The 63,410-nt window shown below is 50.3% G+C and overlaps 2 protein-coding genes across 2 annotated transcripts; both read left to right on the top strand.

The window, feature by feature from the left end:
• Positions 1–2,760: 2,760 nt before the first annotated feature.
• On the top strand, positions 2,761–34,118 carry LSG1 (large 60S subunit nuclear export GTPase 1). Its single transcript, XM_055316160.1, has 14 exons — positions 2,761–2,880; positions 4,304–4,430; positions 10,576–10,696; positions 10,869–10,955; positions 11,455–11,541; positions 15,827–15,887; positions 17,242–17,418; positions 22,180–22,593; positions 25,112–25,213; positions 25,339–25,484; positions 27,111–27,232; positions 29,766–29,845; positions 30,588–30,761; positions 33,612–34,118. The coding sequence occupies exons 1-14, from the start codon at positions 2,782–2,784 to the stop codon at positions 33,789–33,791; spliced, it is 1,977 nt and encodes a 658-aa protein (XP_055172135.1). The 5' UTR covers positions 2,761–2,781; the 3' UTR covers positions 33,792–34,118.
• LOC129503782 (ubiquitin-conjugating enzyme E2 N-like) lies at positions 8,109–8,945 on the top strand. Its single transcript, XM_055316161.1, has one exon. It carries the CDS (start codon positions 8,130–8,132, stop codon positions 8,586–8,588), a length of 459 nt encoding a protein of 152 aa, XP_055172136.1. The 5' UTR covers positions 8,109–8,129; the 3' UTR covers positions 8,589–8,945.
• Positions 34,119–63,410: the final 29,292 nt, after the last annotated feature.

The raw sequence follows: 63,410 nt of genomic DNA, 5'->3' as shown, positions 1-63,410 counted from the left end.
CCCTCCACGGGGATGGCTCTCCATCCACCTGCGCGCGAGCCCTGGGAGCAGCCTCGAGGTGGGCGCTGAGGGAGGCCTGGCTTCCAGAGAAGTGCCCAGGGGGGCAGTTAGGGGATCCCAGCGAGGGGCGTACACTTCGACCAACCAGAGGGGTTTGGCCGGGCCTGTGGGTCCCCAGACGGTGCGGGTGGATTGGCTTCCCCCGTCGCATGGCAGGAGCCGTGGCAGCCAGCGCCAGGGCACCCTCCCCACTCCATGGGGTTCCACTCAGTCTGGATCCCATAATCTTAGGCCATCAGCACCCTCAGTCGCTTTTCCTCCTCAATAAGCGAGTCCCAGGACCCCACAGCACAGGGCGACGATGCATGTGGGTTTCAGCCTACAGCATCCAGTTATTGGGGAAACTACGCATCTGTGAAAACTGCTACCCCATGAACTGCCAGGCAACGATCTCTCTGCAGGACAGGGATTATTATCCCATTAAACAGATAAGAAAACTGAGGTGCAGACAGTTCTTCCTCAGCGATAGACTGGAGAAATGTCCTGAGGGAAACACTAGAATTATTCACGCCTTCCTTACTCATCAGCTAAGAATAGTTGCTGCTATGGTGGTCTTACATTGTCAGAGTCTGACTCTCTACTGGTCTCGATTATCACTTTAGTTTGTCAAGATTTTTTGGAGCCCGTGAGAAGAATGATGATAGAAACTCAAAGTGTGGGAACACCTGGGTGGCTCGGTGGATCAGTATCTGCCTTTGGCTCAGGGCATGTTTCTGGAGACGTGGTATCAAGTCCCACGTTGGGCTCCCTGCAGAGAGCCTGCTTGTCCCTCTGCCTGGGTCTCTGTGTGTCTCTTGTGAATCAATAAATAAAATAAAAGAATGTAAAAGCAATGTAATCTGACTTCATGAGTTAATTTTATTTTTAACCCTCAGCGTAAAGAGAATTCCAGGAACTGTCTACTTACCCTCTTCCATGGATTTTTCCTGTATCTTATGTTCAAGTTTTTATTTTTCTATTTACTTTTTTTTTAAGACTTTATTTATTCATAGAGACAGAGAGAGAGAGAGGCAGAGATCCAGGCAGAAGGAGAAGCAGGCTCCATGCAGGGAGCCCGACGTGGGACTAGATCTGGGCCTCCAGGATCAGGCCCTGGGCTGCAGGCGGCGCTGACACCGCTGAGCCACCGGGCTGCCCTGTGTTCAAGTTTTTACAAGACACACCGTTTCCACGTTGGGAAATGGGAGAAACCACATTCTGATTCACCCCTTCACCGAGCTGCGGACGCGGACTCCCGAAGCCAGGCCGCGGCTACACACGGCCTTGCAGCAATCCCTTGGTGGTTTCCCAAAGGCCACCCCAATTCAGTAGGTCAGCAGTGAGGGGAGCACCGGGGGGCACAGGGGATCCGGAGATGGGCGGGCGGGCCCCAGCTCGGCTCGCCCCCTGCTGTGCCTCCTACTGACCCTCTTGCCGACAGCATTTGCATCAGCGTCACTGGGGCCGTCCCAGACCTTCTTCAGAATCTGCACGTTTAACGCGATTCCCGCAGAGTCACAGGCCTGATTAAGTTCACAAGCGCTGGGGTTTGTTTTCTTTTTGTTAAGATTTCATCCATTCATTTATGAGACGCACCGAGGCAGAGACACAGGGAGGGAGAAGCCGGCTCCCCGGGGGGGATGGAGAGGCGGGGCCCGATGCTGGACCCCGGGGTCATGCCCCGCCCCCGGGGCCACGCCCTGGGCGGGAGGCAAAGGCTCCGCCGCGGAGCCCCCCGGGCATCCCCAGCGCTGATCCCTGAGACGAGCACCAACCACCCCCATTCTTCCCGCCCCCCCGGAATCCCGCCCTGGCCCCGCCCCCCCCGCCGGGGCCCGCCCACGCCCGGCCCACCGGCCTTGGCCACGCCCCGACAACGCCCCTCCCGGGGCCCCGCCCCCAGTCACGCCCGGGCCACCGCCCTTGCCCCCGCCCTGACCACGCCCCTCCCGGGTCCCGCCCCAGCCACGCCCGGCCCACCGAGCTTGGCCCCGCCCTGACCACGCCCCTCCCGGGGTCCCGCCCCCAGTCACGCCCAGCCCACCGGCCTTGGCCCCGCCTCCGGGCCCCTGCCCCGCCCCCCGCCGCGGGGTCCGCCCTGGCTGGAGGCCGAAGCCCCGCGGCGGAGCCCCCGGCGCCCCCCAGCGCGTTTCCGAGACGCGCAGCCACCGCCCCCCGGAGTGGGGCCGGCTCAGTATTTTCACTTTAATCGCGGGGAATTCCAAGCCGCCCTAAGTACACTTCTGTTCCACGAAGCGCCGGCAGCGCGGCGGGCTCTCTTGCGGCCTTGCGAGGCTCTGCTCGCGCTTCCGTTCCGAAGTCGGGTCCGGCAGGGGCTCCCCTCCCCGCGGGCGCCCGGGAAACACGAGCGGACGGAAGCTACTAGGTCCCGGGCGTGGCGGCCTCCGCACGCCCTCGAGGCGCCTCCCCGTGTCTCCACCTCTGAGCGGCGGCGGGGGGGGGGCGGCGCTAGGACCCCGGGGCCGCCGGCCCTGTGTTCCCGGCCTCCTAGCTCTTCGCCGGAGCTACCATGGTGCGGATCCCGTCGCTGTCGTCAAATCCGAGGTATTCGCGGAGGTGGCCGGAGGAAGGAGGCTCCGACACACGCGCGTCCTTCCGCCCCCTAACGGCAAGGCGGCCGGCCTCCGCCCCGGGCGCTCCGCTTATACGTCACTTCCGGCGCCGCGTGCAGGAAGCGGAAGGCGCGCGTGCGGCGCCGCGTGGGGGGGCGGGCGGGCGGCGATGGGCCGGCGGAGAGCGGCGGGGCCCGGGGCCCTGGGTCGGGCCCTCCTCCGCCAGAAGGCCGCGCGGAGCCGGGACTGCCGTCGCGGCGACTCCTGGGTGAGCCCGCAGGACACGCGGGTCCGGGAGGAGGAGGCGGAGGCCGCTGGTCGCCGTCGGGCCGCGGGGGGGGAGGGGCAGGGCCGAGCCTGGGCCGGGGGGCGGGGGCGGGGGCGGGAGGGGGCAGGGCCGAGCCTGGGCCGCGGGGCGGGGGGGGCGGAGGGGGGCAGGGCTGAGCCTGGGCTGCGGGGCGGGAGGGGGCAGGGCCGAGCCTGGGCCGCGGGCGTGGGGGTGGGTTACTGACCCTGTAACGGGCTTCAAGGAGCCGCTACCACCTGTGGGAAGTGCTGGGAAGGGGCCCAGTGTCTGAGCGCCTGCAGCCCAGGCCGCGGTCCCGGAGACCCCAGGTCGAGCCGCGCAGCGTCCGGAGCCTGCGTCTCTCCCCGGGACAAACACGTAAGATCTTTGTGAAAAAGAAGAGGAGACGTAGGAAGGCTGACTGCGGATTCTAAAGACCTGGACTCCCGTCCCTTCTCGGACTTACTGCTGACCTGTGTGGCCTCCCACCAAACACCGGCCCTTTGAACCTTCTATTTTATTTATTTTCATTCATTTATTCATTCTTGGACCAAACACTGGTTCTTTGAACCTTCAATTTTATTTACTTATTCATGCATGCATACATACACACCTGTAGTGGAAATGTCGCTAGAATAGTGTTTATCAAACTCTGGATTGGGTCTGGAAATCCATTAAGTGAGGTCCCAGCGAGTGACTTTTTAACCCAACAGGATAAAATTCAAAACATCGGAGGGTATTGCGCAGGATACGACGACTTAGCCTCAGGGTCCTTTCGTTTCCCTGTACGTTACTCCGTGGCACAGAGCTGTGTGACACGTGTTTTTTTTTTTTTCCTGGGGTCTCCGGAAATTTTCGGCTCTGTGTGCCGGGGTCAGAGTGGACTCCGACTCTATCTCCATTGTTTATCAGCAGCAACGAGAGGCTAGTTATGTTTTATCTGTCCAAGATTGTTTCCTCATCAGCAGACGAGAGATACCATAAAATTTATTTCAAAAGGTTTAGAAAATTAAATGAGACAATGAATGGAAAGCATCCGTCGTACTTAAATGTTGACTAGTTAAATGTTAAGTGGTATTAATATTGACCCTAAAGGGAGCTGACATCGCCCTCAGGACTGCAGAACAGGGCACCTGGGGGCTCAGCAGTTGAGCACCTGCATTCAGCCCAGGGCCTGATCCTGGAGTCCTGGGATCGAGTCCCACGTCGGGCTCCCTGCATGGAGCCTGCTTCTCCTTCTGCCTGTGTCTCTGCCTATCTATGTCTCTCTCTATCTTTCATGAATAAATAAGTAAGACCTTTAAAAAAAAAAAAAGTTCAGATCAGATCCTGGGCGTGTAGAGCATGTTTGTGTGTCGGAAGCAGAAGAGGACGGCTGTGTTATTACCTTGTGTTCCTTTCGTAGTTGCACACGAGTGAGCTCAACGACGGTTACGATTGGGGTCGTCTTAATCTTCAGTCAGTGACTGAACAGAGCTCCCTCGATGACTTCCTCGCCACTGCAGAACTTGCTGGAACAGAATTTGTAGCTGGTAAGTTGTTTATTCCTGAGTACATAGGACACTGGTCGCCCTTCCATCTTTGCTGACTACATACAAACGTGTCTACTCAGAAGTGTTTTGTGGGCCTTACTAAGCTCACAAGTGGGCTATCGTGACCCAGAGGCACATATCCCAGAGGGGGGTGGGAAGGTCTCATCAAGTAGAATCAAGCTGTGAGGTTCAAAATGTGCCACAGTTTTAAAATTAAGTTCAAAAACCCCTTTATGTTATACATCATTGTATCAAGTTCAAGAAACTCAGTCCCTTGTCGGAAAGAGACCAGTCAGCAATGTGGCAGGCAATACCAGAATTTTCCAGAAAGTGTTTTCTGACACCATTGTTGGAAGCAAACTATCTGGGCCTGCTGCTATGTAGGCAGTTTGAATTGTGTTTTAAAGAACTTACTGTCACAGAATAGTGAATTTTCCATGCAAGTAATTTGATTTAGTCGCTGCTCTCCTATGTTTTTTGTGTGTCTTCTAAGCAGTACCTGGCAAGGATAACATTCTAAACTACTAGTTCTATTACTCTTTTATTATGGATGTTATTGTGCTGTTTAGCAAATTCATTCACTTATTTACATGCTTTTATTGGGCCCCAGCTGCCGTCTGGGGTTGTATTTGCTACTGAGAATGTAGTGTTGAGTAAGATGATTTTGTTTCTGCAGAATTTTGTTTTAGGTGCTATGAAAGAAGTCTGTAACAAACAGTGAGATCATAGAAGACGCAATCAGTATTCGTTCTGTCTGAAGGGCGCCTAGGGCAGGCAAGGACAGCTTTATGCTGGGGCTAAGTCTCAAAGGATGAGTAGATGTTAGGACAGGTCAGGTGACACAGAAGGACATACACAGCAGGAACAGGACTCAAGCTAATGTGTGAGCCACAGCTTGCTTTGTTCAGAAGATGATTAGAAGTTGGGCTCACAGGTGCTTGAAGTACAGGGACAGGATGTGATGAGCAAACACTAGGGAGCTGGGCGATGACCTGAATGTGGAGAGAATAAGGGCTTTATTTATTTATTTATTTATTTATTTATTTATTTATTTATTTATTTATTTTTAAGATTTTATTTATTCATTCATGAGAGACACAGAGAGAGAGAGGCAGAGACACAGGCAGAGGGAGAAGCAGGCTCCTTGCAGGGAGCCCGATGATATGGGACTTGATCCCGGGTCTCCAGGATCAGGCCCTGGGCCGAAGACCGGTGCTAAACCGCTGAGCCACCAGGGCTGCCCGAGAATAAGGGCTTTAAAGAAATCTTTGGAGGGGTTTAAGCAGGTATCAAACATGATTTTAGATTTCCTTGTTTTGAAAGATCAATGATGGATTTTAAGGAGGAATGACCAGTTACTTCAGCCCAGCGGGAGAAGCAAACCAGATTGAAATAACACTAGTAGAAGAATGGCCAAAGAATCAGAACAAGGTTAATAGGGAGATAGAATAAACGAGACGTCCTAGAAGGGGGCAGAGGGAGTGGGGAGTGGGAGAGCCATCACTGAAGGATAGAGAAAAGGTCATAGAAAAAGGTAAGAAAGTAGAGTTTATGAGCATGCCATATTCTTTTGAGATGTTTGTGGCAGGGAGAGGCTTGCGCAGCTTGCGTGTGTGCATATGTATGTAATCAAGGTTAATGTCAGCATGTTTGTAGGCTGTGGGGTGAGCCAGCACAGAGGGAGCGGTTGAAAATACAACATTTAGTTTCACAGTATCAGAAATTTGAAGTGCATTTTTTGTGACCTGATGTTTCTACTTTTTAATACCTGCTGTAGAGCAGTGGTTCTCAGATTTTAGTGAGCATCAGAGTTACCTGGAAAACAGGTTCCTGGCCCTCTCCTCTGGAGATTCAATAGGTGTGGGTTGAACCCTGAGGATTTGTGTTTCTGACAAGTTTCCAGGTAATGTTTAACAGTGAACACTTGGAACCAACCTAAATGTTCAATGGATGGGAAAATGGCATACTGTGGAATACTATATGGCAGCTAAAAAGAATGAGGTAGGTCTGAAGATACTAAAGGATAAAGGATCTCCATGACCTATTACCACGTGAAAAGACCAAGTTGGGGAAGGGTGCATATAGTACGGTACCATGTGCATTAAGAGCATAATCCGACTGGGGCGCCTGGGTGGCTCAGTTGGTTAAGCATCTGTTGGTTTTGGCCCTGGCATGATCTCAGGGTCCTAAGATTGAGGACCTGCACTCAGTGGGAAGTCTGCGTGAGATTATCCCTCTGCCTCTGCCTCTCCCCGCCCTTCCCCTCCCAAAAAAAGAAAAGATAATCTGACCAATCCAGTATGTGTGTGTATATTAGGAAGAAACTTGGAGGCCTACACATTTAATTAATCCTCTCAAGGGAGCAAACTGAGATTGCAGGGGTGGGCCGAAGGTTGGGAGTTGGTCAAAGAGAACGTTTGTCTTTGTTGTTGAATTTTTTACGTGGAGAGTTTACGTACTGTGTAATTAAAAACTGTTTAATATTTAGAAACAGGGAAAATAGGGGTTAATGAGGAAACAAAGTTTGAGCCTGGAAGGAGATGAGAAGATAATGGGGTCAAAGGGAAGCTGAAGGTGGGTGCGCACATTAAGAAATGTGTAGATGAGAAGGTAAAATGATAGCTGCAGTTTTTCTATCAAGATCATGTAAAAGGAATCTAGTTATAGTTCAGGGAATGAGGGAACCAAAACTATAGTAGGATTTTCTTCCTTCTAGCTGCTGTTGAGCCCATACATTTGTAGCGACAACGTGAATTGTGATATAATTTATAAATGTATATGTGTGTGTATACATATATTTGGGATCTCTGGAATAAGAGTGTCCTTCTGTGTGCTAGTAAGATAATTGGTGTTTGGGATCCCTGGATAGCTTCTGGATGAGGGTTGGTCTCTAGGCAGACCTAAGCCGTAATTAGAGGGTTGGAATTTTTCAGCGTGCCACCTCTGGAGATTTAGGTTAATCACCAAGGGCTGATGATTTAATCAATCATGCCTATATAGTGAAGCCTAAATATACCTTTCAAAAATCCATTAAAATTTCTCATTAAAACTTATTTTGTACCTTGTCTTCCTTTCCCTTAATAATCTAGAGGTGATAGAATTTTGTTTTAGTTTTCTATAGACTGCAGACACCACAGGACGCACAGAGACAGATTTTTAACCTGGAAACCACATTTCACTTGTCTGTGTGAACCCTGCAGATTGCATGCCAGATTTGCGTGTGAGAGAGAGAATGCAAGTTTTTAAATCCGTTGATGGTCATTGGTTTTTAAATAAGTTTTCATAGGGATCCCTGACCTAACGAAAGAGCACAGAATAATAAGAAATGCTAGATGTTCTGTGGGAACTCTTTACGTTTAGAAAATGACACAGGTGGTATTCACTCTTTATTTTCAGCAAATAAGGATTAAGTGTAATGTTGTGCTGTTTTGTCTTCACCCCTGGTTCCTGATAACCAGGGCTTCTACAACCCTTGTTTGTAACCTCCTGAGTCAGAGGTGAGAGGAGTGGTTTTTGTTACTCGTTTATGAGCCCCTTTAGACCCTCCCTGAGTTGATGCTAATGGGGTGATTTGTGGGCCCTGGGTAGCTTCTGCAGGGGCTGGTTGCAGTAGGAACCAACTGTGTCGGGACTTCCACTCGTGTGTGAGGCGAGCGGAGCCAGGGTCGAGAGCTGAGGCCGAACTCGGGATCTGACAAGATGGCCGGGCTGCCCCACAGGATTATCAAGGAAACCCAGCGTTTGCTGGCAGAACCAGTTCCTGGCATTAAAGCAGAACCAGATGAGAGCAACGCCCATTATTTTCATGTGGTCATTGCTGGCCCCCAGGATTCCCCCTTTGAGGGAGGGACTTTTAAACTGGAACTATTCCTTCCAGAAGAATACCCGATGGCAGCCCCTAAAGTACGTTTCATGACCAAAATTTATCATCCTAATGTAGACAAGTTGGGAAGAATATGTTTAGATATCTTGAAAGATAAGTGGTCCCCAGCACTGCAGATCCGCACAGTTCTGCTATCGATCCAGGCTTTGTTAAGTGCTCCCAATCCAGATGATCCGTTAGCAAATGATGTAGCGGAGCAGTGGAAGACCAACGAAGCCCAAGCCATAGAAACAGCTAAAGCATGGACTAGGCTATATGCCATGAATAATATTTAAAATCGATCTGATCATCAAGTGTGCATCACTTCTGTTCTGCCAAGACTTCTTCCTTTTTTGTTTGCATTTAATGGACACACTCTTAGAAACATTACAGAATAAAAGCCCAGACATCTTCAGTCCTTTGGTGATTAAATGCACATTAGCAAATCTATGTCTTGTCCTGATTCACTGTTGTAAAGCATGAGCAGAGGCTAGAAGTACCATCTGGATTGTTGTGAAACGTTTAAAAGCAGTGGCCCCTCTCTGCTTTTATTCATTTCCCCCATCATGGTTTAAGTATAAAGCACTGTGAATGAAGGTAGTTGTCAGGGTTAGCTGCAGGGGTGTGGGTGTTTTTCTTTATTATTATTTTTGAGGGGGGAGAGGCAGTTTTATTTTAATTTTATGGGCTCCTTTCCCCCCTTTCATGGTGATCTAATTGCATCGGTTAAAAGCAGCTAACCAGTTCTTTAGAATATGCTCTCTAGCCAAGTCTAACTTTATTTAGACGCTGTAGATGGACAAGCTTGATTATTTGAACCAAAATGGGAACATTAAACAAACATTACAGCCCTCACTAATTAACATTGTGACTTTGCTGTCAAGTGTAGAATCCTTCAAGAAAAAGCTTGTGACCATTTTGTATGGCTTGTCTGGAAACTTCTGTAAATCTTATGTTTTAGTAAAATATTTTTTGTTATTCTAAAAAAAAAAAAAAGAAAGGAACCAACCGTGTCATGAAGGGGTTGGGATTCTCAGGACCTCAGGAGAGGTGCAAGAGATTGAGCTGATCACCAGTAAACCTGTGATTTAATCAGTCTGCCTGTGCACTGAAGCCTCCAGAGATGTGGCATCTGGAATGCAACCGCCTTATGGGACTGAGCCTTTAAACCTATAGAGTCTGATACTAAGTCTTGATAGTGTCAGAATATAATAGAATTGTAGGACATCGAGCTGTTTTCCAGAGAGTTGGAGAGCTGGTTGCTGGTGTGGAAAATGCACAATTTGGTGTCAGAAGTATTGTGAATAAAAACAGTTCAGAGAGGGACACCTGGGTGGCTCAGTGGTTGAGGATCTGCCTTTGGCTCGAGGCGTGACCCCAGGGTCTTGGTATTGAGTCCCACATCGGGCTCCCCTACAGGGAGCCCGCTTCTCCCTCTGCCTGTGTCTCTGCCTCTCTCTGGGTTTCTTATGAATAAATAAAATCTTTAAAAAAAGTAGTTCAGAGATAAGCAGCTACATTATTGTGCATTACTTGAAGCAGCCCTCAGTGCATTGCTACTGAAATGAGAACAAGAAAGGATACTTGGCTTTATCTGAGGTTGGGAGATTCGGCAGCGGGTGCAGGCGTAAGAAATTTTGATGTTTAGTTGGAGAGTGGTTGTACCATATTGTTTTGGCCAAATAGGGAGAGAAATGAGGCCATGAGCTGGATGAGGGCCTGAGAGAAAAGGAACGAATCAAGGGACTGGAGGCATGTACAGAGGTTAGACAAAGCGAAGTGGTAACATCAGGTGGGAGATCACCGTTGGAAAGGGCAATTCTGTGAAAGAATTACCAAATATGGGGCTATAGGGTAGGTCCTTTGTTGGTTGGGGTTGGCATGAGTGAGAATAGTGGTTGGGTGGGCTGTACTCTAGGTTACTAGACTGTGCAGGCCAAGGTCGTAGATGGTGTTAGTTTTCTGACAGGGGTACCAGACTGCAGTCTTTGCTTAAAGGTCAAGAGGAACATTGCTGGGGCACCTGGCTGGCTCAGCAGTTGAGCATCTGCCTTTGGCTCAGGGTGTGATCCTGGGGTCCTGGGATCGAGTCCCGCGTGGGGACTCTCCACGGGGAGCCTGCTTCTCCCTCTGCCTGTGTCTCTGCCTCTCTGTGTGTCTCATGAATAAATAAAATCTTTAAAAAAAAATTCTGTTTTAGGTGCTACATTTTTCATTTTCAGGGTAACGCCCAATATCCATTATATTGCCACTTCATTGCAATGCTTTCTTTTCTCTAAACAGAGAAGCTAAATATCAAGTTTGTGCATCCTGAGGCTAGAACTGGACTGCTGTCTTTTGAGGAGAGCCAGAGAATTAAGAAACTCCACGAAGAAAACAAACAGTTCTTGAGTATACCACGGAGGTGAGTTGAACAAGAATGTAGGACATTACAGGGCATAATCTGAGTATAAGATTCTTCATTTGCTGTTCTTTTTCCTGTTTCCTCTTCTCAGCCGCCGTTATTAAACCCAGATCCCCTGTTTTATTTTCGTAACTCACGTGGAATTTTTTTTATTCCTCCGTGATTGTTTCAGACCAAAGTGGGACAAAAACACTAGTCCAGAAGAACTCCAACAGGCAGAGAAAGATAACTTTCTAGAATGGAGACGTCAACTTGTCCGGTGAGTGTTAGATTATATGAAGATTTGTTTTGAAATTCTGAATCTGGCACTTTGGTGTGTTCACGTTGTTATTTGCATTTTGAAGGCCTAATTCTTTTAAAAAGGAAATGGCAGATTTCTTGTAAGTGCAAATTCTGTGTGCAGCCAGTATTGCTGGGTACTTGTGCATCTTTGCACAAAGATGGCAAATTGATTACTCCACTCCCTTCCTGGCCTTCTCTTCTTCTTACCCTTCTCTAGCTGCTAGTCACTGTGGAGTTGATCACCACTCTCTAGAGCGGTGTGTGGGAGAAACATCATTTTGTAGGATAGACATCTAAGGCTTAATAGATTAAGTATAAAATTTGGAATTTGATTTTCAAATTGAAGAGAAAGTAATAAAAAGTTTAATAGTCAATATTTGTGTACTTATTTTTAATGCAATGAATTTGAGTGTATTACTGCTTGAAACTGTTAATTATAAACTGGCAAAGATACAAATTTTTCATTCTAAAGCCAGGTTAGAAGAGGAACAAAAGTTGCTACTAACTCCATTTGAAAGGAATCTGGACTTCTGGCGCCAGCTCTGGAGGGTGATAGAGAGAAGGTAAGTACCATTTTCCTTTTGGGTAACAGAGACAATAGTGGTGTTACATTAGATTCGGACATTGATGGATGCTCATAGACCCTGGTGGCCAGGGTGCTCAGGGATTAAGCTATGCAAATGGCTTTTGAGAATTATTATAAAAACTGAAAGTGTGATGCTGTTTATCTTTCAAAGTATAGATTTTTTTATTAAGTGAACCCGTTGATAAGCATGTAAGAATGGTGAACGTTTTCTGTAAGATGAGTTCTGAAGTATCTATAGTTATTTCAGGAAATGTCTGTAGAATTCCTACTGGAAATATGGAGAATAAGGATGTGAAAGGGGGTAGATACCTGCTTGCAAAGATAAAATATGTTGTGGGGTAGGCATCGGGGCATACAGGAATGAAGCACAATCTTTGCACTCAGATGATCAGTACATAATAAATCCAAAGTGAGTGCAGTTCCTGCTGTGTTACAGATAGAAAGGCAGTGGGCCGAGTTACAACAGAGGAAGAAGAAGCTGATAAGGATTGAGAGAATTGAGGAGTGATTTGTTTTAGTTGGAATTATTGGTGCTGCTTGCACAACTTTGAATATACTAAAAACCACTGAATTTTGTATACTTCTAAAGGGTTAATTTTATGATATGTGGATTATGTCTCAATTTTTTTTTAAGTCGCTTACATACCTTTCCTCTCCTGCTCCCATAGGGGCAGAGAGAGGGCTCTTGGGCTGGGGTAAGGAGAGGTCAGGGTAACAAGGCAAATCTCTAAGCCTGAAAAAAGTAGACGCTTGCTGCTGATCCCCAGGCTCTGTGCAGGCCCCTTTGATTCAGTTAGGCTTGAATGAGGCTTGGAAAGACCCACTGGTTCTCTTGGGGAACCTCTGGAGCACAGTGGATCTTCAGGGCCTCATGAGCAGTTGAACATGTGTACTGCCACGTCCAAAGAGATGCTAACAAGCTTTAACATACTGAAACCTCACCTTGGAAAGTCCCCATCTGCATATTTAACAGTATTGTTTTGGCTTTTTGCTTGTTTTTATTTTATTTTAGGTTTTCTCCTACTTCCTGTGTTGTCTGTCTTTTCTCTCTGTTCCTTTTTTTCTATTTATTTTGGTTTCTGGCTTTTACATAAGAGGCCTTCCTCAGATGCTAAGTAATGTTTGTTGGGCATTCTTATGTTTTTTGTTTTGTTTTTAAAGATTTTATTTATTCATGAGAGGCAGAGACACAGGCAGAGAGAGAAGCAGGCTCCATGCAGGGACTCAATCCCAGGACTCCAGGATCATGCCCTGGGCTGAAGGCGGCTGAGCCACCTGGGCTGCCCATTCTTATGTTTTTTTAAGATCTTTATTTGCAATAGAAAAGAGAGTATGAGCGGGGGAAGGGCAGAGGGAGAAGCAGAAGCGGGATCCCTGCTCAGCAACTCAGGGCTCCATCCCAGGACCTCGGGATAGACCTGAGCCAAAGGTAGATGCTTACCTGACTGAGCCACCAGGTGCCCCATCGTGGTCATATTTAAGAAGAAAGCATTACAAGATTGACAGGACCACCTCTTGGGTGGAATTTGCCAACTGGTGGACTTCACTGTACAAGACTGGGTAGGGGGACGCCTGGGTGGCTCAGTGATTGAGCGTCTGCCTTCCGCTCAGGTCATGATCCCCTGGTCCTGGGATCAAGTCCCGCATCCGGCTCCCCGCAGAGAGCCTGCTTCTCCCTCTGCCTGTGTCTCTCTCTGCCTCTGTGTGTCTCTCATGAATAAATAAAATCTTTAAAAAAACAAGACTGAGTAGGGATCAATTTTATTTTGTTGGAATACCCCAAGATGTTAGGATCTATAGGTGTTTTCCCTGGAGCCAGTTTCCTAAAAGAATGATCTGCCAAGAACATGGCTAAAGGTGGTGGTATAATACAAGGGGATTGCACATTTTCACCATCTGGTATGTAGACTTAGTTAATCCCCCCTTTTTTCAGTACTTTTTGCCACCTTTTTCTTTTTTTTTTTCTTCTTTTTTTTTTTTTTTTTAATTTTTATTTATGATAATCACACAGGGAGAGAGAGAGGCAGAGACATAGGCAGAGGGAGAAGCAGACTCCATGCACCGGGAGCCTGACATGGGATTTGATCCTGGGTCTCCAGGATCGCGCCCTGGGCCAAAGGCAGGCACCAAACCGCTGCGCCACCCAGGGTTCCCTTGCCACCTTTTTCTGTGCTTGAGGTCCTCCAATCCTGCAGCCTCTCAGGTTCATTTTCTCCATAATCACCTAGCCTTCTGCCATTGGGTTAGGAGATTGGGGGTGTGTGGTTGCCTAGCTGGATGGAACAGGACAACAGACCTAAGAGCTCCTCATTCAGATTGATTTCAGTCCAATCCTTCACTTTGCCTAGAGACCTTCATCTGATGCTTCTAATCCCAAGTTCCCTGGGTTCTGGGGTGTGAACAGGCTTGCTTCTTGACTGGGCTTCCAGGTCTCATTGCTGCTGTTCTTCTTCTCTGTTCTAAGGAGCTTCAGAGTTTACGTTCATTTTTATAAGTTTTAAAGAGAGAACCATATATGTTCATTCTTTCACATTTGACAGAAAGGCCCTGGCCTGTATGCACTTTATGTCCCTAAATAAGCAACTGGTTTTCCCCAGAGGGAGCCTGTACTTGTTGAAATGCCTCACTTCAATTAGTTTACACTATTACTAGCCATTACTTTCATTATGTGGTATTTTTCTGTTTATAAGACAGAGCATGTCTGTAACTTAAGGTATATAGCTTATATCACATGGACGTGGACCTGAATTATGTAGAAATATTATTAATAAAGCAACTACTACCACATTTTTTAACAGGAAATGTTTATTGCTATGATCTGTACAGCAGATGTCTCCTGTTTGGTAACACGCTAGCTAAGCCATCTGCCTCTTTAATTTTGGAAAAGATTTGATGTGTGCCCTGTCACTGAGATGCAGGGAGCTGCTGGGGCCCTGAGGGCTGAACAGTGTATTCCAGGAAGCTTTTCCTGGTACATGGTCCGCGCCCTGCAGTCTCATTCGGCTCACAGAGCCAGCGGTCTTCATTTTGCTCTTTCTTAGCTCAGTATTCTTTCTGCATGTTGGTAGGTAGACCTAATGTTTGTGGACCCTGCAATCCTCGTTTATTAGGCTTGGTCCGTATTTTGTAATCATTATTGAATTTACTGTTAAATCCTCACAGCTTGAATGTGGTAGATACTACATTAAAGAAAAAATACCGTGACCCACTTAATTAGAGAATTTAACAATAGTTTGCAATAAACTAGCAAGTCTGTGAGTTCCTTTGAATCAGAGTATTACGCTGGATATTTAACCATCCTGAAAGAAAATGCACTTTGACTGTCAAAGCCCTGCCTTAAATGGTAAGCTTGATTTAATACATCTCCCTGTCTAGCCTAATTGCATGATCATTACTTCAGAACTGGCTAACTAGGCGTGGGATTTTTGGCGACTGTTGTGAGCGTGTGTGCAGCTCATTTCCTTGCAGTGGCAGTGGCCGCTGGCCCTTAGAGCATCTCTCCTAGCCATGGAGGCAGAATGGAAGGAGGATCCTCCCAGGAAAGTGAAAGATTTCTTCGTGCAGTGCTAGGCTGTTGTAGTCCCTACTGCATCTGTGAACGCTCTGAGGAGCTTGCTGTCAGCTACAGAAAGTCTTCTTATTGCTGCAGCTCCTGTGTGACTGAAGAAACAGGACCCTCATTTCTGCTTTGGTGTGGCATCTTGAGTTGATTTTTCCTGTTTTGTGTTTGAGTGATTCAAACACATTTTTGCAGTAGGTGGATGATGATTTGCTAGATGTATGCTCTGTCTCATCAGCCCTGGGTTTAAATAAGATACAGGCTTTGATGGTGGCAGCTATCAGCAAGTGATTTATCAGTTTTCTGTAGAGGCCTGAACACCAGTGTATTCTGGATACTGAGTATACAGTAGGCCTCATGTTGGATTAAAGTATTTGGAATACTCTTTGCCTCACCAGGAGAGTTTACTAGAAGATACACTTGAAGCTTTAGCAGTGAAACATCATGAGAGACTCTGCTCTCTAGGACATGTAACAGCAAGAGAATGTGAGGATTGCAGGCACATCCTCTGGCCCAGCTCCATCACTCGGCAGCTGGTGACTTCCCTATTTTAAGCTGTAATTTCCTCACATATAAACTAGAGATAATTGTACCTTAAAACATTAAATGTGTAAAGGGCACAATAGTGGAAAATGTTTGCTATGATTATTATATGGTCTGTGTTTCACTTCACAATGATTGGAATCTCCCCTTTCTTTTACAGTGATATCGTGGTCCAGATAGTAGATGCTCGAAACCCACTCCTATTTAGATGTGACGATCTGGTAAGTAAAGTGTGACAGGATTCAGATGTGCAGTCCTTGGAGCCACAGCAGGAGGGACAGCATCACTGACAGCAGTAACTGCCGGCAAACATTCTGTTCTCTCCCGTAGCTGTGTTTAAGGAGGGCCCTCTCCTCCCAGGGTCAGGCGCTTGCGCTGTCGCTGTTTAGACAGGTGTTTTCCTTTGAAAACAAGCGTTTCCCTTTGAAAACAAGCGTTTCCATCTGCAGGAAGAGACAATCACATGACCTTTCTACCTTTTAGTTTAGAAGCCAGTTTCTTGGGATGCCTGGGTGGCTCAGTGGTTGGGCACCTCCCTTGGGTTCAGGTTGTGGTCCTGGAGACCCAGGATCGAGTCCCACGTTGGGCTCCCTGCATGGATCCTGCTTCTCCCTCTGCCTATGTCTCTGCCTCTCTCTCTCTGGGTCTCTCATGAATACATACATAAATCTTAAAAAAAAAAAAAAATAGAAGCCAGTTTCTTAAGAGACATTTGCCAGTGTTTCTCATTTTTTAAGAGACATCAGTTGAAGTAGCATTGTGCTTATTACCCACATCTTACTGTCTCATCAGAGTCTCTCCTCACACCTTAGTTGTTACCTTCTGTGATATGTTACAAGCAAACTAAGCTTGTAAAACACCAGAGGGAGTAACAGTTACGGAGTGAAGACCACATGAAATAATGTGATACAGGTTTTAAATTAATTAAACACTGTACACATCTGAAGCGTTCCTATTAGTATTTGAGTCCATAGTTAGTAATAGTACAGAATATTTTAAATCCACTGGTGAGGAACAAAAATCTTAATGATGGAACTCCTGTTGAAGTCAGCTTTTATACCTGGGTGTGTCTCCTAATGAAGAGCTGCGGTTGGGGATTAATTTCAATTACTGAGTCTTGTTTTTCTTTTAGACCTCAAAATATTTTTTATATGAAAAAAATGAGCTTATTATTGGCTGTCATCACTTGGCTGAAAAATAGTCCCTGCTGGCTGACAGATCTCCTAGTTTTGCCATTCTTTAATTTTGTGTGAAAGAAGTAATTCAGCATTATTAAAGAGAGGAACTACATTGTTTAAAGGAAGAGAATCTGTTATACTTTGACAGGGTAGGACAGCATTTCCTTTTACCCTTTCCAGTTTCTTATGCTGAGGATATTTCTAGGTGTATACGACCTAACTTTTTCAGAGCTTACTGAAAGGGTCAGTAGAATGTACCAAGATAAAAAATATAAATTAGGACTGACTTAAAACTGAGGGCAGTAAAAACTTTAGTTCTAGTTGGGGACTTTAAATATAATTAGCCCAATTTTCACTTGCTTGAATAGGCCTTTCTAAATATATTTGTCTTGCCTAGGAATGTTACGTGAAAGAAGTAGATGATAGTAAGGAAAACGTCATTTTGATAAATAAGGCAGACTTGTTGACTGTTGAGCAGCGGAGTGCCTGGGCCACATATTTTGAAAAAGAAGATGTGAAGATTATCTTCTGGTCAGCTTTGGCTGCAGCCATTCAACCAACTGGGGACTCTGAGGTAACCTGGGGGGCTTTTTCAGATTGTGTTTCTGGGAGGAGGATTTCAGTAAGCTTTGTTTTTCTCACTGAAGGTTTATGGGAATCCAGGGTTTTTGTTTGTTCCCTAAATGTTCTGATAGTAGGATGACCTATAGAAAAATGAGTCACAGGGTTACTTTTTCTGGCCGTCAAATAGTCTGACATCTCGGGCTCTGTGTTATAGACTGATGATTTTTTTCTTTTTTTTTCTTTTTTCCTTTTTTAGATTTTTGAAAGGAAATTGTATAGGAAGCTTCATAATGACCTTATAATTGTTTTTAAGCAGGAGGCAAGTACAACCGAAGTATGTACCTGTACTCCTCAGGACGTGATTAGAAGTTCTTTCAACATTGTTTTCAAAACAAACAACTGAAGTAATTCTAAAGATATACTGTGTTATCTTTTTTGTTTTTTGTTTGTTTGTTTAAGATTTTATTTATTTATTCATAGAGACAGAGAGGCAGAGACACAGGCAGAGGGAGAAGCAGGCTCCATGCAGGGAGCCCGACGTGGGATCCCAGGACTCCAGGATCACACCCTGGGCTGAAGGCGGCATCAAACCTCTGAGCCATCTGGGCTGCCCTGTTTTTTGTTTTTTAAAGATTTTGTTTATTTATTCATGAGAGACACAGACGAGAGACACAGGCAGAGGGAGGAGCAGGCTCCATGCGGGGAGCCCGATGTGGGACTCCAGGATCACACCCTGGGCCGTAGGCAGACACTCAACCAGTGAGCCACCCAGGTGGCCCTTCTATGTTATCTATTAACTCAAATTTTACAGAAATGGTTTGGGTTTGGTCTTTTTTTGTTGTTTTGTTTTGTTTTGTTTTTTTAAGTCCCACACCCAGTATGGGCTTGAACTTACAAGAGTCATGTGCTCCACCACTGAACCAGCCCTCGGGTTTATTTTCTAATAAAAAAAAAATACAACTGTTAGCTAATAATGATTATCAAATGAAATCAGTAGTAGAGCCTTAGAGCTAGGGAAACCTGGGTGACTCAGTGGTTGAGCATCTGCCTTCCGCTCAGGGCATGATCCTGGGGTCCTGGGATTGAGTCCCACATCGGGCTCCCCCAACAGGGAGCCTGCTTCTCCCTCTGCCTGTGTCTCTGCCTCTTTCTGTGTCTGTCATGAGTAAATAAATAAAATCTTTTTAAAAAAAATCTTAGAGCTAGAAGAGACTTAAAGTATCTTTTTTCCTAGCCTTTTCCTTTCCTTTTCTCATATCTGTCAGCCGTCTAGAGATTATTTTGTACATTGAGCTGAGTGTCAGTGAATACAGTGTCCTCCTCTTGATGAGCTCACAGATTAGCTCTGTGAATTCCTTCCCTTACCTCCATGGCAAAGTCATATAATCTCTGTTTTTTAACTACATTAAATGACAGAGACCAGCTAGCCCCCTCTTTGTCTACATTTAGAAAGTTTTTCAGTTTAGTGAAGCTCAGTCTCCCTAGCCTTTGATATAAGGACTCTTCCTTTGTCCCCTTCGTTTTCTCTGTGTATGTTTTCTGGGTTCCTATTCATCTTGGACATGTTATCTGGGGCACTCTTCATCTCAGATGCCTATCTGCCTAATCAGGAAATCACTTAAAATTGGTGGCACCTAATTATATACGTTAGGTATTCAGAGGGACAATTGATTATTCCATGTGATCCGGATCCTCCCAGTAATTCTGTTTTTGTTAATTCACTGTATCTCAGAGGAGCTGTGTTACACTCTTCGCTCATTTAACCTGTAAACAACCAAAAAGACTTAAGTCTCATCACTTAAGTCTCTCATGTGGAAAAGGTTTTTCATCTTATTTTTACCTCAACTTAGGACAGTACGGTTCCTCTGAAATACTGTTCATGATTTGGGGCTAAGGTAGAGAATTCATTTTGGTTGTGTAATTTGCTTTTCTCTCCTAGCTTTGAATATGCAAATTTTGTGTTTGTCCTTCTGATATTCTTTCCAGTCATCAGCAACATTGTTTAAACAGGACCAAGGAGAGAGCTCTGTAACCTTCTGTGAACTTAACTGAGCCCTCTGAACCAAAGGTTCTGATGTAATGAATACAGATGTGTTCACAAGGATATAACAATAGTAATTATTCAGTTGTTACTCTTGTTAATAAAAATCCATAGAAAGCTTATCCTGTGCCAGGCACCGCTGTCCTAAGCAATTTATACATTGTATTCATTTAATCATCCCAACAAGAAATATAAATGCTTATTATCTTCAGGTAGTCTGGCTTCATAGTTTGTCCTCTTAACCATTATTGGCTTCATAGTTTGTCTTCTTAACCATTATCTCTGTTGTTTCAAGTCTTTACTGGAAGCTGATGTGTTACTGAAGTTTTTAAATATTTATCACTGTATGGCTTAGCCCTGATGTACCAACCCAATAACTATCAGAAATGGAAAAAGAGGGGATCCCTGAGTGGCCCAGCCATTTAGCGCCTGCCTTTGACCCAGGGCGTGATCCTGGAGTCCAGGATCGAGTCCTGCATCAGACTCGCTGTGAGGAGCCTGCTTCTCCCTCTGCCTGTGTCTCTGCCCCTCTCTAACTTTCTGTGTCTCTCATGAGATAAATTATGTGTCTCTCATGAATAAATTAAAATCTTAAAAAAAAAATGGAAAAGAGGAGCACCTGGGTGGCTCTGTAGTTGAGCATCTCCCTTCAGCTCAAGGTGTGATCCCGGGGCCCTGGGATCAAGTCCCACATCGGGCTTCCCACGGGGAGGCTGCTTCTCCCTCTGTCTCTCTATCTCATGAATAAATAGGTAAAGTCTTTAAAAACAAAAAGAAAGAAAGGAAAAAAGATTACTTTCTGCATCTACTAATGTGATATTCCCTGAACTGTTAACCAAGTAGAACATTCCATTTTTGCATAATCTGTTCTCAGGGAACCCTTGCTACTACCTTCAGTTGTCTTCTAGGGCTCACCAGCTACCTTGTAGACCTGCTCCCGTACGACTGGGTTCGCAGTGTGTAGTTATGGAAGGTACACTTTCTCCCTTTTGAAGTTAGCCATCATTTACTCCTTCCACATCTTCTGAAGTATTTACCATTTTTCATGATTTCCCAAGACCAGTAACCAGCTACCATTGTGACATCACTGCTGTAATCACACTTGTCATTTGAGTATCAAACATGAACTTACTAGGAATAGTTTAATAGTCACTGTTTTCTCAACTATCTGAAGTTTGGTTCTTCCTTTACAGTTGTTAACCCCTTCTTATTTGGGGAAAAATGACAGTTTTCAAGCTGAGTACCTTGGTTTTCTCTTGGCCATCTGTTAAATTGCACCGTGTTGCCCCAAGGGATTGACTTTTCCCATTTCAGGTTTACTATAATACCACAAAGTCCTTCTGTTGTCTTTATCATTTTTCCTGAACCTAAACTGTTTCAGTTTTAGTTTTTTTAATACACATTCAGTTCACATTACTGTTTTCTGTTTGTTTCATATTTTTGAAATGATTCAGAAAAGCTCACAGTGAAGACACGCCATCTTCTTTACATTCATTGCTCATTTCTCATAGAAATTGCTTCCAGTTCTGTGGCTCTGTTATAAGCCATGCTGCCATGTTGCCTTTTGATTTGCCAACCTTGATCATGAAATCATGCCTATTTTCCCTGACATTTTGTTTATATCTCTAGCTTAGATTTAATTTACTAAAATTTAGGATACTTATTTAACTGAGTTCATTGTGTCCTCTTCTATTATGGTTATTCATTCTAACACTAGGTAATTTAGAAATTATACAAGGTTTGTATCACTTCTAGATGTAAACCAGCTCACTCTTGTTGATTCAAATTAGTAATACTATATATTGTCTTATTTTTGCTTGTATTGTCAGAATTCTTAAGAATTAACATATCCCTGAAGAGTAAATTATTTTTGTTCTTTGCATATATGTGTATGATTTTCACTTGTTTCGTTGCTCATGTATTTCATCCAGAAGGTGTTATGCTCCACAGTGCTTTGAGTTATTAAAGGCAATTCTAAAGAAATAGCAGTTTCCTTAAATATGCAAACCATGGTCTTTAAAAATGCAAACGTAAAAAACTCAAAGTATAAACTCTGCCCTTCTTGCTTTGTGCAAAGAAGAGAATGTTAAATGTTTAATTGTTAATGAGAAATGCTTTGTTCTACAGCCTGGTGCAAAATAATGTACTGCCAAAGAACTCAGCTTGACACAGGCTTTTCTAAACGCTTGCCTTTTTTTAAAGATGTATCTAGGGCAGCCTGGGTGGCCCAGCAGTTTAGCGCCTGCCTTCAGCCCAGGGCCTGATCCTGGAGACCTGGGATCGAGTCCCGTGTCAGGCTCCTTGCATGGAGCCTGCTTCTGCCTCTGCCTGTGTCTCTGCCCCTCTCTCTCTCTCTCTCTCTCTCTCTCTCTCTCTCTGTCTCTCGTGAATAAATAAATAAAATCTTAAAGAACATAAAGATGTTTTATATACATCTGATACAAAAGTAACAGACATTGTACAAAGTTCAGATGATACAGAAATGTATAAAGTGAAGGTCCACTGCCCCTCCCGTCTCCAGAGGGCACTACTGTTAATAGTTTATTGTGTCCTTTCACCAAAAGGCCTGCCTTGTCTCCCTATTTTCACCTTTTCTGGTTTCCTTTATAATTTACTTGGCTTCCCCTCTGTTCATCTGAGATAACCAACCCTGAGTACTTTCACTAGAGTGAAAGGTGCCATTGTTGTCCCTTCTGAGCTTTTTGGTTTCTTTCATTTCATTGAAAACAGGTGAACTGGAGTGCTGGAGAAGCCAACACAGACAAGTCTGAGAAGTCCGGTTGTGAAGAGGCTGCAGTCCCATGCAGTGAGCCTAGACATCTCCCAGACAGGGCTTCCCTCTCACTTAGTGATGTTACCACTAGTGATGAAGATGCCAGTGAGTATGAGGACTGTCAGGAGGAGGAGGAGGAGGAGGTTTGGCAGACATGTTCGGAAGAGGACGGCAACCCCAACGAAGAGGCCTATGGCCGGGACTGGCAGGGAAGCTGCACTGCGGATTCTGAGGCTCAGGGGAGGAACACCCTGCGGAAGAGGAGCACACACAATTTTAGCCATCTGGTATCAAGGCAGGAATTGTTGGAAATCTTTAAGCAGCTACACACTGGGAAGAAGATGAAAGACGGACAACTTACGGTTGGACTGGTAAGATGAAATGGGTCCTGAGATTGTTACTGCATGGGTACCTTTTTTGTTTGCTTTTTAAGATGTATTTTATTTTAGTGAGAGAGGATTCCAAGGAGACTCTGCACTGAGTGCAGAGCCCAGTGCACAGGGCTCAATCATACAACCCTGAAATCTTGACCTGAGCTGAAACCAAGAGTTGACTACCCAACTGATTGCATCACCCAGGCACCCCACTATTTATTTCCAATCCGTTGGTAGCTACACTGGAACCCAAGGGCTGAACCAAGCTTTTGGTGTCATAGGAGACGTTATTGCCCTCTTGTTGCCCACTGGCACTGTGGGAATAGGTAAAGCCCAACTCTAAAGAACGAGCTCTCTCAAGGCTTACACTGGTTATGCCCCTATTCCTATTAATTATCTTCTCCCGTCTTCCAGTTCAGCCCTACCACACGTGTGGCTTACCAAGAGGTAGTAGAATGAGAAAACTTCTAAGGTTGTCTTCAGACTTCCAGTTCAGTAATCTTACCCTCTATCAGCTTTTGGTGTGAAGTGGTCCTTGCCAGCTTGTACTGTAAATGTTCCACCTGCATTTTAAGGAGAATCCCAGCATCTTTCGGGCCAGGCAAAGCATGGCTGCCGCTTTAGTTGCCTAAGAACAAGGGAAAGGAGATCACATCCCCAGCTGTGTATATGCTAATTCTAGAGGTGGCTGTGAGAAGTGCTTGGACTTTAAAGACAGCACAGCTCCAGAGGTCCCATCTTTAGCTAAGGAAACATAAGATGTTAGAGAAGGTATGTTAAAGGCCTCATACAAGAGATAAAGTTGTGAGAGAAATAGATTGTGGCAGATTTAAAATCTTCTAGCTCTTAAGTTACATGCATACCCCCCTCCCGCCTAAGTCTAGTCACTGATTGTAGCAGGTCAACATCTTTGTTTTAAGATTTATAAATAAATTAAAAAAAAAAAGATTTATAAATAAATATATGTATATTTATTTGTTTATTTTTAAAATTTATTTATTTGAGAGAGACAGACATAGAGCACTAGTTAAAGGAATTGCCCCTGGAGCCAGGCAGACCTAGTGCTACTGTGAATGGATTCACTTGCAATAAACCTTGGGGAACTTATGTCATTTCTTTCAGCTTCATTCCTTTATATTATTGCTAAAAATTCATTTTCTACATGCCATCAGAAAGCCCAGCTTCCCTAAAAGGTAGTTTCTTTCTTTCTCACATGTATGGAGATGCTAAACAGACTCTTCATTTTCTGAATGTTTTACTCTAGATAACCTGAGACTAGGTTAATTTACTCCTGCTGTGAACATTTATTGATCACCTGCCACAGGCCAGGCATCCTGCTGGTCCCTAGCCATGTATCAGGGGACCAGACAGAGTCCCCACCCTCCCAGAGCATGTAGTTCCAAGTATGGTGAGTGAGAGAGGAGGACAGCCAGCGGCTTTGGAGTGTATAGTGAGGGAGCCTGAACTGCAGAAAGTGGAGCAGATGACAGCCACAAAAGCACCCCACCAGCAAAAGGCATCTATACAAATAGTAATATGTCATCGAATCAAAATACAAATAAGCACAAAGCATGAGAAAAATACTGAGATTAATGAACAGTTATCTGAAATTTTTATGTAAGAGCTTGCACCTTAAAGTATAACATTAGGCTTCAACAAAGCAGCAGTGGAAGGGCCTTCCAGACAAACAGAAGGTAAATGTTTAAGCAAAGCCCCAGGAATGGAAATAAATTCATGGAACAGTAGGTGACAGCATGGCTAAGTGTGGAGAGCAGTGAGAGTGGAAACCAGAATAGTGAAACTTGTCTGTTAAGAGGCCTGTAATAGAGGTGGAAGGTTTGGGCGCTTCTGATCAATGGAGTCGGTATTTATAATCTTCTAGTCACACTGATGGAGGATTCTTGGAACCACGTAAGAGGGAATTGGATTTAGAGGCACATGGAAAAGTCTGAGAAAAAGCCTGGAGCAAGGCTGGCACGATTTGAGCATTTATTTGCAAACCCTTATATGATTCTGCTAAGTGTAACCAAAGAACTTCAGTAGCTTATTTGCACCTATCAAGTCAGTATGCCACTTAAAATTTTTAACCAGTAAGACAGAAGCTTGCTAATAGGTTACTAAAAATTAAAAATGAATTGTATGTTGTGATGGTTAAAATACCTATTCTGATCCTTGACTTCACCCCCTGTGTGGAAAATACAGAAACCGTGAGATGCCTGCATGATGGGACATTGTGGGGGGAACCGGAAACAGAGCTGAGGATTACTGTAACACCTGCTGTTACAGCAAGACCAATACCAATAAAATGTACTTAGCTTGACTGTTCCCCACTGGAAACGTGTCTTGAGTACGTACACCCATGCCACAGGGCAGGAAACTGTCAACAAACAGCGTCTCTTTCAAATAATCTTTTGAAGCAGCCAAACACTTAAGCTGCTGCTGCCCTGTGTTTATATTATCTTTGGCTCGATGGGTGTACTGTTTGACTCTTGAGTAACTTAGGTGTCTCCCGCAGGTGGGCTACCCGAATGTTGGTAAGAGTTCCACAATCAACACCATTATGGGTGACAAGAAAGTGTCTGTGTCTGCCACACCCGGCCACACCAAGCATTTCCAGGTATTTCTGCAGCACCAGCCAGTGCCCCTCTCTGGGTGTTTCTCTGAAGGTCCTCACTACTTGTGTGCTGCTCTTTTCCCTTCCTCCGCTGTGTGCCGGACAGAAACTTCTCCCTTGTCTTTCAGACTCTCTATGTGGAGCCTGGCCTCTGCTTATGTGACTGCCCAGGCCTGGTGATGCCATCCTTTGTCTCCACCAAGGCAGAGATGATCTGCAATGGAATCCTCCCAATCGACCAAATGAGAGACCACGTCCCTCCTGTGTCACTAATATCCTTTCTGCTTTGCAAAGACTGGTTATTATGTGTATATTAGGGCTTCAGGTGGTTTGGGACCCCGCTTTGCATTGGATGTATTTAGGATTGCTGTTGACGGAGAAACCTGAACTACTCAGTAGTGATCTGCCCAAGTTTATACAGTGAGGTAGCGTCAGGACTGCAGAAGTAGAACCTTCTGTCCTGATGGCAGCAGTGTCCCTTGTATGAATGGAAGAGCCCAGGCTGTGGATTTCAGCCCCGAGTTGAGTCCTGACTCTGGTGTTTGACTATTTGTGTGACCTTGGTAAGATTGCTTAACCTTCTAGAAAACATTCTTTTCAGAAAAATGCCAGTAATAGCTACTTTGCAGTTGGTTGTGAGAATTTAATGATAGCCAATTTAATGATGTTTATTGTATGCTTACTGTGTGCTTCACACAACACTTACCAAGTAATTTCATTTAACTCTTAAAGCGCCCCTTGACGTGGGTATTGCTGCTGTTCCCATTTGTTCAAGCTTCAGGAAAGTGAGGCACAGAGAAGTTAGACAGTTTGCAAGATAGGACAGCTAACGTGTACTAGTTAGGAACTCTGCTGCCTCCCGGCATAACCAGTTAACTTGTTAACTTATGTGAAGATCTAGGACAGTGTCTGACATGAAAAAATATTCATAGGTAGATCTGCTGAGAACCGTGGTGTAAAGGTTTGACCCTCCTTACAAGCCAGCAGGTTAGTCTGTTAACTGTTCCAGGGGTGCTGGTGGAAGGTAGGAGACTGCGTGAAACCGGCACATGATTTGGTACTTTCTAAGTAGGGTAAAATTTCTGGCCTTGCACAGTCTTGACAAGTCCTTAATGCCTGCCCTGAAGGCCACAGCTCTGTATGCACCCCAATTCAATTTCTCTTTCTGTAAGAAATAATGAGAGAGAATTCATTTACCAGGATACATAAAATACGATATATCGCTAAGATGCTGTATAAAAGTACTGCACTAAACCTACCTGTAGCGACCTGGGTAAATCTCAAAATGTTATATACGGGTATAACACCAATTTTGTAAAAACCTGTCATTTCACAGAATAGTACTTTATATTGACAGACATTTGGGAATGTGAAAGCCTGAGAAGTGGGCTGGCGGCTGCACCACAAACTCCACTTACATCTGGAAGGCGGGACGGGCTGCGGTGGTGGGACGGGCTGGTACAGCATTTAAAGTTTGCATTTTCAACAGTTTGTATAGTAGATGACATTTTTACTACCTCTTGAGAGTTGAGAACACAGGTGTTAGAGTATTTAATGCTCCTCTGTGTATTTTCAGCTTCTCTGTGAATCAGGCGTGTACTGAGCATTTATTATAAGCCAGATTAGGTTGGCTCCTGCGGAGACCACAAGCATGAATCAGCCATGGACCCCGCCCTTGCCGACAGTCTGGGGGGCATATGGGGCATGCGCGTAAATAACCTGGTACGAGGTAGAATGGTGTTTAAAGAGAAAAGTGTTCAAAAATTAATGAGTAACTACACTTCTTTTCTGGAGAGGTAAAAGGGCTTCTGTCCTAGAAATGTTGAATTAGAAGCATGTGTCAGAAGCCAAGGTTGGGAGGGGTCAGTTGAAGGGAATGGATTCCTTGACGAGCTTACATTTGCCAGAATATTCCGAGACATGTCTTAGAAGCTACCTATGGCATTAATATTATAAAGCCTAGAGAGGATGAAGATCCCCATCGACCTCCAACATCAGAAGAACTACTGACAGCTTATGGATGTGAGTTGTGATTTATTTTAAAACATGACCAAACTATAACTTAGTAAATGAGAGAACTACTCCTGCGAAGATACAAATTCACATTTTTCCTTAGCATTTGTCATGTCATCCTCCACTGTTGTTGCTTTTGTTGTCTCTGTTGGCCTTGCCCACAGGCTGCGTTGGTGGGGGGTTCAGAATGCCCCAGGAAGGGGGAGAGGGCTGACTGCTGCCTGAGTGGTATAACACTTCAGGATTAAGTGCTTTCTCGACTTAGAGAAGGACATGATTCGAATCCCTGGCCTCTTCCTCAGGTCTGCCCTTTGCAGACCCTCACTGCAGCGCTAGTGCCCCTCCCTGTGCACAGAGTTGAAAGCCACCACGGGGAGCAGGGGGCATGCCAGCAGCTGTCATGGGCTTCTAAGATAAGGCCCTTAGGGCATTCACTGTGCTGATTGAACCCAGGTGGAGACCGGGGTTCTGGCTGAGGCTTTGTTGGCTTTCTCCGGAGTCTTGTCCCAAACAGAGAGGAAAAGGGATATTGGGAAGAAAATGAATATGCTGTCATAGCAGGATAGGAGACTGTGAGGGCAGCATGGGAAAGGAAAGCCCTGACTGGGACAGAGCACTGTGGTCAGGACAGGGACACACAACAGCCTCCCTCCCCTTCCAACACTCCCTGGGAAACCCTGCTTGACATTAGAATGAGTCTACAGCTCTCCCATCTCCATGTTTTAACCCAGTTCTACATGGGAGCTATCAGCCTATCATTTCCAACTGATTGTGATTTATTTACCTTAAATATAAACTTTAAAGGTGGTCTAGAGGAACCTGTGTCTGTCTACCTAAAGAAATAGCAATGTTAGAAACATGTCTGTGCGTTTATGGCATGCCTTTAAAGCAGTGGCCACCAGCTGGGAAGGAGTTCAAGTTATTTGAGTGATTTGGTACAAAGAAAAGTGTGTATTTTTCTCACAAAGATGATTTGATATGAAGCACACTTAAACCAGGACTTGAACTTGATTTAGTTGGGAGACTTAAAGAGGATAAAAAGTAAGCATTTGTGATGAGACTAGTGTAGTCACAAAATCCAAGAACTAAAAAAGACCTTGGGGACATTTGGGTGTCTGCCTTCAGCTCAGATCATGATCTCAGGGTCTTGGGATTGAGCCCCACGTTAGGCTCCTTACTCAGGGGGGAGCCTGCTTCTCCCTCTCCGCTCCCCCCACGTGTGCTGTCTGTCTGTCAAATAAGTGGAATCTTTAAAAAAGAAACTAAAAATGGGCAGCTAGGGTGGCTCAGCGGTTGAGCGCCGCCTTCAGCTCAGTGCGTGACCCTGGGGTCTTGGGATCGAGTCCCACATCGGGCTCCCTGCAGGGAGCCTGCTTCTCCCTCTGCCTGTGTCTCTGCCTATCACTTGCTGTCGCTCTGTAAAGAATAATTTCTGGCAGTTCATTTTATCATTTTAAAGATATTTGACAGAGATAGAGTGAGAGCGCACATGCGGGGGAGCAGGAGAGGGAGAATCAGGCCGTTGTGGAGCAGGGGGCCCATTGCGGGGCTCAGTCCCAGGACCCCGGGATCACGACTTGTGCTGATGCCCGACCAACTGAGCCACCCAGGCTCAGTTCATTTTAAAAGATGTTGCTAAAGGATTTTTAATTTGCCTTTCTTTAAATATTAGTGAAACAGAACATCTGTCCATATGTAGCCATTTCTCTTTCTTCTGGGAATCACCTTTGTTACGCATCTTTTCTTTTTATGATTTGTAGGACTCCGCTGTGGTTTCTTTAGCCCTGTAGAAGTGAACAGTTTTAATGGGCTTTTTTTTTTTTTTCTCCTTTTTGGCTTGATGGGATTTGGTGTTTTGCTTGGGAGGGTCTTCTGTATCTCAAAAGGACAAAACTGTTTCCCTGTGATATCTTTTTTTATATTCCTTTAGATTTTTAATCTGCCTAAATGTATTTTTGTGTATTGTGTGAACTAGAGTTCTGTTTTCTTCTAAACTGGAAGAGCCTGCTACACAGCTAGTAGGTGAGGAAGCTGAGTTTTGAATCCCACGTCTGCCAGAGCCCATATTCTTAACCACAATGCTCTGCTACTCCCTCTAGTTGAGTCAGTATTAGAGGGATCTCCGTAGTGTGTTTGAGAAACTGGGAAAACCTAGATACATCACTAAACAGGAAGACTTACTGTATTGCTTTTGGTTTTGCTAATAATAGTGATAACATAGCATTCTACGGGTAGCCTCCATGATTCAATGTTTTTAAAATTAAGAGATGAAAGAAATAACGGGAGTAGAGAGAGCTTGAATGTCTGTCACCACTTGGTGCTAGGCTATCAGATAGAACGATATGGTCTGTTCTCCTGGATTGTCAGCTGTCTTTACAGTGCTAACCAGGATATTGTCTAGGATGATAGTTGCTTTTTTAAAGCTAGAGAGTTGGGATGCATCGTTGTGGGGTAACAGACCAAACCTCCATCACTTTGGTTATCTTTGTTGTGACGTTCTGGCTTCTAACTTCAGTGTTGCACCATTCATTTCTCCTCCCAGACATGCGAGGATTCATGACCGCCCATGGGCAGCCAGACCAGTCTCGGTCCGCTCGCTATATCCTGAAGGACTTCGTCAGTGTAAGTGAGCCCGGCTCCTTGTTGCTCTGAAATAAACAGGCCTCCTTTCTCACCGCGTGCTCTTAGATGCCGGCAACCTGTTGAGTTAGAAAAGAGCTATTTCCTCACTGAGATGGTATTGTCATTGGCAAGAGGCGGCAGAGCTCTGGGAAGCACAGGAGTAAAATTGGGCAGCCAACTCTCTTTCCTTCAGTTCAGGAAGAAAGGAATTAGAATATTTGTGTGGATAAATTATGGATTTAGTTACCATTTGTAAAATTGTGGAAGATGAGAAGAAGAGTTAAAACCAACCACAGTTGATAGCGTTTACTACAGTGGGAAGCAGAAAACTAGTGCCGGGGGACCAAGTGCAGCCAGCCCAGCATCCCTGTTAGGATAGTCCTGCTGTCCAGTTTTGTCCCGGGTTTTGTTTTGGGAAATATTCTAAGTGGTCACGTCACTGTACTGATGGATACTTTAGCAGAAATGCAAACAAGGTGAAGAGGAGCACAGAGGAGAAAGGTTTCCTCCTAGGCTGGGGAGCTGAGGGCCGAGGGCCGAGGGCCGGCAAGGCCTGTAGAACACATTAAGGATTACAGCCAGTTTGTTAGGGCTCTCCAGGCAGGTGACAGAGCTCAGCTCAGCTCAGCTCAGCTCATCAGAAAGCAGGAAGCCTGTCAGAGGATGCATGGTAAGAGGTCTTCTCTGAGGACCTCTTTCTTCTGGGATGACACAGCTGTTACACGTCTTGTCGTCTTTGTAGGGTAAACTTCTATACTGTCATCCTCCTCCTGGAAGAGACCCTGTGACCTTCCAGCATCAACACCATCGACTCCTACAGAACAAAACAAATGGTGGTGAACTAAAAATACATCCAGGCGAAAATAAAAAAGCAAAACAGATTGAAAATATTGTTGATAAAACTTTTTTCCATCAAGTAAGTTTTCAAGCTTTTCTTTACCTTCTGTTCACCTCTTAAAGAGCAATTTTATTGAAATACCCATAAATTCACTCTTTTAAAATACAATTCAATAGTCTGTAGTATATTCAGAGTTGTGCAACTTTCACCATAATTTTAGAGAATTTTTATCGCTCCAGGAAGAAACACGGTACCTATTAGCACTCACCATTCCCCTTTCCCCCCAGCCCCTGCCAACCACTAGTCTACTTTCTCATAGATAGATTTGCCTGTCCTGGACATTCCACACAAACAGAATCACCCACTCTGGCCTTTTGTGACTGGCTCTTTAACTTGGCATAATGACTTCAAGGTTCATCCATGTATCAATACTTTATTCCTTTTTATTGCCAAATAATATTCCATTGAATGGATATACCACATTTTGTTTACTTATCAGTAGGTGGAATTTGGGTTGTTTCCCCTTTCTTCTGTTACAAATATTGCTGCTGTGAACATTCATATACAAGCTTTTGTGTGAACATATATTTTCAGTTCTTTTGGGTAGATAATTAGTGGGATTGCTGGGTCATATGGTAACTCTATGCTTAACATTTGAGTTAGTGCCCAGCTTTCCAAAGTGGCTGTGCCATTTTACATTCCCACTAGTAATACATATAAGAGCTCTAATTTCTTTGCACCCTTACCAGTATTTTTTCTTTTTTTTTATTTTAGCCATCCTAGTACATGTGAAGTGATATCTCATTTTGATTTGTATTTCCCTAAGGATAAATGATGTTGATTATCTTCTCATGTGCTTATGTACACATGTGTGTCTTCTTAGGAGAAGACTTCTGTTGAGTGTTAAGAGTTCTTTATATATTCTGATAAAACCCTTTATCATAATTTGCAAATATTTCCTACCATTTTATTGGGTTTTCCGAGCCAGTACATTTTAATAACTTCAGTTGTTTATATCACAGGTACAGTTAATATGCTGCATTTTATTTATTTATTTTTAAAGATTTTATTTATTTGATAGCACACACACAGGGCAAATGGCAGACAGAGGGAGAAGCAGGCTCCCCACGGAACAGGGAGCCCGATGCAGGGCTGAGTCCCAGGACCCTGGGATCATGACCTGAGCCAAAGGCAGATGCTTAACTGAGCCACTCAGGCACCCCCTGTATGCTGCATTTTAAGACCAAATTTATATGCAGAACAGTTAAATCCTATAACTATGCTTAATATATTTATTAAATTCTGCTTTTGTGACTGCTACAGCCAGAAAAGTTGGAGCAGGGTAAGGATCGTCTCTATCCAGAGAATGATTTTTTCTGTATTTATACGATGCTTTGTGTGCCTCAAACACAGTGAGTTTGTTATGGCGGGCCCAGCACATAGTATTATCCTCATTTTGTTACCTACCACTGAGGACATTGAGCCTCACGGAGGGTAAGTGACATATTCAAAGACATTTGTCTTAATGGCAAAGCTTAGATAGAACTTAGATTGTTGTGGCTCCTGGTGTGAATTGTCTGGGCAGCCTTTAGAAGGAAATTTACCAGTATACAAAAGGATCATAGGTTCTTTCTTGAACCTACTATAGGCATGCAGGAGTAAATGAAAGTTTTAAGTGTTTACAAAATATTTCTAAAGGTCATGTGCAAGAAAGCTGAAAACTTATAGTTACCAAAGCTTTAGCCTCTAGAGTAACATTTTACTATTAGAAGAAGGTAAAATACTGGGCAGCCCGGGTGGCTCAGCGGTTTAGCGCTGCCTTCAGCCCAGGGTGTGCCTGGAGACCCAGGATCAAGTCCCGCGTCGGGCTCCCTGCACGGAGCCTGCTTCTCCCTCTGCTTCTCTCTCTCTCCTGTGTTTCTCATGAATAAATAAATAAAATGTTTATAAAACAAACAAACAAAAAGATAAAATACTGCCTTACACTTACAGAATCATATGGGATTAATTTTTTTTGAAGTAAGTAAACTTAAAATTTGTTTAGTTTTTTTGTTTTTGCTATTTCATTGTGTTCTACTTAAATCACAAGTTTACAGAAATGTTTTTGAGCATTTACTATGTGTGCCTACTGCACTAGTACCTAGAATAACCAAAATGAGTGAGATGCAATTACTGTTTTCAGGGCAGTCACATTGTAGCCAAGAGGAGATGGGCAAGTTAACAGCATGACATGTTAGGTCTATGGCAGAGGTACAAGACAAGTATTTTGTAAATCCAGATTGGGGAACAGTTCCCCCTTGGAGCTAAGAGGAGAGAGTAGGTGAGTGAAAGCACAGAGAGGAGGTGATATCTAAGCTGGAGTCCAAGGGACAAATAAAAATGTGCCAGTTGGAAGGAGTGGTGAGGGCAGTTCTCCAGGCAGGGGGAGTAGTGTGAACAAAGGCATAAAGGGGACTTGCACACCATGTGAGGGAATAGGAACTTGATTCCCCAGGCTTCAGGGAGCCACCAGAGGTTTGTGAGGACAGGAAGAGAAAGATGTGAATGGAGAACTCTAGTGCAAGTGTGGACCCTGGATGAGAGGAGCCTTGCAGTAGACCAGTGAAAGTTAATGCCAGGGCGAGAGCAGGGTGGGTGGAGAGTAGGGGATAGATGCACAAAATCCTAGAGCCTGGGATCCGTGGAACTTAGTGGCTGGCTGTGTGTGACAGATGAGGAAGGCAAAGGGAGTGCTATCTTGGTGGCTGGGAATAGGTGGTATTTGAAGCTATGAGACTAATAAGCAAAGTTGAGGACAAAGAATGTGAGAAACTTAGTTAAGAATGGGAAGAGAAAGCAGCAGCGAAGGAAGTGGAAGTCGGCTAATCTTGGCGTTCTCCACAAATAATACTGTGCTTACGTCTCCAATAATGCTGTCTTACTTCCTAGGAAAATGTGAGAGCTCTGACAAAAAGCGTCCAGGCTGTGATGGGCTACAAGCCTGGGAGTGGCCTGGTGACTGCGGCTACTATGAGCTCTGAGAGCAGGGCTGGGAAGCCCTGGAAAAAACATGGCAACAGAAATAAAAAAGAGAAAAGTCGTAGACTCTACAAGCACCTGGACACGTGAGCTTGGGCTACAGCAGAAATGGCATCTGCGTGGTGCATCTGGAATAGAACAGGAGCTGCTCTGGCCTGTGATGCCGTGGAATGGACCCTGCTCTTGTGGCACGCAGCCACACCAAACAGTATCAAGGTAGAGGGGCCCCTTGGAGCACCAACGCTGTCAGTCATTTCGGAGCCCCAGAAACCTCGTCCTAAAGAAGGCTGGGCTCAAGATGAGGGCGCAAATGATTGGATATGTGTGTGAGCAGATACACAGATGCATACTCATTTGTAAGTTGAGGTTTTGAGGTTTTTTTGAAAAGATCCTAAAATTAAATTGCCACTAACGTGTTGTATTGGTTTTTGTAGACCCCCTGCCATTTGGACATTCCATGTTCTTTAAATAGTTTCAGTTTGCCAAAACATGACAGGAATTTTATTTTATTTTTTTAGATTTTATTTATTTATGCATGAGAGACACACACACACACAGAGAGAGGCAGAGACACAGGCAGAGGGAGAAGCAGGCTTCATGCAGGGAGCCCGACACGGGACTCGATCCCGGGGCTCCAGGATCAGGCCCTGGGCTGAAGGCAGCGCTAAACCGCTGAGCCACCCGGGCTGCCCTACATGACAGGAATTTTAGGTGGTTTCTTTCAAGAACATTATTTAGGTTAGTGATTCTCGACCCCACACCTACCCAGTACACCCCTGGTGAGCAGGCTCCATGCAAGGAGCCTGATGGTGGGACTCGATCCTGGGTCTCCAGGATTATGCCCTTGGCCGAAGGCAGACGCTCAACCGCTGAGCCACCCAGGCGTCCCGCATCAATAGTTTTTAAAAGCTTCTGAAGACCTCGACCTTCTATTGAAAAATCCCCATCACGTGAGGCACCCCTGCAGAAGGAAGCCTGCGTTTTCCAGTAGGTAACTACAGGGGGGTGGGAAGATGGGGAGATGATCAGCTAGTTTTTGTTTTAGGCATAGGGATCCCTGATCTCCTTGGTACTTAAAACCATCTAAAGAGGCAGGTTACTCTTACAGTGCCGTTGTTTGCTGTTTTAGCCTCTCGCTTTACGTCCGTTTCTCTTTTTCTGTGAGCCTCAGTATTCCTATTCCCTTAACTCCGATCTTACCCTGTTTTATGTGATAGATATTTTTGGAAATCTAAAGCAAGTTCTGGCTTTCTCCAGAAAAATACATGTTTCTGTAAAAAAACAGAGTATCATGACCTGTATCCGAAGAACACAGACCCTCAAAGTTCATCTGTGATTTGCAGTTAAGCCTTGCCCTATGTGGCCATAATGAATTTAGGATATATTTGAAAATGTCTTCCACCGGGAGAATAAAAAACAAAGTACGCTGTTCATGTAACCCCCATGTAAAACCCCGCTTCCAGGGTGGCGGGAAGGGCACTGGAAGATGCCTGTAGCAGGCGTCGGGCCTAAAGCAGTAGGGCAGCTAGCAGGAGCCGGCCTTCCAGTCGTGGGGGTTGTGGACGTGTTCTCAAAGTGCGGATATGCCCAGGAGAAGCTCCTAAACAGGTAGGGGTTAGTGTTGTAAGCCTTTCAGCACCGAGTGGAAGGTTACTGCAGACCAAGGCTGAGGCAGGCTGGCAGGGGCAGAGCCGAGGAGGTTCTCAGGTAGCGCGGGAGAAATGAGACCTCTGTGAAAAGCTCAGGATAGGAGAGGAACAGCGCTGGTGTTTGAAAATACACTTGGTTCCCTTTACTGAGAAGCCAGCCTAGTTGTGTGGGAGAAACTTCCATGCTGAACAAGCAAAACCTACACTGATGTAGAACAAGTTTTGCTTTAACGACAGTATAATAACTAAAACATGAGACTTTAAGGAAAAGTTAGGGACATGGAAAAATAAAATTTTTAAAAAGTGGGGACATGAGCTTCCATGCTCTTGATCCTAACAGTTTTTAGAGATTCACATTCCCTGCAAATTCGCCAACTTAAAGTATACAGCGTAATGTTCTTAGTATATTCAGAGTTCTGTGACTGTCACATCACCCAAGATCCTTGAGCCATCGGCTCCCGGTCCTCTAGCCCCCCAGCCCCCAGCAACCACTAATCTACTGCATATATGGATCTGCCTGTTCTGTACATTCATATACATGGAATCATAGGCTGAGGCCTTCTGTGACTGGCCTTCACTTAGCTTGACGTCGGCGAGGTTCGTTTGTAAATGTAACATCTGTCAGGACTTCATTGCTTTTTATTGCCAAACAATATATTCCATTGAATGTCCATACCACATTTTGTTTATCCATTTATTAGTTTAAAAACATGTGGGTTTCCAGCGGCCCCTCAGTGGCTCAGTTAAGTGACTGCTCAGGTCATGATCCCCAGGTCCTGGGATCCAGCTCCACAGCAGGTTCTGAGCTCAGCAAGGAGCCTGTTGCTCCCTCTCCCTCTGTGCCTCCCCCCTGCTCTTGCCCTCTCATTCTCAAATAAATAGAATAAAATCTTCAAAAACAAAAATACAAAATGTGTCCTCAGCTTCTAGCCTGACAATGTCTGACAAATAGTGTTTCATTTTTCCTGTGAGTGATCATAACTTTAAAAGAGTCGGGCAGCCTGGGTGGCTCAGCGGTTGAGCATCTGCCTTTGGCCCAGGGTGTGATCCTGGAGACCTGGAATCGAGTCCCACGTCGGGCCCCCTGCATGGAGCTTGCTTCTCCCTCTGCCTGGGTCTCTGCCTCTCTCTGTGTCTCTTGTGACGAAATAAAATCTTTAATAAAAGGAGGGGGTGGTTCTGACACACGCTATAGCATGGATGAACCTCAAAAAAAATTATGCCAAGTGAAAGAAGTCAGTCACTAAGAGCTCACCTACAGGGTAGGATCTCCTTTAGATAGAATTTCCAGAACAGACCAATTAGCCGAGACAGGTTTGTGGTTGTCTGGGGCTAATTGCTAATGAGCGCTGACTTTTTGGCCGGAGATGAAGATGCCCTAAAGCTAGGGACGGTGGATGCGCCCTCTGGATATGCTGGCAACCCCTGCCTTGTGCCCTTTAACGGTGAATTTTATGGTGTGAATGTCCCCTCCATAAAGCTGCTGGGTTTGAAAACGGCGTGATAGGTCATGGTCACTTTTTTTTTTTATTTAAGATTTTATTTGTTCATGAGACGCAGAGACACAGGCAGAGGGAGACGCAGGCCCGACGCGGGAGTCGGTCCCGGGACCCGGGGTCACGCCCTGGGCCACAGGCGGCGCCCACCCGCCAGCCCCCGGTCGCCCCAGGGCCGGGACCCCCGGGGCGGGAGCTGGCGTGGCCGCCGCGCGGGGTGCGGGTGCCAGGACCGCCGCGGCCCGCCCTCCCCGCGGTACCGGCGCGGGGTCCCCAGGCTGCGCGGGCCGCCAAACGGGTGCCTCGCTCGGCTGGAGGCCGCGCGCCGACGAGCCGGCGTGGGGGCGCGCCGAGACCCCGGGGCGGGGAGCTCCGCGGGAGGCGGCCCTCCGCGCCTGCGCCCTGGGCCCGTCTGCCTGCACCGCAGCCTCCCCGCCGCCGGGGGCGCCCCTCCTGCGGCCTCAGGGCCGGCACCGCCTCCCGCTGGGTCGCCACCCACGCGCTGTGATTGGCCGACGGGGGCGGGGGGCGGGGCCGCCGGGGTCGGCGCCTGCGCGAAGGCCGAGGAGGCCGGGGGCGCCCGCGAGCGGTTCCGCGGGGTTGGCCAACCCCAAGGCGGCGGCCGCGGTAGCCGCCCTCGCCCCGCGGTTCCCCGCAGCGACTGGTTCCTGCCGCGGCTCCGTGTTTCCTTCCGGGAAATGAAAGCGGGCGGCGGCGCGTGGGCGCGGGGCTGCGGCCGGCGGGTCCGTGAGAGAAGCGGCTCCTGGTTAGAGACGCAGGCGGGTGGGCTCGGCGGGGAACGGCGGGGGCCGAGCTCCCAGGACCCGGGCCGCCGCGTGGGGGCGCGTCCCCCCCCCCGGGCCCCGGCCGCCCCGCCCCACGCGTGTCCCCGCCACGGGCTTCGCTACCGCAGACGGACGTGCGAAGACATGGAGGGGGGAGGGGCGGGGGAGGGGCAGCCCGGGGGCTCCGCGGTCAGCGCCGCCTGCGGCCCAGGCCGTGACCCCGGGGCCCGGGATAGAGACCCGCGTCGGGCTCCCCGCGTGGAGCCTGCTGCCCCCTCGGCCTGGTCTCTGCGCCTCTCTGGGTCTCTGTCTCATGAATACATAAAATATTTATTTTAAAAAAAAAGCACTTGGCTGTGTGCTTGGCCCCGAGGGCTTGTCCCCTGTTAGGTCCTTTGCTCCCCGAACCCCGTGTCCTTCGCACACGGACACTAGGCCCACAGGGTCCCAGTAGCTTTTACAAGGTCCTGCAAGCAGCGCCGGCAGGATGCTAAGTCCACGATCTGCTCTTTTTTTCTTTAAAGATTGTATCTATTCTGAGAGCGAGCGGCGGGGGGCGGAGAAGGACATGGTCCCCAGCACGTTCCGGGGAGCGTGGAGCCTCGGCGGGGCTCGACCTCGCTCCCTGAGCCGAAACCAGGGGGGCCCTCGAGTGGCCCGGGGCCGGCGGGTGCCCTGGGCCACAGAGGAGGAAACTGAGGCCCCGAGAAGTCGCGGCGGGGCCTGCATCTGACGACGGGGGCGGGCCTTGCAGGGGCAGCGGGCGGCGGAGGCGGTGGGCTGCGCCTCTGCTGCTTCTCCTGCTGCTTCTCCGCTGCTCCTCCACTCCTCCTGCTGCTTCTCCGCTGCTCCTCCACTCCTGTTGCTCCTCCTGCTGCTCCTCCGCTGCTCCTCCACTCCTCCTGCTGCTCCTCCGCTGCTCCTCCACTCCTCCTGCTGCTCCTCCGCTGCTCCTCCGCTGCTCCTGCTGCTCCTCCGCTGCTCCTCCGCTCCTCCTGCTGCTCCTCGCTCCTCTGCTGCTCCTCTGCTGCTCCTCCTGCTGCTCCTCCGCTGCTGCTCCTGCTGCTCCTCCGCTGCTCCTCCTGCTGCTCCTCCGCTGCTCCTCCTGCTGCTCCTCCGCTGCTCCTCTGCTCCTCCGCTGCTCCTCCTGCTGCTCCTCCTGCTGCTCCTCCGCTGCTCCTCCACTCCTCCTGCTGCTCCTCCGCTGCTCCTCCTGCTGCTCCTCCACTCCTCCTGCTGCTCCTCCACTCCTCCTGGTGCTCCTCTGCTGCTCCTCCTGCTGCTCCTCCTGCTGCTCCTCCGCTGCTCCTCCTGCTGCTCCTCCGCTGCTCCTCCTGCTGCTCCTCCTGCTGCTCCTCTGCTGCTCCTCCGCTGCTCCTCCTGCTGCTCCTGCTGCTCCTCCGCTGTTCCTCCACTCCTCCTGCAGCTCCTCCGCTCCTCCTGCTGCTCCTCCGCTGCTCTCCTGCTGCTCATGCTGCTCCTCCTGCTGCTCCTCCGCTGCTCCTCCTGCTGCTCCTGCTGCTCCTCCGCTCCTCCTGCTGCTCCTCCACTGCTCCTTCTGCTCCTTGTCACCCGTGTGCAGCTAGCAGCCAGCCTCTCCTGAGGCCTATGGGCCACTGTGCTGGGAGGGGAGACCGAGGCTGACAGGCACTGCGGAGGGAAGGCAGGGCCTGCAGTATCAGGGGAGGATGTGACTGTGGACCCAGACCACAGGGTAGGGTGTACTCCGTGGAAGGAACAGCATGCACGGCATCCAGGGGGTGGGTGCTGAGGGAGGCCCAGAGACTCAACATGTGAGCCCAGGATGGCCCCACAAAGCCCTGCACCTTCTGGAAGTAGGTGCCAGGAGTGGCCATGGGCCACCAAGGCACCGAGCTGGAACAGATCATCCCAGCGACATGGTGCTGAGCCCCTCCAAGAGGGACATCAGTGCGCCCGGGGCCCTGGGGGTAAGGTCAGGCCTGCTCCCCAGAATTGCGAGGCTGGGTGGGGCTGGGACTTGGAGTCACCGTGGCCCATCCTGGGGCACCCGGGGCGCATGCGAGCTCCAGGTCCTGCGTGGAGGGTCGTGGCCCGCGTGTCATGCGCGCGTGTGCACAGGTGCAGGGGCTGGGCAGTCAGCCCAGGGCAGGTGGGGAGGCCCCACATGTTAGCCCCATAACAGATGAAAAGGTCCTGGGGTTCGGCAGACACCCCAAGAGGAGAGGAGGGAGCCTCAGCGCAGAGCCGCAGGTGGCAGCTTCAGGAGCGCCCCAGCTGTGCTTTCTGGGCAGCTCGGCGGGCGCAGCCTGGTGGTTGCACGGCCCAGGAGGTGCCCGGCCTGCCCGGGAGCCACTGCCCCACAGGACACGGAACGCAGAGCAGGACATGGCACTGCCCCGGTGGCGGGAGATTCGGGGACAAGGCCGAGGGCGTCCCACTGCAGGGCTGGGTGCCAGGGACGCTGAGTGGGCAGGGGGGTGATGGAAGTCCTTGGAGCTGGCCCACAGGTGCCCACCTGCCTCTGGGTGCCCATCTGCCCACCTGCCCGCGGGTCCACCTGCCTCCGGACGCCCACCTCTCCACGGGTGCCCACCTGCCTCTGGACGCCCACCTGTCTGCGGGTGCCCACCTGCCTCTGGGTGCCCACCTGCCCGCGAGTGCCCACATGCCTCCGGGTTCCCACCTGCCCATGGGTGCTCACCTGCCCCTGGGTGCCCACCTGCCCCTGGGTGCCCACCTGCGCGCAGGTGCCCACCTGTCCGCGGGTGCCCACCTGCCTCCGGGTTCCCACCTGTCCCTGGGTGCCCACCTGCCCACAGGTGCCCACCTGCCTCTGGGTGCCCACCTGCCCACGGGTGCCCACCTGCCTCCAGACACCCACCTGTCCGAGGGTGGCCACCTGTCCCTGGGTGCCCACCTGCCTCGGTGCCCACCTGCCCCCGGGTTCCCACCTGCCTCTGGGTGCCCATCTGCTCGTGGGTGCCCACCTGCCTTCAGGTGCCCACCTGCCTCCGAGTGCCTACCGGCCCGTGGATGTCCACCTGCCTGCGGGTGCCCACCTGCCCGTGGGGCCTCCCGATGAAGCCTGCCCGGCCCTTCACCGGCTCGCCCCCTGCACGCTTTCGTCGCCAGCCAGCAGCACGGGGTCTGGGTGGCGGCCGCTCCGTGCGACATCTGTGGGGAGCTGGAGCCTGTGCCACCGGCCAGACGCCTCCCGAGGGCAGAGGAGCCTGGTGCCCCGGGGGCTGCGGCAGCTCAGAAAGGGTCACAAACCTGGGACAACGGAAAAGTATGGTCACAGAGTACTAGCAGCCTGGACGCCCGGGGACTCAGCGGGTGAGCGCCGCCTGCAGGCCAGGGTGTGACCCCGGGGTCCGGGATCTGATCGAGTCCCACGTCAGGCTCCCCACAGGGAGCCTACTTCCCCCTCTGCCTGTGTCCCTGCCTCTCTCTGTGTCTCTCAGGAATTAGAAAAAAGAAAGAAACCACCCGCACAGTCATCTGCAAGCACCCTGTTTCCAAATGAGGCCACAGTTGCAAGCTCCAGATGTTGGGACCTCAGCATCTTTCGTGAGAGGGGGACACAGCGCAGCCCCCAATGCCAGGCGCCTGATGCAGCCCCACGGCCGTGTCCTTTGCTGTGCTTCATTTATCCACAGCGCTTGTCACAGCCTGGAATTGGCTCCTCCCGTCACGTGGGCAGCTGTTGGTGGCAGTAGGACCTCAGCGCCGCAAGCACTGTGGGCCTTCTTGGACTCCGACTGTAGCCCAGGCGCTTGCAGGCGCGCGTGGCAGGTGCCACAGACTCATCTCCAAGGCTGACCTCACTGCCCTGCAAAACAGGAAGCTCCCGGGGCAGGAAGAGCAGCCTGTTCTCTGTGGTCCTGGGGGAGAGAACCAAAACCAAGACTGGACGGAGTCTCTGGGGCAGGGAGCGCGCCCCAATTCCAGTTTTGGGAACGTTGGAAGCCATCAGTACTGCCACTGCTGTCTTAGCAGGGACTGGGCTTTCCGTCGCTGAAGGCATTCAAGCCTGACGGCCCCTGGACAGGAAGCTAGAATGAGATGGTAGGGATGAGGTTGGGCGGCCTCTGAGGCTCCGCCAGCCTTGAGGCCATCTGGGCCCCGAGAAGAGCCCAGGGCTAGGGTCCCCTCATTGGGGAGAAGGTCAGCAGGGCTCGGGGCGTCTGGGGAGCCTAGCAGCGCAGCCTTGAACCCGAGGACCCCCCCCAGAAGCTGCTTCTAAGTCACCCCTGGTGGGGGCGCTGATTGCTTGGCTTTGGTGGAAAAAGTCCCCATCCTCCAGGGAGTGATGTGCTGAGCCTCCAGGGCCTGTCACAGAGCTGCCCGCAGCCCCAGGCCCGGCTCCTGGGACCCTGTGGCTGCGGGCCAGGGAACTGGGCGCAGCAGCCCCGATGGCGCCCCAGAGGACAGGCTGAGCTGGGGAGTCGCGGGCTTGGCCCAGGGGTGCAGGGAGCTCCCCGCCCGGAGGTGCACACTCAGGAGGCTGAGGGCGGGCCCAGGCCTGGCCCTGCAGGTCCCCTCCCACCTCCGGGGTGGCCGGTGGTCGCTGAGGCCGCCTCCTGGGCCCATTGAGGTGGGAAGGGCCCCTGCAGGCTGCGGCGGGGGAGGGGGGGTCTCCCCAGCCTGGGTGCTGGCCGCCTCTGTTAACCAACCTTCAGGCTGTGGCCAAAGCCGCGGAGCCCAGGGGGGCCAACCTGGGGAGATGCAGAGGGAAATGAAACGCTCCCAAGGAATCTTTTTGAGAGTTCAAACAGAAATGGGGAATATCAAAACCTTGCTTTTTCCTCTGAATGTTTTTCGTTCTCTAGGCAAGGCCTGCATCTCTCTAAATATGGTCATTTAATGAGTAAGATGGATTATATGTAATTTACACAGATCTACATGTACCGTGTGATTATGTGTCATTGAAAATGTATTTGTTTTCTTGTTTTGTCTTTTTAAAGATTTTATTTATTCATGAGAGACACAGAGAAAGAGAGAGAGGCAGAGACCCAGGCAGAGGGAGAAGCAGGCTCCATGCAGGGAGCCCGATGTGGGACTCGATTCCGGGTCTCCAGGATCACGCCCTGGGCTGAAGGTGGGGCAAACCCGCTGAGCCACCGGGGCTGCCCTGAGATGACTTTTTTAAAAAGCATTGGGCTTTTAATTTAAAAAAATAATAATTTTGTAAATAAGTTTTAAAAAAATTTTAGAAATGGAAATTTAAAAGACTTAAACAAACAAACAAACAAAAAGACTTAAACAGTAGAGGCTCTGTTTTAATGTGATGGTAACGCCAAATCCTATGGGCTGTGCAAATTGGCAGAAATCAACAGATCAGTGCAAGCGGCATCTGTAGACTCGTAGGTGTGTCAGAAACACACATCTTAAAAGAAAAAAAAAAAAGAAACACACATCTCGCAGGCACTGCACGAGGTGCCAAAGGAACAAGAGCAGGTCATCATGCCACCCTCTGAGAACCTGAATCAGACAGATCTGAGCCTCGGGGTGCAACCACCCATTCAGTAAAATCTAATTAAAAATGAATCTTGAAAAAAAATAATAAAAAATAAAATAAAATAAAAATGAATCTTGGCTGGTAGCAAAGGCCTTGTATTTTTTTTAAGATTTATTTATTTATTTATGATAGACATAGAGAGAGAGAGGCAGAGACACAGGAGGAGGGAGAAGCAGGCTCCATGCCGGGAGCCCAACACGGGACTCGATCCCAGGACTCCAGGATCGCGCCCTGGGCCAAAGGCAGGCGATAAACCGCTGAGCCACCCGGGGATCCCCAGACTCTGTATTTTCAATGAGATTTTATTTGCACCTCTCTTAGTTTTATGGGTTTGAACTGACTCATCTCAGCCGTGAGGCTAATAAATGGAAGATTTATTACTATGCCTGATAATAATAATTTCTAATAACAGTGATTTTAAAATTTGTATAGATTATAATTTTTCCAAGGACCTGCAGTGCTTCGTAATTATCCCAATTACCCTGTCGATCAGTTGGCTCCACTGTAGCCACCGAGTGGCTGCAGCCGTGTTGCTGAAGTCAGCTGCTCTCTGCCCCAGGCCTCTGAAGGGCCCTGAGCGCACAGCGGCGCTGGCCCTGAGCTCGGCTCCGCTCCATGACGCAGGCCAAATGCAGCCGACACTTGCTCCCGTCCCTCCTTTTATTCTGCAGCTTTAGTATTGGGAGCCCCAAGCTCCGAGAGGGCCTGGACATCCTGTGGCTTGAATTCCCTGTTCAAGGAGGGAGCCCTCCTTGGAGGGCGGGGCCCATGCCATGTGCCTTTAGGTAAAAAAACAACAAACAAAAGTGAAGAAAGAATACAAATGAGACGCAAGTCCGAGGAGCAGGGGACTTCCCGGGGCTCCCTCCGCTCAGAGGTTTTTCTGCGCCAAACCGTCTGATGGGGACTCGGAAGAGGTGTGACCCGAGGAGATGCATGGTTTGGAACATACGTCCGTGGACAAGGGGCACAGCTGCAGGTCCCCAGCGGTGGTGGCCCTGGGGGGTGGGATGCGCGTTCCCCCGCTTGTCGCTCCGGGACCTTATCTGGGACCCCTCAGGCTGGACTATTTGGTTGAGCTTAATTTCAAGCAGCTGGTGGGGTGTTTTTCTTGGAGCACGAGCGCCACGACCCGCTGTTTCCCTGCCCAGACGCCCAGACGGGTCGTCTGGCCCCGGCCCGACACACCCATCCCCGTGTTCTGTCCTGGGCCTCCTGATATGTCAAATGTGACCTTGTCGTCGCAAGTTACCAGCCACGGAAACTCAGAAACTGAAGAGATCATATTTAGTTGCTGGGCCAACACCCTACCTTACCCTTGGGGAAATTGAGGCCCAAAGGAGATAAAGCAAGTTAGTAGCAGGAGGAGGACTTGAGTCCAACCCCCACTTGCCTCCGGGGCTGGACTCACCAAGAAATCCCCGCTCTGGGCCATCTGCAAAGTTCTCTCTTTCGCTTGTCACATGGGAACAGGAGGACTTTGCAAACCGTGTCGTCAATGCTTACTGCTTACGTGGCCACTTCTTTTTTTTTTTTTTTTTTTTTTGACCTTTTAAGTGCTGACCTTTCTCATACTTGTCTGAGTCACGGTAATGAAATACTCCCTGGCAGTGACCATCATTCTGGATTAAGTTTTAAATGTTGGTTTTGGACCAGTCCACTGAGCCCCAAGCTTCGAGGCGATGGCAGGTGGGAGGAGGCCTGGCACGCGGCGAGGGCAGGCGGTGCCCTGTTCTTAAGGGGCTGAAAGGATAAGGCAGTGGCCAGAGAACGGGTGTGGGCGGTACAAAGAAAGCCGCGTGTGAGCGCAATGGGCGAAAGCAGTCAGGTAGGCTTCCCGGAAGAGGGGGCACTTTACCTGGGCCCTAAGGAATGGGTTGCCTGGTCTATTCCAGGAAGGACTCAGGCATGGAGGTAGGGCTTCTCGGGAACATGACTTGTTCTCACAAGAGTAAAGAAGGAAGAGGAGGGTGGGAAATGGGCTGGTCTGTCCGGGGTACTTGTCCGTTAACCCCTTTAGTTTCATGTGTCCCGTGAGGTCCTAGAAATGCAGGCTTGATACGCCTGCCCTTACCGCCTCTCCTGGCCTAGGCCCGGGTAACGAGGACCAGGACTGGAGCTGTTGTTGTGCCGGGGCACCGCGGGAGGTGGTCGGTTCCACCGAGGGACACCACCGAGGCGTCTTCTCTCCACGGTGGGACCCTGAAGACCTAACCCCAGAAGGGAACAAAGACAACGCGGAGATGCCGGATCCCAGGTGCGCAGGTGCTCTACGGGGCCAGTGGTCTGGATGCCTGATGCATAACACCCGGAGAAAGCCCGTCAGCTCAGAGCCCTCAGCAAGGAGCTCGTCAAGAGCTGAGCGGGGATCACCGGCCGTGACAGCCACCGTGGGAGTCTAAACTTCCGCAGCGTCTGCCCAGGAGGGTGAGGAGCCAGGCGCGGCCACTGAGCTCGGCTGCTCAGCATCACGGCTCAGAGCGGAGCACAGACTTGGGTCCCGTGGACAGTCCTGGGGTGAGCAGAGTCCATATTGATCACAAGTCCACACACCTGTGTTGCTTTGAAGTAGAAACCTTCATCGGGGGGGCGCTGGGCCCACTCTTCCCTTCCTCACGAGATGCAGCCACACTCTGAGACCTGCTGGGTGCCAGGAATGCGTTCATCTAGCCAACAGCTAATGTGCGTGGACCTGGCTAAGCCCAGGGGATGGGGGGAGCGGCCCGTGTGCTGGAGGTGAAGGACACCGTCACCGGTACTGACACGACCTGGCTCCTGCCTTCCACTCAGCCGCCTGAGTTTTCTGCTGGAAGTAGGGCTGGTCAACCAGGAGTTGGTGAGCTCACCGGTGTTGATAGAGCAAGCAAAGCGAATCGCTCTAGCTGCCAGGCCTTCCGCAACCTGCCAACGTGTGTGCCGGGCAGGGTTTGCGGCTCAGGGGGGGATGGTCTGCTTCAGGAGCCAACAGGAGAGCACGCAGGGGGTAAGAGGCAGGGTGGGAGGTACCGAACCCAAGCACGGCAATCTCATTTTAGGATTGATGCTGTGATCCTGGGAAAGGGGAAGCATTGAGGGAACGGGCCGAGGTGGGAGGAGCACTGGGGTGAATGAATCACGGCTGAGTGCAAACCTCTCACCGTGGAGCACAAAGAAGTCTGAATCCCAGCACAGCCACAAAAACCAGCCACGGGGGAGCTGGGCGGGGGAACTGGGAGACGTGCTGAGGAACGCAGCTCTGCTCCTGGCTGGCCCCGGGAGCCGGAAGCCGGTAGGAGTCGGTGTAATTGCCCGGTTTCTCCAAGAAGATAGTGCACATTCCCAGCAGCGTGCAGGGCGTGCCTCGGGGCAGCAGGCTGGTTGCACCGATCTTTGGAGAGCTAAAGCTACCCTCTCTATCCCCTTCTTCCAGCTGCTCTGATCCCGCAGTGTCTCGTAACGGACTGTGCCAAAGTCAGCCGTGATCTGAAGATGGAAGATGAGAGAAGATGAAGATTGGAGCGGGGGGGGGGGGGGGGGGGGTGCGGCGGGGAGAGCATTCCAGAGGAAGTGCTACAGGGGCCTGCACCTGGGGAAGGAGGAATCCAGCCAAGGGAAGGGGAGGCTGATGTGGCTGGAATGGGTGGTGCCACCTGGGTGAGGAGGTGGCACCAGAGGTCGGCTGGGTCCCCGTGGCAATGGCCACTCACCCGAGGACGTCGACCATCCTGCTGCTGCCCGGAGCGGCGCCCGCTGCCCCGGCCCAGGCGGCCGTCTCCCCAGCTCCGCCGGCCCGGCCTCCCTCCACAAACCGGTTCCCTGCGGCCTGCGATCCAAGGGTTCAATCTTGTCGCAGGGCTGCATCCTGAGTCCCTGCACCAGGGTGAACTGTCAAACTGGGAATCCCAGAGGTCAAACTGGCCTCGTTCAACAGCAAGCCTTCCTGGCGGGCAAAGCTCTGGCGCCCCGGAGCCTTTATAAGGAGACGCCAACCAAAGGCCTCTTAGTTGGAGGGTCCCCGTCCTGGGCCCCCGCTGCCGCCTCATCCCCGGGCGTCAGGCCCGAGGGGAACGGGCGTCACTTGCCCCGAAGCCTCGCTGAGGAGTGGACGGCTCCCTCCGAGGGGAAGGCTGGAGGCCGTGCTCCCACCTCGGCTCCGCCTCGGTCATCCCCATGCCCTGGAGCGCGTGACCCGGCCTCTGAGAACCGCGGGGACGGATGACACCCCCGACACGCTGGCCGTGCACACAAGACGTAAATGAACATACATGAGCTGCGTGACACACGATACCGGCTCCCGAAGTAGACCCTGGAAAGGGCTAGTGTCCTTTCTCCCTATACTTCCCGGCCCCTTAAGTGCTGAAACACTATCAGAACCCCACAATATCAGACCCACAAGCAGAACACATGTCAGAGCTCCAATCCCCTCGACAATCCGCATAAATGATTAGCCCCCACTTGAGCTCTTCCAAAAAAAAATTCTTTTTGCACTATTTTATATTCCAGAGTCTGTATCGTTTGGGGAGACTTCTGATCACTAAGACTTTCTTAAAATGCTTGTCTGGATCCTGAAAACCACCATCTCCTTATCACCCGCCGGCACTTCAGTGTGATTAAGAGACCTGTGAGCAAAAGGCTCTCGTGTTTGCTTTGAAATACACATTTTAAAAAAAGTAAATTTAGGGAATAAATAAATAAATAAATAAATTTAGGGAAAATTAAATATAAATAAATAAATTAGGGGAAAAACAAATATAAATAAATAAATAAATTTAGGGGAAAATAAATATAAATAAATAAATAAATTTAGGGGAAAATAAATATAAATAAATAAATAAATTTAACGGGGAAATAAATAAATAAATAAATTTAGGGGCAACCGGGTGGCTCAGCGCTTAAGCATCTGCCTTCAGCCCAGGGCGTGGCCCTGGAGACCCGGGATCGAGTCCCACGTCGGGCTCCCTGCATGGAGCCTGCTTCTCCCTCTGCCTGTGTCTCTGCCTCTCTTTGTCTCTCTGTGTGTGTCTCATGAGTAAATTAAAAAAAAAAAAATGAATCGTCTTCACATCCTGCAGGCTGCTGTGGGATCCCCAGTGCCAGAGCTCCCCGGGTTGCATGCTTATTCCCAGACCAGACTCCAGCCTCTGAACCCAGCCTGCTGCGATTCACGTGTTGCTTCGAGGCGGCCTGGCACGGTCGCTGCTCTACTCTGGACGTGACCTTTCCCTTCATGCTGTTTCCTTTCCTCCTGTAGCTGTCTTAGCCCTTGGAGCATCTCCGGTGCAAGTCAGAAGGGTTTGCTAAGCCCACCCCCGGCACGAGGGCCCTGAACCCCTGGGGCCCTCTCGGCCTTTCCCACAGGTGGCCTGGCCGTGAAAGAGCTATTCCATGGGCCTTTCCTTGAGAGTAGGAATTGCGCTTTGTGAGTATGTCCGTCCTAAAGCTCTGATTACGTGTGATATCTGCTCAAATACAGGCGCTTGGGCTCGACCCCTTGGTGATTCCCTGGATCTGGGCAAGGCCTAGGATTCTTTAACAAGCTCTCAACTAACTGATTCTGTTACAGAATCCGGGACCGCTCTGAGGGACACTGCCCTAAGGAAATTACTTTAAAGCTGATCTATTTGCATGACGTGTTCTCATGAAGCTATTTAGAACAGAAAAGGAAAAAAAAAAAAAAAAACTATGGTCAAGTCCCCAAACCACCCTGTTAGGAAAGATTAGATGTTAATTTTTTTTTAAGATTTTATTTACTTATTCATGAGAGACACAGACACGGGCCGAGGGAGAAGCAGGCTCCATGCAGGAAGCCCGATGGAGGACTCGATCCCGGGACCCCAGGGTCACGCCCTGGGTGCAGGCGGCGCTAACCGCTGGGCCACCCGGCCTGCCGGGACATTATACCTTAATAAAGCAATGGTATTTTAACATTAAACCTAAAACATTAAAGCACACACACACCTAAAAGATGATAGAACCATAGCCTGAAGGATTAGACCCGAATTGCCTTGAAATCATGCAGTGCAGCGCCCGAGGGCCTTGCTCACTCTCACCACATGAGTTCCGGGTTCTAACACTATTAAGAAAAAAAAAATCTACAAAAGACAATTTCAAGTAACAAAAGTAGAACACAGGAGCGTGTGCCAGGATTAGCAATTGTCTTATTTATTTATTTTTTTAGCAATTATTTTCAGGACATTGTTTACTACGATGAGAAGCGCCGTAAAGGGATTATGTGGATTCTTGTGGTAGTAGCTTCTTGACTGCAAAAACTGGTAAATACATCCCCCAACTAAAAAATATCTCCCCCGAAATCCCCTTTCCCGTAATGTTTGTGGCATAAACACCTCTGTGTCACGAGAAGCCCCATGTCTCAACCAGATAACGTCACCCAGCATTTCCTCCAAGACCAGACAAAGGTAATGGGAGACCAGAGAGTATCTACCCCCAAACAAGGAAAATAAGGAGAGCACCCCTGGGAAAATACGAGGCCAGGTTGTTATTTAAAGGCCTCAGGACAAAAAAGTTAAAAGAACAGAACTTTATTTTAGAGTTCTTAGTATAGAGTTAAAAAGAGGCATATGGAAAAAAGAAAACAAAAGGGCATATGGGGCAGCCCGGGTGGCTCAGCGGTTAGCGCCGCCTGCAGCCCAGGGCATGACCCCGGGGTCCTAGGATCGAGTCCCACGTCAGGCTCCCTGCATGGAGCCTGCTTCTCCCTCTGCCTGGGTCTCTGCCTCTCTCTCTGTCTCTGTGTGTCTCTCATGAATAAATAATATTAAAAAATAAATAAAGGGGATCCCTGGGTGGCGCAGCGGTTTAGCGCCTGCCTTTGGCCCAGGGCGCGATCCTGGAGACCCGGGATCGAATCCCACGTCGGGCTCTCGGTGCATGGAGCCTGCTTCTCCCTCTGCCTATGTCTCTGCCTCTCTCTCTCTCTCTCACTGTGTGCCTATCATAAATAAATAAAAACTTTAAATAAATAAATAAATAAATAAATAAATAAATAAATAAATAAATAAATAAATAAAAATAAAGTGAATGAGATAAAATGAACAACGAGGGAATAGACGTAACCCGTGTAAGTTGACTGTGTGACTCTTTCCACTCTTCTCTAGGTTTGAGGTCTTTGGCGCCAAACATCAGCGCTGCGGGGCAGGGCACGGGACAGGGACTCGCAGTCCGCTCCCCTGAGAGGCCTGTGCTCACACTTGCCAGCAGGGTCCCTGAAGGCCCCGGGCGTGGCAAAGCCCCCAGCCCTTTCCCAGGGACTGCGTTTCGGGAAGCTTCCCATGGGGCTGGAGTCAGAGCTGGCAGTGGTCGAATGACGTCAGGACACAGAGGCTGGATGGAGTCCAGTTTGTCTGGCACGCAGAAAAAAATAGGTCCTGTGTCCTCGACAGCCCTGATAAGGCGCCTCCAGGGATCTGAGTAATGGTCAGACCCAGGGGATGAACCAGGTCTAAGAAAACTGGACAATGGAGAGCCCCGAGCAGCGGCACAAGGAAATTCTTCCCCTGAATTGCCTTTTCCTCCTGAGATAAGATAGCGCACAATAAGGCCTCGGCTGGGGCCTGCGCGGCCGGGAGCCTGGGTCCGGGGGCTCCGGGGTCCCAGGGGCCGAGCTCTGCCCGCAGGGGGCATAGTCCTCGACCTTGGGGCCCAGGTCCGGGGCAGCCTGTGAGCCTGCTGCCTCCTGTGCCGGTTCCAAGGAGGTCCAGTCCCCTCCTCCCGGCCTCATCCGTAGGCCGCGAAAACTCAAAACACACACACGCGCGCGTGGCGTGGCCTTTTCAGCCCCTAAAGGCCCCTGAAATATCCGTTATCATCCTTACCTGCGGGCATGGAGCGGTCTGTTCTGAAGCTTCCCCCTCTTTCCGGGCCCAAGTCACTCGCCTCTTTCAGGCCTTAACTACGTTTTGTTGTGAGATCCTATAAGCGAAGCCCCTTTAAACTTCCGAGGAGGCCGGACTGAGATCCTAGGAGACGCTGGCTTTCTCCCGAGCAGACGGAGTGGCCGAGGTGTCCCCTGTTTGGCTGGCCTTACCTACAAAGTGGAACCCCGCAGGCAAGCGGTGACCCGCGTGACCCCAGGCGGGTGAGGAGCTGGCTGACCCAGCAGGTGGGTACACTGCGGGGTAGGGGTGAAGGCCCCTCTGTTCCAGGTGTGGGCGGAACCCGGGGGGCCTCTGCCTGGCCTGCGGGGGGAGAGGATCAGCGGGGCCAGCAGGTACAAGCCGCGGGGAGGACTTGAACTCGGCGCCGGGGGGCGGCCCTGCGACCCTGGCAGAGCCGCGGGGGCTGCGCAGAGCTCGGGACACCAGGGTTGCCCCAGGCCAGCCCCTCCTCCACTGCACCCCGCTCGAGGCCTCCTGGGGAAGGTGCCCCGACCCAGGCACGGGTCCCCCACCTGCCCCGCGCCTCCCAACCTCTGGGCCACCTTCTGAGCCGCGGCTCCGTTGTTGCCTGTGTCCTGCCCGGAGCCGCGGGCCGCGGGCCGCTCCAGGCTCGCTGAGCCTTCGCTTTCTCAGCCGCTAAATGAGGTTATTACTCTTCGCCCTGCTTACGTCACCCGCTGGCTCCCAGCACCCACACACGTAAGGAGTGTTCGCGGAGAGATCGTGGATATTCTCCGTCTGCTCGCCCGCGTCCCTTCCCTTCCGCTCACCCAGCTGCACACCCCGGGGCCATGTCCCCGTCCCCCGGGCTGGGCAGCGCGCGATCCCATGTGGCAGACGCCGCGTCTGTCCCGGAGCCCAGGCGTCCAGGGAGGGGACAGCGATGGGTGCCGCGCTCTCAGGCTCCGGGTGACAGTCTTCCGGCAGGAGTACAGCCGGAGGAGCGGAGGCCAGACCGAGCGGTGTCCCCCCCAGAGGAGTGGGGGCTGCCCGGGCCACTGTGAGCCTGTGTTCGAGCCCCGAGGCCTTGGCGTCTGTCCCCACCGCTCCTCGGCTCCTTCCCGCTGGCGGCTGCGGGCAGCAGTTCTGGAACCGGCTGCGGCGAGACCAGGGCTCTGACTGCCCCGTGATCCAGGGCCACCTGGCCTTGCCTGCGGTTTTATTTTAATTCGGGGTCCTGGGCCTGGTTCAGTAGATCCGGGAGGAGCTCTGCGATGGCAGGACCTGGTCGCACGGACCTGCAGTGGCAATACCCACCCATCCCGCCGCCAGCATCCCCCGGAGCCTGCACACCCCTCCCCGCGGGAGCTCAGCATCCCCGGAGGGCCCACGCGCCTCGCTTGGCCAGACCCCGAAGGCTTAGAGGGGCCACGAAGTGACCCGCTCAGGACAGGAGGGGCGAGGAACTTCCCCGCGCCTCCCGCTCCTCATCTGCGAAATGGGAATGAAGCCAGTTCTTCCGTCGTCGGGGCTCAGGGAGCAGCCGGGAGCCCGGGGCAGTGACGGCGGGGGCAGGAGAGGCAGCGAGGCCTGGCTCGGCGACTGGGCCCGGAGCCGGACTCCAGTTGGCAGCCTGGCAGCTACTCCCCGTGTAACCTCCGTGCCTCAGTTTCCTTCTCTGTACAATAGGGGTGGTCAGGACTCTCTCCTGGAACTGTTTGTTTTGAAGATTTTGTTTATTCATTTGAAGGGGGGGAGCAGGGGTGTACGGAGAGGGGCAGAGGGGGAAGCTTGCAGGAGCTGCGCTGGGCTTGGCTGCCCCCCCTCCAGGACTGTGAGGTCATGACCCTAGCCGGGCAGACGCAGAACCACTGGACAGGCGGGGCCCCTGGCCTGTCACTAAGGGGGATCAGACCGTGAGCTAGCGCGAGGCTCTGAGGTCATGTGGGGCGAACAGCAGTGGGTTCGCCGGGACCATGACGTCTGCTGTGACCTGTGGCGGCCTCACGGTGTCACTGCTGGACAGCCAGGCTCTCGGCCGCTGCCATGCCTGCTCCCGGCAGCTCCTCGCCGCTCCTCACAGCTCCTCGCCGCTCCTCGCAGCTCCCCGCCCTAGTGCAGCGGCTCACCCCGCGGCCTCCTCCCGGGACCGCGGCCTCACATGCGGGGTCAGGCGGGCCCAGCCCCTCCCGCGGGCTCAACCTCCACTGCACCCCCACTGGGTGCCTGCAGCTTTTCCCTGAGCTCCCCGGCTCCAAGGGCCTAAGCATATCCGCTCCCCAGTGAGGCCGCTCTTCCAGAGGAACTTGCCCAGGCGAGCCTGGGTCCCCACGCCCGGGTCCCCACGCCCGGCTATCCTCCGTGCTGCCCAGGGACTCACCCTCACGGGGAAGACTCCTGAGGAGAACCAGGCGCCGCTGGGGGAGGGGGGGGCCCTCCTGAAGCCACCGCCAGGCATCCTGAGGCACTTCCTTGCTTCTTAGGGAAGAGGCCAAAACCCCCCACATCTAATGTCTGCTTAGAAACCATGTCCTGCAGAATTTTTTTTTAAAGATTTTATTTATTCACTCATGAGAGTCACAGAGACCCAGAGGGAGGCAGAGACCCAGGCAGAGGGAGAAGCAGGCTCCATGCAGGGAGCCTGACGTGGGATTCGATCCCAGGACCCCGGGGTCACGCCCCTGCCCCGGGCACTAACCGCTGAGCCACCTGGGGATCCCCTCCTAGGAATTTTTAAAGCCCGCACGTGTGATTCTCATTTGCAGCCAAAGTAGACAATCCCCTAAATAGGGAGACTGACACCTAATGGTTATTAAAAGTCACCTGTACAAAGGGCTTGGTGCTTATTCCCTGGAGGCTGCCGTTCCCCGGAACACTTTGGCCCTAAAATATTAGAGCTAAATCCATCCTCTGAGGTCAGCTGACCCAATGGTCGCCTAGCGCAGGGCAGGGCACACCATCGGGTCAGGGTGGGTCAGGGTCGTCTGTCTGTCACACACGTTCTCACATCCTGCTGACTCAGTGGGCCTGGGAGCAGAGGAATGTGGGGGGAGGGGACAGGCATCCCAAGTACAATCAGACGGGGAGGGTGCTGGCTTCAGAAGCTGGAAACGGGGCCATTCTCCAGGTTAAATTTAAATCTCTTGGGCAGCCTGGGGGGCTCAGAGGTTTAGCACCGCCTTCCGCCTAGGGCATGACCCTGGGGTCCTGGAATCGAGTCCCGTATCGGACTCCCTGCATGGAGCCTGCTTCTCCCTCTGCCTGTGTCTCTGCCTCCCTCTCTCTCTCTCTCTGTGTGTGTGTGTGTGTCTCTCATGAATAAATAAAATCTTTAAAAAAATTTTTTTAAATCTCATGCCAAATAACATATCGCCTATCCAGCTTTTGGAGCATGTGTTCAGATGGGAGCAAATGTAGGTCCAAAGCGGGACCCCCCGTGGGAGCGGACATGCGCCCCTGGGAATGCGAGCCGGGCGGGCACCTGCTGGCCAGGAAAGCCCCGGGCTCCGATGACCTCACGGTTCTGTGCTGGCGGGTGCCCAGCTCTCCCTGCCTCTGGGCCACTGCCACCCACAGGCGCACCGGGGCGCACGGGAAAGCGGCCCCGTCAATAAGGCACGTTCCCACGTGCCGCGGCCTCATGCCTCCTCCACGTCCCGTGATGTCAGGCTGCGCGAGCTGAGTGAGGTCAGCGGGTGGCTCTCCCTCCCTGGACACGCAGGAATTTTTTGGAGAAGGCCCAGAGGGGCAAATGCCTGGTCATGCCCGAGCTCTCTGCGTGAGGCCTCCGCTCCGACAGCTCGAGGCCATCTGCTCCTGGGCCTGCGGGACGTGCCTGCGCTGGGCCTGCGGTCGGAGGGCAGAGGAATGCTTGCAGGGCCCCGAGGAGTCCAACCGCCCAGCCTCCCAGAGGAAGGTGACGGCCCCTGGAATGAGGCTCAGATGCTGCCGCCTCCAGGGCCCGGCCTCAGGGCGGCCCCTCACTCCGTGCACTCAGGCAGTGACCCCGAGAGGCCTTCCCGAGCCCCCGAAGAGCTCGGAGGCAGGGAACCTGCTGTGCTGCCGGAGCCTCCCCGTGTCCCCATCCCGGGCGGGCCGGATGCTCACCAGAGAGCCTGCTCCCCCCGGCGTCAGGCCCCTGGCTGGCCGCGTGGGAGCGGAAACAATAGCGGGCCGAGGGAGGCCGTGGGCGAGTGCTGGAAAGTCACATGATTGTCCGGGTCGGACCCATTTGTCAAAGACGGCTTTCCTCTCCCTCACCGTGTCCCAACACCCCTCGATAAGATAGGGTCCCCAGAGCACAATAATCCCTTCCTGAGATACAATGCAGAGGCTCCTGAGAAAAGAAACAGGAGTGAGGCTAATTTTGGCTTTTCTGGGACTAAAGAAAAGGAGGCCGGCAGGCCCCATCCAGCTCAAGGAAGCCGTGGGCCTGGGCATCTGCTGGATCACTGGGGCTTGGGGAACAATACGAGGGGGTGGGACGGGGTGGGGGTGGGGGGGGACCACCAGGCTCTGAAGAGGACGCTTCCTTCCGGGGTGGGGGTCCTTGACTTGCCTCTGCCCTTCAAAGGGATCGCCCTAAAAAGCTGTGCGTCCGTAGGAGGAGGGCGGCCGAGCTCCTGCCCTCGGTGGCAACGCGGTCGGGTTCCCACGTGTGGGAGGACGGGCTGCGTATGTGATCCGGAGGTCGGGCTCAGCTCAGAGCGCGCGGTTCGGGCTCTCTCCATGTGACTCGGACTCGGGTGCTCCAGGAGCAAGGCTTCGGGCTAGCAGCGAGCCTGTCCCTCCATGCCGTGTTGCGGCCGCAGCCTCCTAACTGATCACCCGAGTGAGCCAGCTCTAATCCCATTCTTCTCTGGCTGTCCCCCACTGCCACCTGGGCCTCTATGTGACATAGTGGCACCTCCGGGTCCATGAAGAAGACGTTTCATGACTTTCTTTATCCCATCTTTTCTCCAGGAGCAATGAATGGCACTCGTGCTGGATCCATAAGAGCAAGGACTCGGGGGTGGGGAGGGGATGGGACCAGTGTGAATCCTGTTCCTGCCACTCACGAGCTTTGTGACCATCTGATTTCCAGTTTCTTTTTTTTTTTTTAAGACTGTATTTATTTATGAGAGACACACAGAGAGAGGCAGAGACACAGGCAGAGGGAGAAGCAGGCTTCATGTAGGAGCCCAATGCGGGACTTGATCCCAGGACCCCAGGATCGCGCCCTGGGCTGAAGGCAGGGGCTAAACCGCTGAGCCACCCAGGGATCCCTAGATTCCCATTTTTTAAAAGATTATTTATTTGGGGGGGGCAGGAGCAGGGGGGCGGGGAAGAGGGGGATGAGGTGGGGCAGAGGGAGAGGGAGAAGCAGACTCTGCTGAGCAGGGAGCCTGATGTAGGGTTTGATCTCAGGCCCCAGAGATCGTGACCCAGCCAGAGGCAGGTGCTTGACCAACGGAGCCCCCTGGGCGCCCCTAGATCCCCATTTCTAAGTTGAGGTGCCAAAAGCTCAGACAAATGAAGGGGTCAACCCAAGGTCTTGTAGTAAGTGCAGCAAACTCTCAAAACCCCAAAGGAGACCCGCTGCCTGTAGGGCCAACAATTCCTTCTGTTGCAACAGGATCGGGGGTCTCGGCTTGGAGAGGGGAAGTCGGACGTCAAAACGGCTCCCCTGCTCCTGAGCCCTGGAAGGGAGGAGGGGCCCAGGTGACGCCCCAGGCTGTGGGAGATGTGGGGCCTAGGCGGGGTGGCCGTCCATGCATCCGGGAGCTGGAGGAGAGGCCCGGATGTGGAGTACGCACCCGCCACCGCCTGCTGGTCTCTGTCTCTGCCTCTCAGCCCCACAGATGGTCCACGGGCCTCAGGAGCTCGCGCTGTCCCACCTGTGCCCGGAGCAGCCAGCGGCCAAGGGGGCATCCCTAGCCGACACAAGGGCGCTGAAGCGGAGCACAGTCTCTTTTTTTAATTTTTTTAAAAGATTTTACTTATTCATGAGAGACACAGAGAGAGAGGCAGAGATGCAGGCAGAGGGAGAAGCAGGCTCCACGCAGGGAGCCCTACGTGGGACTCGATCCCGGGACCCGGGGTCACATCCCGGGCCGCAGGCGGCGCTAACCACTGGGCAACCCGGGCCGCCCCAGGGCCTCCCTCTGAAACAACCCTGTCGCCCAAAGATTCCTGCCCTCAACGGCTATGCCTCCAGCCGCAGAGAAGCTGGGTCTCATCCTCATAAGAGGAGAAGCTGCAGGTGGAAAACGGGCTTGGTGCCACAGCGCGGTGTCAGCACAGGTGTCAGCACAGGTGTCAGCACAGGTGTTCCCTGAGCCCGGGGAGCAGAAGTCCTCGTTTTCCCGGAGGAAAGTCCCTTCCTTGCACTTGCACTTGGCTGCCGAGGAGCAGCAGGCCCAGGCGCGGCGCTCGGGCCCTGGGCGTCCCAGGAAGAGGACAGGGTGCCCTCCAGGCGCCGCCCGTCGGGCAGGGCAGCTCCGTGCTGTGGTCGGCGAGCTTGCTCCCATGCGTCTAAACCCCTTTCCACGGTCTCCGCTTTCCTGCCCGGGTCCAGACGCAGGCTGTCCCCCTGCCCACAGCCGCATCATGCCAGGCAGAAAGGCAGGATGGCAGGGAAGCCCCCTCGAGGGGACAGGAAGGGACAGATGGAGGCAGCAGAGCAGCCGCGAGGCGGGCCCCTCGTGCAGGGAAGGCCCGGCGTCATGCTGGCCCCTGCGCCTCGCGCCGCACAAGCACATTCACGGCTGTTGACACAGACGGGGAGGCCGCTGTCGGCCTGCGTCCACGATGTCGCGTGGATTTCTCTCCAGCTCTGCCCGGCGGGGACCACGGGGGGCCCTGCTGCTACCCCCCACCCCTTCCCACTCAGCGCCACCCGGAGGTCAAGGCCCGAAGTGCACCAGAAGCTGCCTGGCCCGTCCCCACGTAGCAAGCAAAGGGTTTGTCCAGTCCAGCGCGGTGGCTTTGTGCGGCCCTGCTTCGAAGCTCTCAGCCGATGCTTCCCTTTTCAGAAATGATAATCTCCCCCTCTGCAGAGCTACTTGGGCCGACGGGGAATCTGACTGACCCAGGACACCACCTGTGGGCCCTTCGGCCGGCAGGGCCAAGACCTGAAATGCCCGTCGGTTAGGGGTCTAACTGCCTCCAGCATCCGTCGGCACGACTCTGGTCTGGCTCCGCCCCAGCTCGGTTGGAGCATCCATGACGGCCAGTTTCCAGGATGGCCCCTACGATCCTCACCCCTTGGTATTTACACCATTTGGGGTCCCCGTGAAGAGCGAGGAGGGCTGATCCAGGTCACCAGTAGGACGTTGCAGACCTGGCGGTATAGGGCTCCCCCGGGGGGGTCACTAATAAAAATTGCAGCTTCCACCTTTGGCCGTTGAATTTCTCACTTGGGGAAGCCGCGTCGGGAGGACATGCAAATGACACTGTGGGGCGACCAGGTCAGGAGGAATCAGCTTCCGGCGTGAGCTTGCCAGGTGCACGCATGAGCTGTGTCTGGAACTGGAAGTGGACCCTCCGGTCTCAGCGAGGTCCTCAGCTGATGCTAGCTGCTCAGTGGTGGAGTCTTCAGCTGTCCCAGACATCACGGAACAGAAGTAAGCTGTTCGCACTTGGCCCTGTCGGAACTCCTGAGCCGCAAAAATAATAGGATGATAAGTTCGTTGTTTTCTGCCATTAAGTTGCAGGAATGTTTTGTAACATGACAGTAGCTGACTGAAGCCTGTGTGTGGGTATGAGCCGTCACAAAACTACGTCTGCAAAACCCATATCCCACTTTGCAAAGCAATCATCAGGGGCCTCTGGGCGGCTCAGTCGGTTGAGCGTCTGCCTTCAGCTCGGGTTGTGATCCCAGGTCCTGGACTCGATCGAACCCCACCCACATTGGGCTCCCGACTTGGTGGGGAGCCTGTTCCTACCTCTCCCCCTGCTGCTCTTCTGCTTGTGTTTGCTCTTTCTCTGTCAAATATATAAAAGAAAACTTAAAGCAATCATTTAAAGCTGGGTTCTTAAAAACTTACCTTCTAAATGGTACCATATAGGGGCAGCCATGGTGGCTCAGTGGTTTGGTGCCACCTTCAGCCCAGGGTGTGATCCTGGGGACCCGGGATCGAGTCCCACGGCGGGCTCCCTGCGTGGAGCCTGCTTCTCCCTCTGCCTGTGTCTCTGCCTCTCTCTCTCTGTGTGTCTCTCATGAATAAATAAATAAAATCTTTAAAAAAAATGGTACCATATAGTATTCATAATAGAGGTGGGTCCTCCACCCACAAGTACCAAGGAAGGCTCAGATGCACTTTGCTGATAGAGGGATAAGTCCACGACAGGAGGCACCCCTTGAGTGAGCAATCAACACTCTCCACCCCTCCCACCAAACCTGTGTTAGCTCCTGGGAGCCCCCTTTGGTGTCTCCCGCTCCTTTGGGGTCACCCTCTCCTCAGTCATCAGGGGCCCCCTCGTCCACAACTCCAGGAAACCAAGTTCCAATTCTCCTGTGTCTCCTTGGCCTACCCCTGCGTTGACTTCCCTGAACGCAGGCTCCTTTGTTCCTCTTTGGTCTATCTACCGCGTCCTCTATTTTACTGACAAATCTTCCCCCTCAAACCCGTTTCGTCATGGACTTCTTTTAAGAACCAGCCTTTTTCTCTTTCTGACTAAAGAGAAATGGGCTGCCTTGGGACGCAGTGAGCTTCCTGCCCTGCAAGTGTTAGGAGATACAGGTGATCATCTAGCAGTGACGGCGTGGGAAGGATTCCAGCAGTGGTCTCTTAGGCACAACTCAACAGTATGTATAATCATGGAAAGACTTAGATTCCAAGATACCTTTAAAAATATTTGGGACTTGGGGATCCCCGGGTGGCTCAGTGGTTTAGCACCTGCCTTCAGCCCAGGGCGTGATCCTGGAGTCCTGGGATCGAGTTCCACGTCGGGTTCCCTGCATGGAGCCTGCTTCTCCCTCTGCCTGTGTCTCTGCCTCTCTCTGTGTGTCTCTCATGAATGAATAAATAAAATCTTTAAAAAAAAATTGGAACCAGGATTATTATTCCCAGATTTCAAACTCATCCTAAAGAGTCCAAGCTGGACAAGATCTTTGAAACCATCTACGTGGCCTCATTCACTCTAAAATTTCAACTCTCCCTGTAGAGAGGACTCCCCTTGTTTTCTCATGACTAGGACTATTTTCCAAGAACTAGTCCCAAGTTTGCTCTAGGAAATTATACGGTTGCTCCTAGATACGTCCTTTGTTTCTCAGAGTTGGGCTGGCTAAATCAGAGGCACTCTTGTTTACTCCAAACCTACTCATCCTCCTGACTTCCTTATTTCGATTAAGTACAGCACCGTCCAGTTGGGTCTCCGAGGTAAAACCTTGGTATCATTCCCGTCTCTTTCCCCTGCCTTCAAATCTATATTTTATCAATTGCCAAGAGTTATCTGTTCTTTATTCTTCATGTCCTTCTCTTTCTTTCCCTCTGCATTAGGGTTCTCAAGAGAAACAAAATAAACTCTCTCTCTCTCTCTCTCTCTCTCTCTCTATATATATATATATATATATATATATATATATATATATATAGTTGACCTTTGAACAATGTGGGACTTAGGGGCACCAACCTCCCACATGGCCATATATCACATATAATTTTTTACTCCCCAAAAACTTAACTGCTAATAGCCTATTGTTAATGGAAGCCTTATCAATAACATAAAATGTTGATGAACACATATTTTGTATTTAATACATACTATATATATATATATACAGTATTCTTTTTTTAATTTTTTTTATTAATTTTTATTTATTTATGATAGTCACAGAGAGAGAGAGAGAGGCAGAGACACAGGCAGAGGGAGAAGCAGGCTCTATGCACCGGGAGCCCGACGTGGGATTCGATCCCGGGTCTCCAGGATCACGCCCTGGGCCAAAGGCAGGCGCCAAACCGCTGCGCCACCCAGGGATCCCAGTATTCTTTTTTTTAAAGATTTTATTTATTTATTCATGACAGACACAGAGAGAGAGGCAGAGACACAGGCAGAGGGAGAAGCGGGCTCCATGCAGGGAGCCTGATGCGGGATTTGATCCCGGGATCCGGGCATCAAGCCCTGAGTCGAAGGCAGATTCTCAACCGCTGAGCCCCCCAGGTGTCCCTATATGTAGTATTCTTACAATAAAGTAAGCGCCCCAGAAAGAAAATGGTATGAAGTAATCGTAAGAAAGAGAAAATACATTTACAGTATTATAGTGTATTTATTGAAAAAAAAAAAACCTATATATAAGTAGACCTGCACAGTTCAAACCTGTGTTGTTCAGGAGTCATATATGGGCATATGGTTTGTTTTAAGGATTTGGTGCACACCATTTCTGAGGCTGCAGGTTCTAAGATCTGCAAGCTGGAGACCCAGGAGAGTCAATAGTTGAGCTCTAGTTAGTCGGAACCCTGAGAGCCAACTGTGTAGTTCACATTCAAAGGCTGGCAGGTTCAAGACCCAGAAAGAGCCAAAGTTTCAGTTTGAGTCTAAAGGCAGGAAAAAAGCCAGCATGCCAGTGTAGGGGGAGATAGGGAAGTAGAATTCTCTCTTACTTGGGGAAGGGTCAGCCCTTTTGTTCTGTTTGAGCCTTCATCTGATTGGATCAGGCCCTCCCACGTAGAGAGGCCAATCTGTTCTACTTAGTCAATTGATTTAAATATTAATCTCATCTAAAAACATCCTTGCAGGGAGGTCCTGGGTTGGCTCAGTGGCTGAGCATCTTCCTTTGGCCCAAGGTGTGATCCCAGAGTCCCAAGATCAAGTCCCACATCGGGCTCCCCACGGGGAGCCTGCCTCTGCCTGTGTCTCTGCTTCTCTGTGTCTCTCATGAATAAATAAATCTTTTAAAAATAAATAAATAAAAATAAATAAAAACATCCTTACAGAAACACCTCAAATAATGTGCACCTCATGGCTAGGTGGACACATCAAATTAACCATCACACCCTCCTACCCAACCCAATATGGTCTGCCCTAATTTGGGCCTGTATTAATTTTCTTTTTTTTTCTTAAAGATTTAATGTATTTATTCACGAGAGACACAGAGAGAGAGGCAGAGACACAGGCAGAGGGAGAATCAGGCTCCATGCAGGGAGCCTGACATGGGACTCAATCCCAGGACCCCGGGGTCACACCCTGGGCTACAGGCAGATGCTCAACTGCTGAGCCACCCAAGCGTCCCCTGAATTCAGTGCTTTACATTGAGGGTTAGAAAGCACCTGGGGGCTCAGCGTTCAGCGTCTGCCTTCAGCTCAGGGCATGATCCCCGGGGTCTTGGGATTGAGTCCTACCTCAATCTCCCTACAGGGAGCCTGCTTCTCCCTCTGCCTGTGTCTCTGCCTCTCTCTCCGTGTCTCTATGAATAAATAAATAAAATCTTTAAAAAAAAAAAGAAAAAGAAAAGAAGAAAAGAAAGGAAAAGAAAGAAAAGAAGAAAGAAAAGGAAAAGAAAAAGAAAAGAAAGAAAGAAAAGAAAAGAAAAGAAAAGAAAAGAAAAGAAAAGAAAAGAAAGAAAAGAAAAGTCTCTACAGTTTGGCTGGTTGGTCAAACCATAGACCTAAGAGTGGCCTACATAAGATGAAGTCAAATGTCAGAACTGCTTTGGCATATTATAGGAGAAGGAATCCGAAAGCTTAGGGAGAGTGGTGTGTCAGAGTGTATTTACCCTGTAAGACACATTCACCAACTCCAGCAGGGTCAAGAGGACACACCTTTCACTCTGACTGTGAAAATAAATTTGCGGGGATCCCTGGGTGGCGCTGTGGTTTGGTGCCTGCCTTTGGCCCAGGGCGCGATCCTGGAGACCCGGGATCGAATCCCACGTCGGGTTCCCGGTGCATGGAGCCTGTTTCTCCCTCTGCCTGTGTCTCTGCCTCTCTCTCTATCTGTGTGACTATCATAAATAAAAAAATATTAAAAAAAAAAAAGAAAAGAAATTTGCAAGGGGAGCCTCAGCTTCCTTGAAGAGTTCTGCGGTCACTTCCCTATAGGCTAAACATTGCAATAGGAATCGCAGCCACCAAACTGGGATCCCTGATGCACGGGGGGGATAATGGGATCTCAAAGTGGCAGGTACCAGATGAGATCACTTAGTCACCAAAGACAAGGTGGGTATAGTTACCATAATGGACAACTGAGCCAAAGCAATAATCACACTAGTATGACTCAGAGACCTCTGGCATTTAGCTAGTAGATCATGGTGCCTTTGGAAGAAAGATTAACAGTGTTAGTAGAGTCCTTTCTCAAGGGGACCTGGACTCTACTTCGTTTAAAAGTTTCTAGGTCTACAAACCAGCTCAACTGCAGGAATTGACTAAAGGATCACCATGGCTCTCTGTTTTGGTGATCCAAGATACACTAATATTCGTTCAACCTAAAACTCTTCTGCTTATACATAAGCAACATTCTATGTTGATCCATGGGCTGTGGTCA

The sequence above is a fragment of the Nyctereutes procyonoides genome, unplaced genomic scaffold (assembly GCF_905146905.1).
Source record: "Nyctereutes procyonoides isolate TBG_1078 unplaced genomic scaffold, NYPRO_anot_genome, whole genome shotgun sequence".
In the NCBI taxonomy this organism is placed as follows: domain Eukaryota; kingdom Metazoa; phylum Chordata; class Mammalia; order Carnivora; family Canidae; genus Nyctereutes; species Nyctereutes procyonoides.
This window is presented reverse-complemented; position numbering and strand designations above follow the sequence as displayed.

Bases quoted from the DNA above. Each gene is read 5' to 3' on its own strand.
- LOC129503782 (XM_055316161.1), top strand. From the start codon at position 8,130: ATGGCCGGGCTGCCCCACAGGATTATCAAGGAAACCCAGCGTTTGCTG.
- LSG1 (XM_055316160.1), top strand. From the start codon at position 2,782: ATGGGCCGGCGGAGAGCGGCGGGGCCCGGGGCCCTGGGTCGGGCCCTC. The intron at 10,697-10,868 runs GTGAGTTGAACA...TGATTGTTTCAG, and splicing joins TTCTTGAGTATACCACGGAG to ACCAAAGTGGGACAAAAACA. The intron at 25,214-25,338 runs GTATTTCTGCAG...CTTGTCTTTCAG, and splicing joins GCCACACCAAGCATTTCCAG to ACTCTCTATGTGGAGCCTGG.